This window comes from Mytilus californianus, unplaced genomic scaffold (assembly GCF_021869535.1).
Source record: "Mytilus californianus isolate M0D057914Y unplaced genomic scaffold, xbMytCali1.0.p SCAF_12, whole genome shotgun sequence".
In the NCBI taxonomy this organism is placed as follows: Eukaryota; Metazoa; Mollusca; class Bivalvia; order Mytilida; family Mytilidae; genus Mytilus; species Mytilus californianus.
In genome coordinates this window covers 58,539,713-58,611,801 of record NW_026262604.1, presented here as the reverse complement: position 1 = coordinate 58,611,801, position 72,089 = coordinate 58,539,713, and the positions used below count along the sequence as shown (strand labels likewise).

Genomic DNA, 72,089 nt, shown 5'->3' with positions numbered 1-72,089 from the left:
ACTACAATAAAAGCATGCGATAATTATACAGAATTCAGGAATAAAAGGATTGTATTTCCATACACGCTTGGTTACAAACAGGTCATCCCTAAAGTTCCGGAAAAGTCTAGAAAGCACGACACCAGGACCTTACATCGCATTTACTTATATTTTAAGCGTGATTTCGACATATCAATAATAAAACTTATATCATTGCTGAAGTATTTGGTGTTTTTTTTAAATAAGATAGTCAATGCTAACATTGGACATGTCTAATGCCCGTAAAGCAATTTAAACATGTAATGTTGAGATCTAGACATCTTTTTTATGGTTTTGTTATAGTTTTTGGTTCCTCACATTTTGATAAATACAAGTTATAATGTTATACCTGAATTACCAAATATATTCTACATAATTTGAAATTTGCACCTAGGCGTAGGAACTATTCTATTGTACATGTGTACTACTTTCCAGTATGTTCTTTTTTACCCGGCCTGATTAGAAGTGCTACATCGTACAAGGTATATCCGTATTTTTTGCAAAGATTTCCGCTCAAACCAGTGCATCAAGTGCAGTAAGGTTAGATTCTTTTTTTTTGCTCCGTGTTGAAGAACTTATTGTGATTTTGAGACGAAAAACAGCAGTCCAAGCCCTGTTCCTTTGCTTTTCGTGTGTGTGTTTTTTTCTATTTTGCTGTGCAAAAACTGATTTTATGTGATGGATGGATATACCCCATATCCATTTTTTTTTTCCAGTTTAATTTTTGTTTTCTGTGATAAACAAATAACAAGTTCCTATTTATGTTATACATATGCCCTTGTTGTGACTTTTAAGATATAAGCTTATTTTGTTGAAAGCAAAACCAGCGTATTTAGTCATTTAAAACTAGTTTAGGTGTGATATATCGAGGTCAAGAGACTTTCTTTCAGACATGTGTCAAGTTCACTAAGCTATACACATAACACAATAAAAGTTGTGGTGTGCATGGTGCATACGTCAATGAGAACAAATTCAGTATGTAAAACACAACACAAAGTCAAAATCATTGTATTCTGGTAAATGTAAATACGGTACCTAGACCATCCGGAAACTTATTTATATCTGAAAAAGTACTAGTGGAGTTGTCTGTTTGCCAATTACCAAAAGAAATTGATTCGGTTAGCATACACTTTTAACATGAGTTGTTTCTCTTAGCAATTGCAGACTGGTCCCAACAAAATGAGCTGCTGCCCCTGCAAGGCATGCTTACTTGAAAGTTGTATATGGGCGTCTTAACCAATTTGTCAATGAGAAATAACTGTTGATATCAACATTTATTGGAATAACAAAAGATTAGCTATAAGATTTGAAACAAATCAAGGTTATATAAAAAACGCATATATCCATTTGATATTACCGCTTACTTTTCGTTGTCAATGAAATTGTATATCACTCCTAAGGATACAAACTCGTGCAAATAGATTCATAAGACTTCTATTATTATTAGCATTTATCACTCATACATACCTCTTATGTAACTAAACTAATAATAACCTCCAGAAAGGAATTTCATTTCTTCATAATATCTAAATGTATTGTGTATTATTTAAGTGAATCATCATATAATTAAAGACGGTTTTTATCCATCACTCTTGTAAATGTCGGCAATGCATTGAAAAAAAAAGAATATGTATACATTTTTTATTTTATTATTATATAATTAAATGTACTTATGTTAGTCACATACTTGTTTATTTTAATCATTTACCTCGAAAATAAAGTTGCTACTTTTTTCATTTTAGATGAATAGCTTAATTTATCTTGGATCATTATTAAAAAAAGACATCTTCTTTAATTCATTATATCTTTTCGTGTTTTTAGAAATTTGATTGTATAATTAAGGCACAATACTTATTTGGCAAACTATCACCAAGCTATCAGTACATGTCATGAAAGTTGTACGTGTAACACATATCAATCAGTTCAATCAGTTTTTAATTGAACTCTTATGATTTTTTTTAAAATGTTTATTTGGATTTCAAAAATAATTGATTGGTGTTTGCTAGATTTGAACTACATGAAAAACATGTCGTGTTTTTTCTTAAAAGTAGAAAGTGGCCTAATAAAAAACTCGTTATTAATACATAAAAGAAAAACAAAGGATATGGGATATTCATCCATGACACAATATTAGGCTTTCAACACGAAGCAAACAAAAAATACTTACCTAAATGCAAGTATTAGACAGTCCCTAGCACCGGCTTGAGCGGAATTCTTTGCAAAAATAATTTGTATAGACGTTAGAAGATGTAACACTACTTAATCAGGCCCGGTCAAAAAAGAGCATACTGGAAAGTAGTACATAATTAAAACAAAATAGTTCCTACGCACAAGGATAAGTCTTAAACTATGTAGCATATATTTTAGTAATTCAGGTATCAGATGAAAGATGAAGTACTGGTGATCTTTATAGAACACACAATTTACTGATAATTTTGAATAATACTAAAATGTATGAAAGAATTCTAAAATTGAGGGCATATCAAGCCTGTTTTTAGATATGAAGTGCCTGGTTTGGTGTATCAAAAATTATGGTAACCAGTGTAGTACGATCTGATCTGGTGTAAATATAGGTATATTGATCCCGCTTCCATAAAATGTTTTGAGGTGAAAACAATTTAACATGGATAGGAATGAGGACCAAGAATATGTGGTGTGTGTCTTATTACAATTTTAGTATACAAACTGGCCTAAAATTGAGAGAATGATGTGGCACACACAAGAGAAGTTATCCCGATAATAAATACACCATCACTTTAGAAATACAGAAGTGCATACATATACACATTTTGAGATAAGTCCGGGGTCTTATCTCAGTTACTAGTATCCAAAAGCCGCCAAGGATGCAGTACGATATACTAGGAGTACTAATTTCTCTATCTATCATCTATTTTAAATACAAAACCGCATTTTTAAAGCAAAACCCTAAAAGAAGGCTAATTGAATTTTTCAAAAGTGTTGATTTTTGTTTCAAAAGTAATTGAGCTATTATTAATACCTTTATTAAGTAACACTGTTCGTCTTCACGAAGAATGATATCTAAACATGTAAGAGCTATTTCATTCCTGCATGCATATCCTTTTTTTAAAATACTTGCTTTGGAGTCGCACCTAATAAATAATATGTAATTTTATTTACTTCAGAGGTTCATACGAAATTTAATAAAAATATGTCAAAGTGTGTTGTTTGGGTGCCCTACATAAAAAATAGCATATGAATGATTCCGATAAACTTGTAATTTGGGTATCTTGAATTTTCAGTAAGGTAAATATTTTTTGTAAAAAATGTCACTAATACCCCTTAGATGATAAAATAAACCAATAAAACGTTATTCATTTAATTTCTTTTGGGAATGTGTGTGTCCGTGAAGTGATTTTGTGAAGTGAATTTATATCATGTTCCTTTCCATAATACATATAAATGACTAACCATATCTTTACCTTTAAATATATAAATCATAGCATTATTTGCATGCTGTGTTCTATTGTCTCCTTTTTGGTTAGAGTGTGTTTTTGTTATATATATATAATGTACCTTTGTATCTTTGTAAAGATATATACGTAGACTGTATGGTTTTTTATTGGTCAATTTTCAAAGTACTATTTGTTGTATTTCGATTTTAGAAATTTTAGAAAACACACCAAGGTAGGAAGAAATGCTTATCAAAACTTTATGGAAAGAGTATGTTTTGATGGTTTCTTTAATTTTCATTGCGGATGAAACGCTCCTCGATCATTTTAAAATTTGAATGCCTTAGAATAAACAATATTTGGAGTCAATTTTTGACAAAGCATTCAACATAGATCTGACAGAAGTTGACTCACCTGAGGATATAACCCATACTAGATTTTCAAGAGGGAGATACAAATATCTTGTTCTATAAACAGCCCTTTGATTTCAAAACAAAAGATTATTGACAAGCTTATTAATCAGGTTAGCTAAAAATGTCCATCTGTAACGTTTTAACTATGCTAGAATAATTCTAATTAGTACTTATGTAAATTCGTATAATTATTATAACAGATATATTATTATTCACTTTTGATAAATTACATTTTAATGAATGAATATTTATGAATGTTTAACATCAATTAAGTGATTAAACAAAATAATAAAGACTTTCATCTGTTTGTGGAAATTTGTGACAATTTCTGATGAATTGAAAATTATTCCTCGTCAATCTTGCATGGTATAATGCGGTATATAAACTCCCATAGAACTATGATAGGAACACGGTGAAAAGATTGAGAACATATATAAGGTAAGGTGTAATCTTATTATAATTTAATGTAATAAATGTTTTCAGGTTCCCGCTTACTGTTATGATGTTAAATTTATATATATAGAAAATAATCCAGATACCTTCCTCTGATCCAATAACTAATTTTGTTCAATCATATTGCATTTGAAATTTAAAATGTGTATATAATTTCAGTTCTAAATCACAAAAAGAACAAATAAACTAAACACCACTTTTTACTTGAATAGAGAATGGTAAGATTCAGATTCCTCATTTCATATCTATCAGATACGCATTCTTTATTGTATACTTTCAGATTCAGTTTCCTTATTTTATACCTTGCATATTCACATTTTTTATTTTATACCTATCATTGTATTGAGAACACCAACTCTGATTAAAAAAAAATGTTGTATTGCATTATTCATATATCGCAGTTGAATTTATATATACATGTGTATTGTATATAAAGATAATGTGATCACTTAAATGCATTTCAAACAGAGATACATTTTTCAAATTAAGATTGAAGTGTTACCAGTCATATCAGTGTTATCCAATTTCCTTGTAATTACTCATTTTTACTTCAATTTTATGAAGAGCTATTTTAAAAATACCAGGCACTGAAACTTAATCCCTTTGGTTGATCTTAAATAAATCTAGGGTAAAGGCATATAGATCTAACGTTATTTTATATAAATATACCGTAGAGTCCATGATAAATTCATATAAATTTAAGGCAAAATCAGGCAAATTGAGGGTAAACCATGTAAAAAATTGTAAACTCATGTAAATATATGGTCAATTCAAGTTAGATCTATGTCAAAATCATATAAATATATGACAAAATCGTGTGAATAGATAATAAAAACAGCTAAATCTATGATAAAATCAAGTAAAATAGTATAAATTTAAGGTAAACTAATGTAAATCTATGTTTGGATAAAACGAATTAATATTGATTTTCATGCATAGTAAATTCATTTGTACGTTTTGTAGGCATTTTATGGAATTTCGTAATTTTCATTCGCAAACAACAACCACGAGGCATTCAAAAATTGTATTTTATTTTCCAATAGAGTGCCACCTGTATAACTGCACATGCTGTCAATGACTGTCTACGAAATGGTACATGCAAACAATCTTAGATAAACAAATCAAAAGTTTTATTTTTTTTTTTAAATGTAATTATGATACCATAAATGAATAATTCGAATGGATTTATTAACGATTGAAAAAGCGTTAAAAAGCGTTTATTATGGGCAAATTTTAAATTGTTCAAGTCAACTCTTTTAAACCCCCCCCCCCCCCCCCCAAACAAAAAAAAAATCCATATTTTGTAACACACTTGTACTGTGCATTATATTGTAAGTTGTGTCATGTCGATCATGATATAATTAATATAAAGGGCATGTAAAATACTAGTTAGATCTTACTTTGCAGTATTTAGGGTTTATAATGATGAATCTAATTTAACCATGATGTTGTATTGATATAACCAGAAGATTTTGATTATAAATAAAAAAATTAAAAAAAAAAACATGACCAGAGAACATTCGTAATTTTCATATTTTAATGATGTTTATCCTCTTTTCAATCTTATTATTTTCAAATCGATAATGGAAACGAAATGCAGAGTAAAACAATATTTTCGGGTATTCTTTCCCACATTCTGTTTATGAACTCTCTACTGTATCCAATTGTTTTGTATAGGACACAGCCTTTAGATTGTTATTAAGGCTTTTTTCTGTTTTGATTGATTGGTTGATTGCTGGTTGCTTAACGTCGAGTAGCAAATATGTCATGCATTTTCAAGACCAGAACAAATTAACAATAAATACTAAAGGAAGGTTATGCAAAATAGGCCTTCCGGGATAAATGCTGAAGACATTTTGACTGCCACTTAAACAAGAAGTTATTTTGAATAGGGACTCCCGTATGGCAATGAATCATTACCCGTAGCAGCAAGGCGTCTCTACAGGTAATTATTTACAATATATCTGCTTCTATCTTATATGCAGTATGAAATTTCTTAGACGGGGTGTTCACTTCATGTTGGCTTCTGATAATTAGTGTCATTGATTTAATACATTGTATACCTAACTTTTCTTTTTACAATGCTTTGTGTCTGGTTATATTTAAAGAGGATGGAAGATTTGAGGTTCTCAAAATTACAATATGTTTTTGTCATATGGAATCTATTCTTTATTCGTACTATCATGGAAGAACAATCTATCATTTATTCATACCAGCAGGAAGATCAATCTTATATATTTGTACTAACATGAAGAACATTCTACATATATTCTTTCTTATAGTTACATGAAGGACAATTTATCTTTTTTTCATACAAACACTGTATGGTATTACTAAACTATATAAATAAAAAACTAAAGTCACCTACATAATGTGACACCATAAACGTTATCATCCTTAAATCATAAAGTGTGAATGATTAGAAGATGTATAGTACCACAGACTTTTAATTAAATGATGTATATCCAGGTATAACATGAAGCTCGCCATTGCACTAGGACTACTACTGGCAGCTGTATGCACTAATGCCACCTTTATAGGGAGATGTTGGGGTAAAGGCTGTGGTGGATGGGGAGGTGGATACGTTGGTGGATATGGATGGGCAGGACCCGGATGGGGAGCAGGCTTGAATGGATGGGGCGTAGGAGCTGGGGTGCGCTTAGAAAAAAGTTTTGGAAGATTGGGCTTAGGAGATGGATATGGATTTGGTATTGGAGCACCTTGGATTGGCTTTGGTAAAGGAAGATATGGTGGAGTATTTCCTGGAGGATTCAGTGGCAGATTTTTAGGAGGATTTGGAGGTGGACGTGGAGGAGGTTTTGGAAGAAGATTAGTCAAAGTCGTTGGCAAAAACTCATTCTACTAAATTAACTATTTTGTTATCTTAAATCCATGTATTACTATGTATATATCTAGCAATAGTTAATTATAACCGGTAGAATTCAAACAAGAAAAATGTGATCATTCGTTTGGACATAATAATTTCATAAATTGAAAAAAAAAAGAATTATGATCATCCATTATGTACAACTACAAATGTATAGTAATGAGTGTGGTTTGGAGTTTACACAGATCCTTTATTTAACCTGAATGATTAATTTTGAAGACTTTAACTAAAAAAACTTTAAAACTTATAGAGATCAACAAGTTTAGATATAAAATAAGTTGATTATATCATGTATATTGTATAACTGTTAATTGAACAACACTAAGAAAAGACATACTGGTGATCAACAATTACTGATCACAATACGGTCTTATGTAAAATGAGATGTGATTTAATTGCGTATGAGACAACAATATTAAAGATATCTGATATTTCCTGGATTTAAGCAACAATAGTTACCGTACTGAAAATATCAATAAGCAAAGCAAACACCGCATAAGTAGCCAAAAAATGTCATGTTAAAAAAAGTAAAATGATAAAATAACAGAAAAAAAGTAAACGATATGATTTCTATCACAAAAAAACTGTAATTAAATCACAAATATAACAGACAAACACCAACAGTAACCACTGAATTCCAGGCTTCTTACTTGGGGCAGGCAAACATAGGATGTCACAGTGTTCGACATTTTTGTGAGCGCCAAACCTTTCTAACTTGCGACATTTGTAAAGCAGCACAACATTAGATTAAAATCAGTTAGAAATGGCTTGACTCATTAGATTGACACGAAGTAAGGAACAAACAATTATTATATAGACAAATGACACAAAGTACCAAATTAAGTGTACTTTCCGTTTCTGGACGCTAGTTAACATTGTAAAAGTCCAATAAATATACAATGGTAAATAAATCACCCAGACATACGTTTCATTTATGCTGAGAACATATCTTTAGTATAAACACCAAATAAACAGGCTGAGAAAACCATAACCTTTTGCAGAGTTAAAAAAAAATAAAAATACATCATATGTTAATCGTTTGATAATATTTCTACAAATATCCTTCAAAACCAAACGTTTGTCTCAATGAGATAATTTTGTAAAAGAATTAAAAAATTTATTGTGTGAAATTCCGCATTAAATAACTTACGAGTAATTCATTGATGAAGGTCATTTAAATATCAATTTTCACTACAGTAATACGGCATACCGAGTTCCGAAATAAAGAAACAAGAGAGCATTGCATTACCGTCCAAAATAAGAAAATAAGGAAACCAATATCTCCTCTTTTGCCGTAAATTGACACTTTGATTTTATTATGTGACGCTAAAATATCCAAATCTAGAACAGAACAATTATTCTTTAAACATATTATGTTTAAAGTAACCTTGGGTAAAAAACAGCAGTATAATGAGAGAATTATTAAATGTTTAAAGCAAACAAAATCATTAATGTAACAATAAAGTCTTCTCAAATTCAAATTGATCAATAAAACGGAATTGAGACGAATCTTCAATGAGTTTGGTAATAAAGAAAGCTCTGATATTTGTTTAAATAAGTTTCGGATTTTCAAGTATGTGTGACTCGTGCATCATTAAAGAGACATTTACAAATGTATTTTCGAAGTGGGTTTTTGTTGCAGTCAAACTGGTACAGTTCATATTGTTAATGCAATCAGAAGTATTGTTTATGAAATTAAAAAAAAAATAGAAAGATTGTATCAAACATTCCATAGTAATTTACTAGAGTGTTCGTGGTTTAAATATCATAATGACATGTACATGATGTATGTGACACCTTATCTGACTTTACTAATTCCATACTTGAACGTGATAATATTAGTCTTATCGCATACATGTAAACAAGAGGATTTATTTAAAATCAATTGGTATGCATCTATTTATATTGGGTAAGTTTTCTGTGTTATTTGCAAACAATCATCATAACATATAAAACTGACAGGATTTATATTATTCTCATTGAAGCAAAAAATAGATCGGAAAGTTTTATCGCTGCAAAGTATTGTAAACATACATGATAAATGACAAAAACATCCCATAACAGTATACTACGATTGCTCGTGGTTTTGAATATTCTATTGACATATATAACCCCTTAGAAAACATTACCGTCCACTTTGATTTTATAATGTGACGCTAAAATATCCAAATCTAGAACAGAACAATTATTCTTTAAACATATTAATGTTTAAAGTAACCTTGGGTAAAAAACAGCAGTATAATGAGGGAATTGTTAAATGTTTAAAGCAAACAAAATCATCAATGTAACAATAAAGTCTTATCAAATTCAAATTGATCAATAAAACGGAATTGAGACGAATCTTCAATGAGTTTGGTAATAAACAATGATTCTTCACATTCCTTTAATTTTATAAATCAAATGATATGAGTTATCGCCACTAATACAGCACAAAACTATTATATATATAAAATAACAGAATATCGGACTAATAGTACAGTACGAAATTCCTCATATATATATATATAAAAGTTATAAATAGCAGTCCTTATATTATTATAAAGTCACACAAACTATTTATTTAAATGAAAATGCACACAAAGGAAGTGCATTTATACTTCAAATGTGTTTATTTCATTAACATTTCAGGACTGAGTATTTGACACAATTGTTATATTCAAAATTTTGGAGGACTCCTATACTGCCTTTAGATTATTGGAGAATAATTAACCGCACTCAATAATTAGAACTGTTTAATCAGCTCTGATATTTGTTTAAATTAGTTTCGGATTTTCATTAAAGAGACATTTACAAATGTATTTTCGAAGTGAGTTTTTGTTGCAGTCAAACTGGTACAGTTCATATTGTTAATGCAATCAGAAGTTTTGTTTATGAAATTCAAAAAAAACAAATAGAAATCTTTCAAAATAGAAAGATTGTATCAAACATTCCATAGTAATCTACTAGAGTGTTCGTGGTTTTAATATCATAATGACATGTACATGATGTTTGTGACACCTTATCTGACTTTACTAGTTCCATACTTGATAATATGAGTCTTATCGAATACATGTAAACAAGAGGATTTATTTAAAACCAATTGGCATGCATCTATTTATATTGGGTAAGTTTTCTGTGTTATTTGCAAACAATCATCTAAACATATAAAACTGACAGAATTTATATTATTCTCCTTAAAGCAACATTTTGTTTTCAAATAGATCAGAAAGTTGTATCGCTGCAAAGTATTGTCTACATACATGATCAATGACAAAAACATCCCATAACAGTATACTACGATTGTTCCTGGTTTTGAATATTCTATTGACCAATATGACCCCTTATCTGACTTCATGACTATCATACTTGAACAAAACAATACTAGTTTAATTGCATACATGTAAACCTGAGGACTATTTAAAAATTATCGACATGAATCTATTCATATTGGGTAATTTTTTTTTGTTATTTGCAAACAAACATTATTAACATATAAAAATAACAGGACTCCTATTATCTTCACTGTAGCTTCATTTATCTTTGACCTTAATCAGAATTTTTAATCAAAGTATTGTATACAATGATGATAAATAGCACAAAATGAATAGAACCACAGTTCAAATCCATACATGTATACTCAATACGATTCGTGGATCTAATGGTATATTTTTGTTTTCAGTTTTGTTCATACAATTTGTTTTCAGAAAATGACTTGTAATTTATTGTTCAGTTTATGAGCTGTTCAGTTCATAATTGATTTACTGGTGACTTGGGAACACACTGAATTAGGTTGAACCGTCATGTTTCGTTGCATCTAGGAATCTCATAATTTGTTTTGCTCATTTCATGATATATTTTTTTTAAACAGTATAATCTTAAATTTGCTTTCTCCGATTCTTAAATTATTGTTCAACTTTGCAGGTTTCGACTTCTTTTTACGTCTTGTCATATCAGGTTAACTTGTTTTGTCTACGGTAACACACTTTAGGTATGCATTCATTTAACTGTTTTGATTCGAGTGTCACTAATGAGTCTTTTGTGGACCAAATGCCCGTCTTGCATACCAAATTATAAGCCTGGTTTTCTATAAAATGTTTTTACAATCACTGAGTGATGCCACTAATTCATGTAGACATCAATTATCATTGATATTGGCATATGTATAAATTAGAACTGTTTTCTAAACTTTGAGTGTTGTTCGAAAGGCTAGGGACTTTCTGTCCCGGTATTACTTAACTTTGTTGTATTTTTTCGAAGTTTTTTAACCTCAGTGCTTTTCAACTACGTACTGTTTTTCTCATTTTAACTTTTTTTATTGGAGCGTCACTGGTGAGTTTTTTAAGACAAAACGCGCTTTTGGCGTAAACAATTTTAAGCGTAGTATCTTTAAAGAGTTTTTCCCGAATGCAATTCACAGCGAAGTGATTCCTTTAAGGTATAAAAATCGTTTAAGCTTTTCAAAACTAATTAACTATGTTAACGGGTTTATTCAAGATTCTGACTGCTCAATACATTCTCGTATCGTAACCCTTTTCGAAAACAATGACCCATATAACAGCTCACATTATTCGGCACATATATCCTACTGCATGTTCATGTTGTGTCATTTCAGGCTTCAAAGCATAATTGCTTGAAGACGTGCACATCAGTTATATCCATTCATTTTATTCGACGCTTTGACATAACCTGCTATGAAGTTAGAACATCATAGTCTAAACTCAATATTTTCAATGTGTGTTATACAAACTTAATGTGACACCTGTATATTTTAAAAACATTGATGTTGCTCTGCATTTGTCTTTGGTTATTTTTGTCATTGGGTTGCTGTCACATTGATATATCAGCCACGCGTCATTAAATCAATGCTAGATACATAGGAAATTAAATATTATACTTGTATACTTGTTTAATAACAGATGTAAAGGAGAGACAATATGCCGTATCAATTCATGAACAAAAAAAACCGATACACTATAACGAAAACAAAATGCAAAGAAAGTGCTTTGTATTATTGTCATTCATCTCAAAGTCATAATTAAGTCTTTGGTAACATGTTCTGAAGCCAGGACTATTTACAGAGACACATTTGAAGATGAATCAATGGGATAATATTATCATTTACTAATTACAAAAGAAGAGGGACAATAAGTATTAACAATAAAACAACGTGTCGTATAATTTTCAGTACATGTGATTATAACCCTAGTCGAGGACATGGAAGGTTTGAATTTAGTATTATAAACTAGGAACTTTTTTATTTATTTGTGTGACGTTGATATTGATATTAGAAGGTTAGATGTCATAAAATCGTGTATGTGCCAAACACATTACTGGTGTTTGTCACTAGTTGCCTAATTTTACGATATAAATGAAAAGTTTGAGTGCCTCCGTTTCCGAAAGCAAACTAGTGGTCCACTACTACTATATTTTTTATGGTGAATATGTCATTTGGTGGTGGTATCTTGAACGAATGTCTGGAATCTTTTATTAGAATCGCAACAATTCGTTAATCAGAGCATAGAACTTATACGTTGTATAATTTTCTATAAATGTAAAAAAGGAAGAAGAAAAGTAAAATGAAGTAAGTACCAACAATCTACGAAATACTGTGTTGTTCAAGAGTTTTCATAAAAGCATGCTTTCTCAGTTAATTGTAAACACGTAATGGACTGTCATGCATTTAAATGGATTGGTAAATGACCAATGGTAAACCAAAATTGGTTAATTGTAAAGAAATAATGATATTGGCGGGAACATTATAGTGCCAAATGATGCATATCCATATAAGGCATTGAACCGACCTCTGAAAGGGGCGGATAGTATTGGTGGGAAAATAATAAAACCAAATTATGCATATCCATGTAAAGGATTGTACCCGATCTGATAGAAGCAGGATGGTATTTTATGAATTAAATAAAAGACACCTGTCATAATAAGGTGACAATTGTGTCTTACATATAATGAAGTGTATTTCATTGCATGGTCTGATTGAGATTAAAGATTCTACCACTGCATCGAGTGTGATACGATATTTATCCACTCGATACAGTTAAATTTTCAAATTTAAAACGCGAGGCACGCCAAGCGTTTAAAAATTTTAAATTTAACTGCCGAGAGTTGATAAATATTGTATTGCACGAAATGTGGTGGTGGAATCTGTTTCTCTAATGATGATTAGCCGATATGCAGGCAATTTTATTCCTTCTTTTCAACTGATCTGCAAAAAGATGTGTTCTTTTTATGTGACGTCATCAGGCATGGTCGCCTTTTTTCATGACGTCACAATAGGATCTTCAGAGGAAAGCAAGATATTTTTACGTCATAATCGAATTTTGACCAATGAAGAACTGAGATCAAACGAGCCATATGTTGATTAAATAAAAATAATCAACAGGTCAAGAAAAGGATAAGAATACGACTCCTTGTACTAAACTAATAACCTTAAGAGTAATTATTTCCAAAACATATTTAAGTGTCATTTAAATCTTTACAATAGTTGGTACTGGAGTTTGAACATCCATCTAAAGTGTTTCATAATCATCTCATTACACCTGCATTGTTTCAACTATTAACTTCATAACATATTACAGGTATATGCTAGTAAAGTGTTAAACCGAATTTCAATGGTAATATTTTCTTTACAAAAAATTTAAAATCTATAAAATATAAATAATCAAAATCTTCGAATATTTTTATAGGTGGCATATTACTCCTCACATGTGTGGAAGCTGCAAATAAACGTAAGTATGTAGTTAGAGCAAGTAATATAAAACAATGTGGTGTAGTTGTGAAACAAACTTTACCTTTCAACATATGCAATATAAACATAATACAGTTTAATGAAATGCGATTGTGTACCAGTATACAAATTATTGATTTTGTGTGTATGTTACAATTATACACTGCATTAATTAACCGTTCTGATGCTCATTAATTGAATAGAAGAAAACGTACAAAACTGAATGTTTCCTTGAATATGGTCAGGTAACGTGTATTATCATTTGGTCTAACAAGATAAGGAAGATATGTCAACAAATAAGAAGAATATGATATCTGTTTTTCTTATCGTAGGAAAAAGATACAAAAATCAAATACACTCTTTAGAAGTTTAATCATGCACTTTTTTGGTTTATGCATGCTGTACTTTCAGCAATATGTCGCTCGCATTCAACTTGTACTAAACATGGCAAATTTGCATCAATACTGTTTGGAGATATTGGATTCTGTACCTGTAATGGGGGTTATACTGGAGACTGTTGCGAAAAAAGTATGTATTTACAGCTATTTGACGTGTGATATGTGCGAGAAGATAAACTATGTGTGCTTGCTCAGAGAACTATGACTTTTGTTTTTATTAGATCTTGAAATGATAAATTTAAACAAATGTTCAGTCATCATTTTGTAAAGTGATCCATGGTTTTATTGCATAATATTTATCATAAGTATTGAACAAAATAAAATTAAGTCGATGGTCGAAAATGTACGCAAGGACTATTGTTGTCTGTCCGTACACATGTAATTACATCGATACTATACATTTTGTTGTCGAAAATTGTTTTATTTAAAACATTTCAAACGCATTTGAATTCCCTTTTATGCAAAATGTCAAGCATTTTCATCATATGTGTACGAACTGGGTAATGGTACAAAATTTATTATTTAGCATTACGTAGGTCACACATACTACATTTTACAAAAAAATAGTGGTTCTGATCTCAAATTGATATTAAGATATTGACTACAGAGCTCAATGCAAGTTAATGACACTCCCTATGTATGGTTCTTGGACGAATTGTTTTGCTATATAACGCTACTGCTAACAAACTTTGCCCGAATATGTCCAACAATCTCATAATAGTATATAATGATATTACTGTTTATATACAAAAATAGATATTGACGAATGCCATAGTAATCCTTGTCAGCATGGTGGTACCTGTCATGATAAAGCTAATGGATACACTTGCTCATGTAGAAAGGGATATACTGGAACAGTATGTCAAACAAGTAAACACATACTACACGTACTACATTACAGATATATGATGAAGAAATGTTCTGTTATTATACTCATATGGTGGAGTATAATACAATATGTTGCTGCTTTTTGATAAAGTGATGTAAATTGGACCCACGTAAATCATAATTTTATGAATAAACATATAACTTTTTGTAACCGTAAGACAGTGATCATTATGCAGTTTTTTTTAGAATGATTGTGTAGGTGACGAAGTATATATGTAAGTGTATGAACTTACAAACATGATAATTCTACATTTATTGTCCCTGCATTCAAAATATTTTAAGATTTAAAAAAAATGTTTGAAATTGGCAAGACAGAAAAGGTAAATAAAATTTACCAGTACAATAATTCGCAATTTTAGAATCTAATGAATCCTGGGTAATATTTCAAAAGCGTACACCATAAAGTCGTTTATGGTATACAGCTCCCTAAACAATTAGAACAAACCAAAAAACGTGATGTAATTTACATTTTGGGGTACGAACAATGACATTACCCACTATAACTTAGATTCTTAAACGGCGAATTGACAAATATCGGCGTTATTTAATGCTAGATATGACTTTTCCTATTGTCGTGATTATCTAAGTTGTGAAGACAAAGTTGGTATTATTTAAATAAACTACATACTACCTCCCCTCAGCAAAAAAAGGCCACCAAAGTACACATATTTCTCTAGTCTTGCATTTTTCAAATCATGCTAGAAAACCAATTGAAAGGTCGAAAGAAAAGGTACAAATAGTACTTTCATGCATTGTCTTTTTTAAAGCAAACTTAGGTAATTACTGAAGGCACTATTTATACTACTGTAATGGTTATATTTTTTTTTCAACCATAAAAAGAAGGAAAAATCTAAATTACGGAAAGCTGAAAATTGTATTTAAACTTATTTAGAAAAAACATGGCTTTATTACTTAGGCAATATCGTAACGATAATGTCTTGGTCGACTTAATTTTCATAGTTAATGCAATTTATGTAAATTTTTAGACATAAACGAATGTGCAAGTCGACCATGTCTAAACCACGGGCATTGCCATGATGGGATAAATGCATACACATGTAACTGTCAGGCTGGATTTGCTGGACATCGTTGCGAGACAAGTGAGTTGATAACTATTCATTTCTAAAATGTACAGACTAACAAATATTTAATTAGAATATATCAGGTATAATAAATGGTAATATTACACACTGCCCTATAAAACCACACAGAATGACAATGCCTAATGCCAATTTAGTAAAAATTATCAATTTAACTCAGGGAACGATACCAATTATGTGAAAAACTCGTCATATATACCAGGCGTATTCATTGTTACGCCAGACGCACGTTTTGTATACCAAAGACTCACCAGTGACGCTCGAATAAAACAAGTTAAAAAAGTCTTTGTCAAATACAGTTTTATGTACGGTAATATATTTCTGTGCTGGAAAATTCAATTATTTCGAAAAACTTCAATAATTATAAAACACTTAATAGATAATCATGACCGATAACTGAACTCGAACAGAACAAAATCGAATCAAAAACATGAATATACTTATATTTTCCTTTCATTGAATGATACGGCTTACAAGTAATATCTAATAAGCCATTCAAATATGTAATCACATGATAGCACACCCACATTTTTTGCTGGGAGGCTTTTGTCAAAGGGGGTTCTCGGTTGTGCTGCTGTTGGCCCGTGGGCATTTGTCATGGTCGGATCCAAGCAATTTAACTCCCGTAAATCTTTCCAACGTGAACTCACTTTTGTTTACCTTGGTAGTGATTTTTCCCATTAACCTTTTATTTCTTGAAGATATAAACGAGTGTGCCACACACCCGTGCCTGCACGGTGGTACGTGTCATGACGGTGTAAATAAGTACACCTGTACCTGTCCACTAGGGTATGGTGGAACAAGATGTCAAACAAGTAAGTTATTCATTTACTATTCTCGTGTCACCTTAGTCTCCCATATTACATAGTTGCATACTATTCCTGTCATGTCCAGTTATGAAATAAATTATGAAATACGAAAAAAATATTCGAAAGGCCAAGCATAAACACATGAAAGATGGAAGTACAAATTTTGGTTTGCTCTTTATTCTTATAAAGTGTGTGATTGTGCAATGCTTAATGTCCAGTTGCAAATATTCTATGTACATCAGAACGAGAACAAATAAACAATAAATACATTAGGTAGGTCTTGTAATATAAACCGTCCGTGATGTAGATGGGGAAGATTTTGATTGCCACTGGAAAATGTATGTATATCAGATAGGGAGAGAGACTTGTGTCCTTGCAACAGGCAGTCTACGAAACCCTCAGAGTTATTACAAGGGTTATTTACATGTAGAGAGCGTGATACCATCTTTACGTTCTTATAAAGAGATCATTTAAATATTAACAAAAATGAAGTTTGAATCAAGAGCAGGGTTGTCATATGACAAAACCAATCTATTTATAGACAACGAGGGGAGAGGACATACATATCAAGTTTTGTCAAGACCTAGCATTTTAAAAAACACTAAATATTGTATACCAATAGTTTTTTTTAATTTTTTTTTATATCTTTTATTTATTTTTCAGTAGTAAGGATTAAACAATACCCCTACAATCACCACCTGACTATGGTTTTTGGGTTAGTCATGAAAAATATGCTCATTTTGTTTTTTAAATTCATATTCATAATACAAAAATATAGTTATTGGAAGAAAAAAAAGCTACTCAAATTTACACTTTCTCTCACTACTAATACACAGTCTCTGCAATCTTACCATTAGTATGCATGCATGTCTATATATAAAGTAAAATTCAAATATCAACTGCTCACTACAGTATAATTTAAAGTATAAATGATAATAAATCACGAAAATATTGTATGTAGTGGGGACCAGAATCTTTCATAAGCATTTGCTCTTTTATTTTTGTTTGCAATATAAAACTCATTAGATTGGTATTGTTTTATTCTTAAAGTCCTATTGCACTAAGAGCTATATTTCTTAACTTACATGTGAAGATGTAGTTTTTAGCTATAATAATTAACAAATTCATAAACAAACTCTTAGTAATAAATCCCAACAATTTTTTTTCTTACTGACGCTGAATTGCTCATCAAATGATTTGATTTTCTGTAACTAGAGGCTCTAAAGAGCCTGTGTCGCTCACCTTGGTCTATGTGCATATTCAACAAAGAACACTCTCCAACATTATGGACGATAATAGAATTCATGACAAAAATCTCTGTTTTGTAGATCTTGTATAGCTGATCATTTAGTCTGTTTAGTTTCTTTCTATCTTCTGTAGTTTTTGCTAAACACACAAAAGAGGGCAAAAAAAAATCCTCATTTAAGGGCAATCACTCCTATTAAGAGTGACAGTCTACTAACTATATCAGCAAAATTTGACTTGTAAGTAGATCTTGACCTGCTGATCATTTTTTGTGATTTAAAGTGTCTAGTTATCTATTAAAATTTTAATCATATGAGGCAAAATGCAAAAAAAAAAAATAGTGAAAATCGTCATTAATGGGCAATAACTCAAATAAGGAGTCGTCGGACAATTTCCTCAAAATTGTCTTAATTATAGTTCTTGCTGGTCATTTTTGCTTATTTATATCTATCTATTATAATTTTTTAAGATTGTAAAAATCGTCATCAACTGGCAATAACTCTAATAAGGAGTCGACTGATGATTTCGACCATGCAGACTTTTTTGTAGAACATGTCTTTTTGATCATTTTTGCATTTAAAGTTTCTCTTTATCTATTATTATTTTCAAAATAATAGGCAAAAATGTACAAAAAGGTAAAATTTGTCATTCAAGGGCAATAACTCATATAAGAAGTCGTCTGACAGTTTTAACGTATATTGACAAATGGTAGAGCTCAACATTCTGAACACTTCTGCCCTTGTCAGATTTTCTCTATTTATAACGGTTTTAAAAATAGTAGACAAAACTGGCATTTTACCCCTATGTTCTATGTTTAGCCATGGCGGCCATGTTGGTTGGCAGGTGGGATCATCGGGCAAATGTATCAAACTAGATAACCCAATAATGATTGTGGCCAAGCTTAGTTATATTTGGCCTAGTAGTTTCAGAGGAGAAGATTTTTGTAAAAGTAAACGGACGACGAACGCCAAGTGATGAGAAAAGCTAACTTGGCCCATTGGCCCAGGTGAGCTAAAAATGACAACCAAAAATTGGAGGTAACATTTCAATCATAAAATAAATGTTCTATTGTTTCCTCTCCCCTATTACAGAAGGTACATAGACTTGTTTCCTTTTGCTTAAGTTTATATAAAAATGTATTTGTAGTTATAATTCTATGTTATACTTTATATTGAAAATTCTTTAAATATGTATCCATACAAACATTTTTTCAGAAGAGAAAAATACAAAGACCATTCTAAGATTTCAGAATTTGTAACTGCCTCCCAAAAAAATCTCATTTGGGAATATGCATATTTTATCTACAACCACTACTGGAACAATGCCCCGTAGATTGGCCGTGAAAATGTCCGTAAAAATGCCGGTGATTTTCACAGTGTTTTTCACGGTTTATTTACGGTGGGCCGTGAAACTTATTCGTGACAATGCCGTGGAATGACTGTCGTGAAAAGGCTGTGAAAAGTTTGTGAAAAGGCCGTGAAGAGGTGCCACCTGAAAACTTGGGTGAAAATACCGTAGAAACCCTGTGAAAAAAAATGTACACCGTGAAAAAGTCGTGATAATGCATTATGTGCCCATTGTAAAAAGACCGTGAAATGTAGAAATAGTACAGTATATGCCTTTATTTGTCGTGAAAAGGCCGTGAAAAGGTGCCAACTGAAAACTTGGGTAAAGAGACCGTAGAAACCCTGTGAAAAACAAAAATGTACACCGTGAAAAAGTCGTGATAAATAATGTGCCCATTGTGAAAAGACCGTGAAATGTACATGTACCACTGTGATAAACAGCCATTCACTGATTGTGAAAACTCCTGTAAAATGTTAAATGTATTTTTCAGGCCATAATTTAACAAAAAAATTAAATGCTGTTTCAATCAAGTGAAGTGAAATGCCTGAAAACCTAGTGTAAACATCTACAGATAACTTATTTAAGTACAATGCAAGTGAGACTATGAAAAAAACATATTAAAATGCTGTATTTTTTTTAGTAATAATTGTGACAAAGAATAAAAATAATAATTTTTATAGAACTGTAGTAATTATGTAAAGAAAACATAAAAGCACACAAATGTCAATGTGATTAAGTAGCTAAAGTCAGCTGTAACATGTATTGTAGAAATTTTGTACATCTCTTGGGTCTGATTTTACCACTTCAGCAATATTTGTCTTATGTTATCCTTCACTTCACTGCCCTTTTGAATAACTATTCCAGAAAGAGATTTATAGAAGTTCCTGTTAATTCCCAGGAAATACTTTTAACTGATGAAAAGCTTTTCTCTCCAACTAGATTCCTGAACTATTTTATATAAAGACTGCTATATCATTTTGCTCTTCATTCCTAGAATAAATAAAGAAACATTACATATATTATACATGTATATAAAAAAAACTATTTATATATTCAAATTATTTTTGGCATTTATGTACGTACATGTACTTAAAACAGCTACAATATTATTCCATGCAATACAGGACTTCGCGGTTAATGACTATTTAATAGGGTGCAGATTTTCATACTGGAGGTGAAAATGGTATGAAAAATACTAAAAAAAAACATTGAAACAGAACAGCCACTTGGAAACATGCATAGGTTTTCCCATATTTTCATACCATTTTCCAGAAAATCGGCCCCCTATCCAATATGGCATCATTAGTTAACGAAGTTCTGTATTGTCAACTTATATTTTTTTTTTTTTTTAAAGACTAAAGACACTTTTAAAACAGACTATAAAATTTAAATGTTTCTTTGAAGTAATAATATGTATGGCTAAAGCCAAACTTGTCTAGACTAAGTGGCCGTTATGAGTCACAGCTATTTATTTTACAGGGGGCCAGGGACGTAGCAACTTTTACTGCAGGCACATTCGCCATACCAATTATTTTTAAACACCTCATTGCCATACCAATTATTCTTATGATACAGCACAAACCCTTCTAGAAAGGACATTTGCGTACAAATATTAAATACTTTCCCTGCTACGCCTCTGATTAATCCCTTTTGAACTCTGTGTCCCGACGGCCAAGTCAGAAAATACTTAAATAGCTCCCGACACATTCAAAGGGGGTTACGCCTCTGATTATCAGAGCGAACTCCATTTCAGAGATACTTATTGCTATTATAATCATTTCCAATTATCTATGTCTATGTCTACGTAGTGTACTGTACATAAATGTCATTTTTTTATGTTGCCAGTGTGGGGAAAAGGACCCCCCCCCCTTTCCCCCAAATACATAAACAAAACAAAACCGTTATCGTATTTAAAGTATCCTGTAAGTCTTAGAAAACATTAACCGAAATGATTAAAGGAATCAAGTGCAACAGACTCAAATATAAGTGAATATATCACATGCATGTTTGCGCTGTTTCTGCAAATTCAGTGAAAATCAGTTCAATGGAAATGCTCACAAACGTCATCAATATTTTGGTGATATGTTGCATAAAAGAATAAAATATTAATAACTTAACTTACCTCAAACTTGCTGTCACTCGTCTTGCATCTATAAAGTAAATATTAATCGACCTTCGGCGTCTTTCAAATTTCCAAATTGCGGAAATGTTACTATTACTCTAAAAGAAACACGAATCCGGATACAGTCTGTTATTACGAGAAGTTCTCGTTTTTAAATGTTTCGGTTCCAATTAAAATTACTGTTTACATTGTTTATAATAATGTACAGACGAGAAGCACAATACTTTTCTTGCACAAAGTCATTAATTATAACAATGATTCGAATGGTTCCATTTAAAAGTCAGTCCTGTACAGTAGTATTGCATATAATTATATTTAACCAGACATATATTTATAATGAAAAGTTTATAGGATATTTAGAAAAATGTGAGTGGAAATAATTAGACCATATTACAATAATCACATGGGATGATAAAAATCTGAATTAGGATAAGAAAAAATTGACATGAAAAAATATCACGGCCTTTTCACTGGTTTCAACAACCAGTGAAAAGGCCGTGATATTGTTTATTAAGCATGAAAGGACAAATTATCACGGCCTTTTCACGGGATATTGAAATTTTACGGCCTTTTTCTAACATCAAATATTTTTCACGGCCTTCAGAAATATTTTTTTTACAAAAGTCACGGGGTATTATCACGGGTTTTTCACGGCCCTGTGATATTTCACAGACATTTCACGGCCTTTTCATGGGCTGTTGTTACAGTAGTGAAGATCTCTGTATACAAATTGCAACTTCTAACTTTCCAAGATCTTTTTAAAAAATGCATCAAAAGGAACAACATTTTCTAAGTTCAAATCACAATAATCTTTGATGTATATTTTGATATATTTTGGAATGTTAGATATATAATAAAAAAAAGGAAAAAATCAATATTAAGTTTTTGTCTTACTTGTTGAAATATTAACAATGTTTTGACTATCTACAATGTCCTTTATAAATTGTGTACCATATAACTTCCATTTCATATAAACAGTGTAATCAGATACTGGTATAAAGTTTGAAATATCCAATGATAAAATTTCTGTAACACATAACTTTGTATAAGGCTTTGCCATGTGTAGACAAACAATTTGTCTTTCCAAAATGGATTTTTTAAGCAATTAGAAATTTCTGTAATCTTATCCTTTTGTAATGTAAAGACTCTGTAACCACCTAACTGTTTTAGTTCTGTAAGTAATAAATTCTGGTAATTACCGTCTGAATTTGATAAAAATCTCTTTACCGATAATTTAAGATATATACAGAAAGACTGCAAATGCACCATATATAATCCTCCCTGTGAAAAAGCTGCAATAAGAGTACTGTGCATCACTCTATCAGTCTTACAATTCCAAATGAAATTAAAAAAATATACCATTCAGTTCGTTTAATTGTGAGTGAGGTAAATTCGGCAGAGCAGTCAACAAATGAATCAGTCTTGGCAATGCCAGAGTCTTTATTTGATTGTACCTAGTAAAGCTAATTTTCTATGTTGCCAGCTTTTAAGTATAGCTTTTTTATTTCTTACATTCATTAGACAACAAGGCTTGTTGTTGACAAACTGAAGCTTGATAACATATCCGCACCAATTGTATCGTCGTTGATAACTACTCCTTATACATTGTGACGCCGAAACGAGAATTACGAAGCGACTGATTAAGGAGATAAAGGCAAAAGGAAGCATCAAACCTTTTCTGTGGTATTGCGTTTAGATGTAACGTTCTAGGACGGACTGTGTAAATGTAAACATGTAACATGTAAAACGAAACCCCTGCACATTCTTTATATTTGCAGAAGATTGAAATTTTCAAACAAATTATCAGACAACTTTAACTACTACTAAATTTTGACAATCTGGCATCACTGATATAGATTTTACATTAAGAATAAGGGACTATTTTCTGATTGGCAACGTAACAAAAACCAAATAAAAATATGTTAATAACAACTACAGGTCTCTATAAGCATTAAAATAGGTCTAGTCTATCTTGTTTAAATTTCGTAAAAGGCTACACTTTTACAAAATGTGAATTAATTCAAACGATAAAATGGATGGATTTTAACATTAAACACAAGTAACGACCATCACCGAGCTATCTACTCCAGTCTTGGGACAGATTAAACAATTTCATGATCCGTAATGTGACACACCAAAATTAACGAAATAGTTACATATGTTGTAGATATAAACGAGTGTACTAGCAATCCGTGCTTACATGGTGGTACCTGTCATGATGGTGTGAATAAATACACATGCACCTGTCCACTCGGGTATGCTGGTACACGTTGCGAGTCAGGTATGTCCTTGCTAAACACGAAGGTTCTTCGTGTATCATATATTTAACTATTACATATACACAGCAGTTGCACTATCTCCGTCATTCAGTTATGACAATTATATTAAATTTGATCCGTCATTATCATTTCAGTCTCTTAGTGAATGTGTATTTATATTTTCTATATTCATCATAAAATTGAGAATGGAAATGGGGAATGTGTCAAAGAGACAACAACCCGACGAAAGGGCATAAAACAGCCGAAGGCCACCAATGGGTCTTCAACACAGCGAGAAAATCCCGCACCCAGAGGCGGGCTTCAGCAGGCCCCTACCTAAACAAAATGTGTACTAGTTCAGTGAAAATGGCCGTCACACTAAACTCCAAAACATATAAATGAACTAAAATTAAAAGAACATACAAGACTAACGAAGACCAGAGGCTCCTGACTTGGGATAGGCGCAAAAATGCGGATCATGTCTTCATTGCTTCTCAAATAAATAATGACAACAATACCATGTTTTATGTTAAGATCTGAGTAGTAAGACAGATCCTATATATACAGTAATTTGATGAAAGAAAACACTTGCAGGAAACCAAAAATTTTCAACGCGGTGATTATTGTTTCAACTGATTTTTGTTTTTATCTATATTTCATTTTAGACAGAATTCGAACAGAATGATTTAGTTATAAAACAAGTTTATATATTTTCTATACTATTTCGTTTGTAATGAAAGAATGTAAAACAGAATCATGCCTAAGTAAAAAGATATTCAAACGAAATATTCTATACTTAATAGAGTCAATGTACATGGAGTTAATGCAACTATCATTCTATTTCAGTAAATTCAGGCTTTCTTTCTAATGTTTAAGATGTATTACAGAATAAGCAGCAATACATATAATGTGAAAAAATGTAAACAATGAAATATGAGGAATCTGAGAATAATAAATTTCACCAAATATATACATTAGAATACAACATACAGCCACAAATAAAGTTAGTCATAATAATTGAAAGGGTCGTATATTTGTTTCATTTATATTTGTATTTCTAGTGATACCAGTCAGTTACACTACCGTTACAATCAATGTTAAAGAACATCAGTTTGACAAACGGAAAGGTTGAGAAATTGGAAATGAATTTGTTGTATCTACTTTATAGAATACACAAGTGACAAAAAAAGAAAATTACAAATTTGAATAGAACCAAATATGGTGACATATACTGCAAAACTGTTCAGTACCTTAAACTATGTTTTGTAGACATAAATGACTGTGCCAAAACACCCTGTCTGCATGGCGGCACATGTCATGACGGTTTAAATAAGTACACCTGCACATGTCGACGAGGTTATGCTGGAACAAGATGTGAAACAAGTATGTTATTATTTATTATATACTACAATTAAAGCTTTCAGGAGAAAAATAGATATCAAATATGTTTTATCTACTTTCAACTTTTCAACGTTTGTAACAAGTTCTTAATGGATTTGGTCATTCTGGTTTGACACTCTTGAAAAAAAGAAAACATATTTCGTTACATTTGTATTGACTTTTAAATAATAGACTGACTCCCCATAAGTATACATATGGAAGGAAAACAATTTGATAAATCCGAATTAAAAAAAAAAACACGACAGAATGTAAAAACTTCAAACAATTGAAATTTCTAAATTTTATTTATTATAAACATATTTTAGACCATGATATGAAACGACAAACATGGGAATCGCAAGGAGTGTCAGTGACAGTTGGTTTGCCTTTATTCTTACAGATATAAATGATTGTGCTCGTCGTCCATGTAAACATGGTGGTGTTTGTCGTGACGGAGTGAATAAGTACACATGTAGCTGTGCGAGTGGATATGCTGGTGTCAATTGTGAAACAGGTATCAATGTTTTTTTCAACAATTACTTTATTTCAATCACACAGTCATTGTGTTTTTTTTTTTAAATAAATACATAAATAAACAAAAGTGTTATTGTACAATCAAAACAACTAATAGGTTGCTCACTAAGTTGTATGAAAATACAGTTATGTTTAAGTAGAACATCAAAATAAAATTGTAATTTTTTAACAACTGATCAAACAATGCATAATGCTAGTCAATAAAATTTAAAATCATCAGCTAACTTTAATTCTATTTGAAGTAAGCATGAAAATTAGCAAATGGAATATGTATATATTCCATTTTACTTCCATATCTACTTCAATTATTTATGCTTTATATGCAAGAATCAAATTTAAATCCAGCCACAAAGTTGTGTTCTTCTATCAAATCCATGTCTTGTTCAAGATTACCTCAGAGACGTCATAAGTACATGTTCTGACATTTGTATCTCTTTAATTAGTCAGTCATTGTTATTTATTGTGTCACAAACATCAGAAATACGTTATGTACGAATGTATAAGCTTGGTTTTCTCTTACCATTGAAACACAATAAAAATAAAAAGATGTGCAGACACTTACGTAGAATTTGGGTTAAAGCTATTTACTTAAAGTGTTGGTGACTCGAAAGATGCATAACCATAGCTGACTAATTTACTATTTACCTGTGTGTGTTTCCAATTAACCAGTTTCTCGACGTCTTTGTTTGCCATGTATTGTTTCAATTCGAAATGGTTTACTTAGGCATGTTTTAACACACTGAGCTGTGTTAGGACCATAAATTGTGTTCAGTCAGAAATGTTTAAAGGTTTTATTGCTTGTTTAGGTTGATATTTGGTAAACGTCCTATATGGAAGTGACGATATGAATTTAGATGTAAGTCAAGATAACACCAGCTTAATTGTATTTGTGGTACCTTGATGAGGCTCGATGGAATACATGCGTTATTCATTTTTTTATATAGCGGAACATAATTTGTTTTTCTTTTCTGAAAAGCTGTTCTATGAAGGCCGAGTATAAGAATAAAAAAAAGTCGACAAGGCGATTACGGTTGGTTTCTATAGGAAGTCGTTTGTCTGTAGAGTACACGTCACTTGAAAGTAACAAACATGTTGTCAATAAAAAATCAGGTCATCTGACTTTGAACAGGCACACACATAATACAGTGTTGTAACAGCTCAACATTAGAACAAAGTGTTAAACATGCTAAAAGCAGCAGGAACTGATTACTTCTTATCAAATCATGCCGTCCCAGATTCAATCAGAAGTATCAATCAGTACACATCTAACACATCTACTGTGAAAACATCGTAAACAGCCCTAAAACATGCCCATCTATGTTAGTCTATGATTTCTCAAAACGTTTCACTTCCTAATTTCTATATTCAGATATAAATGAGTGCAGTAGCAATCCGTGTCAACACAGAGGTGTATGCAATGATGGAGTAAATAAATACACATGTAGGTGTCAGGCTGGCTTTGTCGGTGTGCACTGTGAAAAGAGTACGTATTTTATATGAAATGTGATTTTTCGTTGAAGTGAGCAGAATATTTAAAACACTTATATGATTGATAAAAAATCAATCTTCATGATGTTTATCTTTATCCAGGTTCGCTAAGTATGAAGACTTATACTTTAATGTTACTGTTTCGGTAATATAACTGCTTCAAACCGTCACATTCTAGATGTGCCTTTCCAAAGCTCTGATTCTGTACTCTAGTGGGTGCCGTTGGCTCCTGTATTACGTTTATTGCTTTTGAATCAAATCATTTATTTTCTTCTTTGAAATGCTTTACATTTTGTTATCCCATAGCCTGCTATTGCATGTGTTACGGAACGGGTTTGTTTCATTGCTTAAGGCCGACCGATGTCATGTAGCTGCTAACAGTTAAATATTTGTTTGGTCTATGATGAATAAGCGTCGCAAAGTCCTCATTGTACATAACCTCATACATAATAAATGTGTTAAATAGATTTCAATATTACGTCAAAACAGGCATGTTAATTATGTTTAAAGGTGAATAAGACTATGAGATCCTCATGTTGTTTTCATCATAAGACCATTTTTCACTACTCTTTTTTTTTCGATTGCAAATAGTTCACTATTCTGTATATGTTAGCTTTCAATTGTATTATTTTCTTTAATATGTATGTTATGAAGTATGATTGGCACTCATACCACATCTTTTTATTAATATTATGTTTCTCTATTCTGTATATTTTTCATTCGTTATTCACTTTTCTGTAAACCCTCGTACATTAATCAGACTGTATATGTTTTGAAATACAATATTGCCAAAAAGAGTGATTTACTCGCGTTAAAATAAAACACTCAACTAGCGATTGAACATTCAGTTGCCAACTTGTTGTGAAAGATATGGTCACAAACTAACACTGTCTCAAAAAATCACTGCTGAAAACCATTAGTTACTTTACAATAAGTGTTATTCTATTTATAGATATTGACGAATGTGTAAGTAATCCTTGTCAATACGGTACGTGTCATGATGGAATCAATGGCTATACCTGTTCCTGTAAAGATGGATTTCATGGTGTTAACTGTGAGAAAGGTATTATTCATATTAAACGTAAATCAAACTTAGGAATATAGCTCATGTATACAAATATAACGAGTTAGTTTTTGCGTTCAACACACATTCGTGTGTGGTATCTATAGTATAACATAATTGTTGAATGGTCTAAAATGAATATCAGAACCAAATCGACTTACACGTGCACTGCTTATTGAATTTTGATTTATTCTTGTGTAAGTTTTGGTACATAGTTTTTAGCTTGAACGATCTCAACTAAAGACCTTTTCGCGTTCGGAATGCATAAAATCTAAAGCTTAACTATATTTTTTATGAAAAATATGTTGGAAAAGAAAAATAATAAATCAAATTTTGCATGATGAGAGAAACAGTGTTGTCCCAATATATTCTAATCACATCGACATTTATAGAAAAGTCGGTTGAAGTAACAGTTAAAACGCAAGAAAGGTGCGGATAAAATGACTTTGATATTGACAGTCCGTTTTAAATCTTTCTGTAGAATGTAAATTCGTAGCACTTAAAAATTTTCCATTGCATATGTTGTTGATTAGTTTACTTATATTGTTTTCTTTCTAAAATTAATATTCAACATTGGCATTATGAACATACTAAAAGTTACTTATTGATAGTTTGCTTATTTCTTCTTACTAGAAATTGACGAATGTGCTTCTCATCCATGTCAGAATGGTGCCACCTGTGTTGATCAGTTTAATGGATACACATGCGAATGCCTTGCAGGAGACTCCGGTAAAAACTGTGAATTAGGTTGGTGTTTTGTATTCTTGTCTTTCATTTTTGCTAATGTGCTTTGTCTGTATACCTTTTTGTGTTTCGTTGTTACATATGACGTGGCTCTGTACTTCTACATCCCGTCATTGTGTTATTGTGCTATGGTAATATTTTTTGTATTCTTGTCTTTCATTTTTGCTAATGTGCTTTGTCTATATGCCTTTTTGTGTTTCTTTGTTTCATATTTGTTTGTTTTTTAATGATTAAGATTATAACACAATGTTGACTGCTGTACCCCTATTTTTGACATTTTTACCTATTATGTCTGTTTGTTTTGTTCACACATCGTTGTCAATATAATGGAATTTTATGCGACTGTCATACAAGTGAGAGGTTTAGCTAGCTATAAAACCAGGTTTAATCCACCATTTTCTACATAAAAAAATGCCTGTACCAAGTCAGGAATATGACAGTAGTTATCCATTCGTTTGATGTGTTTGAGCTTTTGATTTTGCCATTTGATTACGGACTTTCTGTTTTGAATTTCCTCGGAGTTAGGTATTTTAGTTATTGTACTTTTTAATATATCAACTCAGATCGATCGGTGGGTTTCTTTATTATCCTATGGATTTTGAACATTTTTTTAAATCATATTTCAATTTGTATACCCGTCTCTATTTCTTCATGTTATTACTATTTCACACACTATGAGTTATATTCTCAAAATAGGGATCGTAATTGAAAATTACCATTCTCAAAATTCAATGACTTTTTAATTAGACTTCATGTATGGAATAGAAAATGATATTATAATTGTTACTGGGTGTAAAGCAGCCGTAAACAAATCATAAGCAGTGCTACCGAGGGCGATCTGCATATTCACGGTCATGGATTGTATTAGTGATTGCCATTTGTTGCTGTCTGTTTTATATGCTTTTTAAAGAAAACAATAGACTTAACGGCTACCACTGAATACAAACCCAGACAGTGAATATGCAGTTGAGGAGAGCTAACAAGTTCTACGGATGCTTAGATGCACTTCATTTGAACTTTGATGGATAGTTGTCTCATTGGCAATCATACCACTTATCCTTATTTTTATAAAGCTTTATTTACCTTAAACCTGTTAGCTGACTCTATGGTCTAATTGATTGTTTTCATGTTGACAACTTGAATCAAATGTATTTTTTCAGGGACAACGGTACCCGAAACTCCAAAAATAAACTTGATATCGGAGAAGACTGTTATTGAAGGCACCCCTGTTTTAAAAATTGCATGTTTTGCTGAAGGTATTCCTGCACCTGTAGTTACTTGGGAGGAAATTGATGTAAGATGCCAGCTATAGTAAGATTAGTATATCAATATAATTCGAGAAGAAATACATGTTTCTATTCTGATGAAAATGATATCTGTAATATATATACTGAGTACCTATAAAAACGCAAACATCATGCTCTAAACCACCTGCTGTCCCCTTTTTTTTATAGCAAGACAAACATCTTCTTTGAATGCATTTTTTTACCATTGGGCTACTTGAACAGTTTGGTTTTATTGACTTTTTTAGTTCATAGTGCGAATAGTTCCCTTGGGGTCATATTAAAAAGTCCTTCTTATCAAAATGTAATCACACAAGACCAAATGCAAAGGAAAATTGTAAAGATACATTAATCGTTCATAGTCGTCTCTGCTATATGGTTTTAATCATAAATAAGGTGGAAATTTTCCATCCAAAGTGAATATAAAACATTTAGCTATGAATGTCCAGTTTGTAAACCTTTAAATATGAAAATGAAAAAAGCTCTTAAATTTTCAAGAAATATTTTGAATGCATATCAAATTAAGTTGTCAAAATCTGAGCACGATTGGTCTCAATTCTAAAAATGTCTGATTGTTTGATGTCTTTTCAATGAAAATGCATCAAAGAGTTGTGTTTCTACTAGCACTTTTTTTGTTTCGTTTACAATACACCAAAATGTATAGTCTAGTGTTAAGAATATTTTTGATAGAAATAATAATCATGTCATTGTCATTGAATACTTCTAATTCTGTTCGTGAGTATGTTCACCAATCTATACGCATATTATCAGTTCCTTATATAATTAATTTGTGAACAGAATATACCTAAATTCGGTATTTCGACTTAGAAAGTCAGCAGCTGTAAAGCGTTTTAAACCGGTTGAAACGCCATTCATCCCTAAACCAGAGACATTGACATCCACCAATGAAATAGGCTGTGGTGTCAAACGTAAGTTAAACAAAACACACTTTACCAGAATGCATACAGACAGGACAAGACGATAAACGAAAGCTAATATCCCATTTAAAACAACAGATCTGAATTTCAGACAAAAATTACTGAAAATTATCAATTTCCTTCATGATGCATATTTCAAAGCATTACATTAACAATAAGAAAACATTTGAGGATTAACGATGGGAACTTTCGATTAAGTCATTTAAACTAATTTTAAGATAAAAATGACTTTTTTTAGAACTTAAACTGATAGTTGTCTCATCGGCAACCATACCACATCTTCTTATTTCTATAGTAATTTATAATTGATAATAGTTGTGATTACATATGTTTTGTTGTTAGATGATTTGTTTGAACCAAACGACTAAATCAATGTGACATTTCAGGCCAAGTTCCAGCCAAACGTTAGACAGATAGGACACTTCCTGGTTATTGAAAATGTAACAATATCAGATAAAGGTTATTATACATGTACAGCTAAAAACCGTGTCGGGACCGACATAAAAGCTGTCAGCGTTATTGTTACTTGTAAGTTTTAAACAATTTGCCACTGCCGTATGATGGCATTAAGAAGCAACAATGTGTTTATTATTAATTCTATTTTGGCGGATGGTGCTAGAACTTGTTTTATTTCCTTCCGTTATAATTACTATCTAGCATGTAAAATTAAAAAAAAAAAGAATATTAAGCAATTAACTTTTGAAAGGCATATAATTGAGAACATACTGTAAACCATCTAATTTTCGCGAGCGATTTACTTTTGCGAGAAGAAAAATAAGGTGAATATAAATCGTCGCAAAAATTTAAAACTTGTATCTTTCCTTGTTTAATTACATCGAGTAAATTTGAAAATCGCCGAATCAAAACGCCGCGAATTAGGTTAGAAAGGGCTAAACGCGAAATAAAGTATCCGCGAAAATAAGTTGGTTTACAATATTTAATTATGAAATGACCTTTAAGGTAATTTTTATATTTCAGTAAAACCATTTTTACTAAATGCCAGATGTCAATTGTCAGTATTTTCAGTTTTTAAAGTTTGCTTGTGTGGGTTCAATTTTTTTTACTGAAGTGCACTACTGCAAAACCTCCGAAAAATAGTCTCATTTGGAGATCTGGTCACCAGCATTTACATATCGGTCAATGCTTCCCCCCCCCCCCCCCCCCCCCCAAAAGAAAATATCCAACAAAGATAAACTGTGCAAAGATTTTAATATTAGCAAAACGTCTTTTTTGTAGGGCCATAGCTCTTATATATAAATCTATATGGTCCATTTACTGTTCAAATATGTCGCATTCGATATGTTTATGACATTACACCTGACTTTTATACTCTAAAATATCCAGTTATATCAGCCTGTTCATCTATCAACAAAATGAATAAAGCCTAAATATATGATTTCAGCAATTTCAGTTTTCATTATATCAGTAAATGTAAAAATCATTCAAAACACTTCAAAATTTTCCTCTAATATGTCTACCAAGCATACATAATTTTTGTATTAGTTATTATTGGCTTTGAACTAGCTATTTTGCAACTGCGAGTACTCTTAGATCTTTACTTGTGTCTGTTGTGCTGTGGGATATATAGATGCGCTACGCTGCCACGTCTGGTCTGTGTTTTCGTTAAATGTAATTTGCTTTTTACGGATCTGATGAGTTCAGCCCTTTTCAACTAATTTTTATAGTTTGTTCTTGTGTTGAATTGTTACACCACTGTCCCAGGTTAAAAGGGAATTTGGTGCGAGCAGACTAGTTTAACACCGCTACATTCTATATAAGCCTGTCCAAAGTAAGGAGGCTGTTGTTCAGTGGTTGTCGTTGGTTCATATAAATAAGAAGATGTGGTATGAGTCTCAATGAGACAACTCTCCATCCAAGCCACAATGTATAAAAAGTTAACAATTATAGGTCAAAGTACGGCCTTGAACACGGAGCATTGGCTCAAACCTAACAGCAAACTATAAAGGGCCCCAACATGACTAGTGTAAAACAATTCAAACAGGACACCAACGGTCTAATCTTTTTATTATTTTTTTTTTTTTTCGTAAATTGTTTTGTTATAAATTAGGCAGTTTTTTTCCTAAATTGATATTTTTCAAATTTTACATGTCGCTGCCTCATATAGCCGACTATACGGTATGTTTTTTTTTTCTTCCATTGTTGTAGGCCGTACGGTTGCCTAGAAGTTTTCAATCCTCTTTAATATAGTAATCGATTGGTCTACTAAATGTTTTGATTCAAGTGTAACATTTGAGTCGGGTTCATCAGAAATACGCATCTTTTGTTGGTGTTAATCCCTGATCCGGATTAATTTGCAGCAAGTATTAAATTAGGCCTTCGGTCTGTTGTACTTTCCAGCATATATTTTTGGTATTCCTATAATCCCTTTTTTATTGTACAAGGATCATCTAATGAAAAAAAAGGACTAAACAAATATAGACAGATGCATATCATCTCTGCTGCAAAGACATTCAGAAATTTAGTTTATCAACATTACTATTAACATTGAAGACAGCAAAATAAATAAGTTTTCCTTTGCATGCACATGTATATCAATTAATAGAAAAGGGTTGCAAATCTTAACAGCACAGACCACAAGACCATATGTTGCACCAGTTATTTCTGCACCATCAACAGTAATCGTGAAATACTACACTGATGCTAGGCTGGTATGCAATGTAACTGGATATCCAACACCAAGTGTTAGATGGGAATATAATCAGGTTACACAGTTTTTATGAATTTTAGTATGTCGTTAGTTATATATAAACTCGTCAGAGATATCATATGTAAGGTAGGCGAAAGAAACCAAAGGGACATTTAAATTCATTGGTCAAAAACAGCTGACAATGCCATTGGACAACTTAAAACGATAAAAAAGCAAACAACAATATACAAATCACAAGAAGTAAACCAAAGACTGAGCAACATGAATCACACCATAAACCGGAAGGGGGGATTGTATGTGCACCGGAAGGGTACTCAGATTATATATGCTGCACTTGTAGTATCCGTAGTATTACTTATGTAAGTACACACCCGGTTATAAGTCTTATTCAGTAGGTCACATTCGAAGAAAACTCTAATTAATAAATTCTTCCAGATAAATCTTCCATAAAAAGTAAACTTTTCGTTTGTCTCGTAGTTCTAAACAGTGCTTGTCAATGTCAAATTCCCGTGAAAAGAAATATATTTTATAACAAGTTATTTAAGGGGTCCGATAAATGTTTGCCCTTAAAGTTGAATTAATTTGACTGGTTTTTTTTATATTTGTCGTGTATATGTTATTATATTGTACAAGTTATCACTTTTACAAAAACTGTGTACAAGTAATAACTTGTACGATGTCTTCATACAAACTCACTATATCTTTGAGTTATATTTTTTCTTGCTTCTGTTATTTTAAATGTTTTATTCAAAAACTCTTTTCTTTCGGTTTGTAATTTTGGTTGTTTTTTTTTTTTTTTTTTTTTTTTTTTTTTTTTGTCAACAAGGTCTACATGTACCTGACAACGAGAATAAAAGTCTGTAGAAGTGATAGGACGACCGACTAATTTTGTGGTTTTAGAGGGGCAGCCCCGATATTCCGACATCCCATTAGTCCGACACCCCAATAGTCCGATGCCTCATTAGTCCGACATCCCAATAGTCCGACACCGCATTGGTCCGACGCCCCAATAGTCCGACAATGAATAATTAAACAAAAATTATATCTCTTTTATATTTGAAAGCATGATGACGTGTTCATTTAATACTAACACTGCATTTAGAAAAATAATTCCTTGTCCATCGACTGATCAAGAACAGTAAATGCAAGTAATCAAGTTAGGTTGGCAGTCACCGTTGTATTAGTGGAAACAGTAGGATATATTCACTCAAACAAATTACACATAGATTGATAGAGACTCGGGCCTCATGTTTTACGTAACTAAGAAAGTTTAGGCTCTACTTTACTGCTTACATGATTGTGTGTGTGATGCTGGCTTCATTGTACAGAATGGACAAATGTTTTTTGTTAAATGCTAATAGTGCTTAACTTGAATACATGAAGCACCCTTTTCTATATTATTAGACTTGTTGACAGCTAAAATGAAACATTGATGTCAATTTGATTTATCTTTTAGCACCAACGTTTCAACTCGAAGAGAGAGATTTAATTAAAGTTAATGCCTTGAACTCTTTAAGACGGTGAAAAAAAAGGGTAAAAAGTATACACTGACGGATGGATATAAGGACGGACAGACGGACGGACGCCTGGTGTTTCTGTGTCCCCTGCATCGCGTCGCGTAGAAGTCAATTAAACTGGGAAATCCAATTAAACATTTCATAATTTCTAGACATCTAACAAACAAGCAGATCAGAAGGTTATGGAATTTTTTTTTAAGAAATCCCTATGTTGCTATATGCAATGAACAACTTCCGATCCAAGCGGACCAACCTCTATGAGGAAAATTAAATTATACGAAGCAAAGATTAACTCTTTTGGAAGGTAAATTTAAAAAAAACGGTATTTGCATGTATACAATGCGAATAAATCAAGAAATTTCAAACCGGACAATCTTATGTATGTTGTAATATTTTGGCATTGATGTCAAAGTAAAAGGCTATTCATCAGTTCTTGTGATATGCCACACATTTTCTTATCGGTGTATAGATACACCCACGTGCTAAAAATTAAAATCTGCGTCAAAAGATAATAAATTCTGCTTAAAAAGATAACTGCATGAGAAATGAAAATCAACACAAAAAAGAAAAACGAAATTCTTTATAATTGGTATTTGCAGCTTTTCCGCCAATCAAGCGACATGTATACCGTTAAACCGCAACTAAAGAGTTAAAAACTCCCATATTTTCCTTTAAAGTATGTAAAAACGTTTACGAATAAAATGATTATTTAACTAAATATCTACCCGAGCAAAATCTGTAATTATTTGGAGAGAACTAGTAAGAAATTAGGTCAACATCGATCGAAGTCAGAAAAATATTTATATTAACTAAACGATAATATGCATGATGACTGTTTGTAGAAAATTTTGGGGGAAAACAGAATGACAAATAAATTAAATAAACAGGTCAGTGTTAAAAACATATATATTACAAGCAATATCAAGGATAGCATTTGAAGTGATTTCTACATTTCTTCTACAAAAATGGACCAAAACAGCTCTGACCCAGAAACAATCTATTTGTATAAGTACTCGTCCACGTTCCATTCTGTGTTTTTGTTAGATGTATTTCTATTTGTATCCATCTGATTAGTTAATCCTTTTTCGACTGATTTGTGTCTCGCCTTGACGGAGTCAAAAAGCGAGACATATGTATGCTGTTTCTGACGTCGGCGGAGGAGGCGTCAACAATGTATTATTTTGTGATTAGGTCTAGTTTATGGGGAACCACTAGTGGTAGGTCAGTGATATTTGGTATGCAGTTGTGTCAGTATTGGCACATCTCGTATTTTGGCCCTGTCCCATCAGTCATTCAAATTACAAAAAGGTGAGACATATCTCTGTATTAACAGTTTATTATAGTTTGTTCTTATGTTGCACTCTTACACCACCTTCCCAGGTTAGATGGGGGAGGGGGGGGGGGGGGGGGTTGATCGCTCACAAACATGTTTAATCCCGCCACATTCTTTATGTGCCTGTCCCAAGTCAGAAGCCTGTGGTTCAGTGGTTGTCGTTGGTTCATGTCTGTCAGATTTGTTTTTCGTAAATTATTTTGTTATAAATTAGGCCGTAAGTTTTCTCAATTGAATTGTTTCATATTTTTCATGTCGGGGTCTTTTATAGCTGACATTGTTTCTCATTGTTGAAGGCCGTACATTTGCCTATAATTGCTTACATCCACTTCATTTGAACTTTGGTGGATAGTTGTCTCATTGGCGTCACATCTCCTAATTTTTATATTTGTCAACAACTCATACAAAATTTTACTCGTACGCAAGTCAAAGTGTTTTTAGCTTTTACTTTGTGATAACGAGTAGCATGGAGACAAGATAATCTGTAGTATAGGTGGAAAAGGAAGGGTCCATGTTTCCCCACTTTCACGAAACTTTTTTTTTTGATAAAAAAGATAATAGTTTTTGTTAAAAATTGTGTATACTCCTAAGGCGTTCTTGCGATCTAACTCTCATTGCATTCCTGTGTCAATGTCAGTGAAGTGGTGTGGGTTGCTAGAGTTAACTTATTTGCACAAAGCATGTTTGCTTGTGCTATTCAATCGATCAAAATTTCGACCGAAAATCAATTATTCGTATAGCGGAAAGAAAAGACTAGTGTTATTAAGGGACAGTAAGGAAGACGAATGAAAATAACAGTGTACAGAAAAAAAGATTTGTTGTTTTATGAATATGCAATTACAAATCAAATCGTGGACGTACATTCCCACGAATATTCGTACATGATCGATATTTTTTTTGTTTAATGTCCAGTGGCAAATGTTTCATTGCTATTCAATACAAGTTCATTCTGACAGCAAATTGAATCCGTTTTGTTGAAGATTCAACCTCAACATAGTCTTTATATATTGAACCAATTATCATCGATTGATTAATATTACTAACAAACTTTTAAACTCACTAATTTTTAATTATATAATCAATTAACAATTCGACAACTTTCAGTTTTGAAAGCTTTCGATCTATACGTTCGTGTACAATGTAGATGACCAGAAATTATCATGCTTGAAAAAATACTATGGTCATGGTATTTCTTAAATACCAAATGGGTATTATGGAATATCTATTTCCGTTTCTAATAAGAAAGAGTAGTTCATATACCACGTCAATCATGATTCTCTGAATATGTTCTATTACAGTAACAACAGTAATTTACCTTTGTCGGACTATTGGGGTGTCGGATTAATGGTGTGTCGGGCCAATGGGGCGTCGGACTAATGGGGTGTCGGACCAATGGTGTGTCGGACTAGTGGCATGTCGGAATATCGGGGCGACCCCGTTTCGGAGACTTTTTTTTCAAAATACACTGTTTACACATCTGAATGAAAATCCTGATAATTTCTCAGCTGATATAGGCAAATTGTTTTTTACTCCATAAAAGTTTAGTGTATGCCTACATGAGCAACTCCAGAGTGTGCTGTTCTAATCAGAAGGAAAAGTTCAATAACAGATAATTTTGTCTCCTTAACGAATGAATTTTACAATTCCTGCTACATTCAAAGCTAAAAAGGTAGATTGATTAAGTGATTGGTGTTTAACGCCACTTTCAATAACATTGTGCTATTTCGTGGCGGTCAGTTTTTATTGGTGGAGAAAGCAAGAGTGCCCAGAGAGAACCATGACCTTTGGTAGGAAAACTGACAATCCTAGTCATTTAAGATTGGAGCCGAGTGCACCTACCCCGTGCGGTATTCGAACTCACAACCTCAGTGTTGACTGGCTAGTGATACATTAGTTCGACTACTTAGACCACTGGGACACCGAGGCCCTTGGCCAAGGTAGAATGATGATTTGTTCAAGTTATTATCTATTTCTCAATAAAAATTGTACCAGTAATTAGTTTTACAATTGTATTTGTACAAGTAATAACTTGTACGATTGCATCATACAAGTAATTACTTGTACAAAATGTTTGTACAAGTTATAACTTGTACAAAATAATAACATGTAGACGACATATTCATATTTCAAATAAAACTGAATAAATGTGATGCAATAAAAAAACCTTCGATACATTCAATGTCTCCTAAATAATACAAATAATTTTAAGAAATTAAGACTTTTACCACTTTCAAACATTCAATCTACATTGTATTTATATATTTTCTCTAGGACAGAAATATTCCTGGTGTTAAAATATCAGGTGGTGTCATGCTAATTTCAAATGTTACAAGTGGGGCTACTGGTCTATACACATGCATAGCTACAAATGATATCGGATCAAGTCGAGCAAATATAATGCTAGAAGCTACTTATGGTATGTACTGCACATGATAAACGCATAAATTTCGTCACGTTTTTTTTTTTTAATTTCGAATAACAAATAATGAACTTTTTGTTTAGTACGGAAGCCGATAAGGGCCATTCAAAAAAAAAAATTTATGTCGTAATTACGACATAACATGTCGTAATAACGACATCACTATGTCGTAATTTCCACATAACATGTCGTTATAACGACATCACTATGTCGTAATTTCCACATAACATGTCGTTTTAACGACATCGCTATGTCGTAATTTCGACATAACATGTCGTTATAACGACATCGCTTTGTCGTAATTTCGACATAACAAGTCGTAATTACGACATCATACCTTATAGTTTAACTTTTCACTTTTTGAAGCGATAGGAATTTCAAAATGGTCGCCAGTAAAGGCAAAGTTTGTAGAGTAAACAAATTCGTCTTTTTTTTTTTGAGAATATTGAACACTTTATGCAATCAAGCTTAATTAAAGTTATTCACCAGCACCTCAGACTTGCACATACTAGAAATTTATTCATAATCAAGTCAAATGAGACCCAGTTGAATAGGGGAGCAATTCAAGCTCCCTGGAGCATCTAATTATGTTTGGCATTGCAGGTTCTGAATAAGATGAATTTTAAGCTTTTCCCAATAAAGACTATGTTAAACTTTGGACTCATAGTGCTCAGACCCACAGATCTCTGTACCTTCATTTGTACACACTTGAATCTTAATGTACTACTGAGGCTTGATGCAAATTATAACTGCATTGCTATTGTTGGTTCTTAATGAGATTCTTCAAGCGTCCTCCCCATTGAAGCCCTATTAAAACTTTGTACCCCATGTTCTTTTAACCACTGTTCCCCAGGACAACTATTCCTACAATATATTAACCTTTGGCATGCTGAATTGTTATCAGAAATTGTCTAAATTTCGAGTATTTGTAAAAATAATCAAATGATATGCAAATGAGCTGTACCCTGATGCTGATGCATACTGGTTGCATTAAATCTAAGATAGCCAAGGGTTAATATCCCTGAGGTTAGAAACCATTTTTTTCCAGTTTTCTCTCCAATTTTGATGTTTATTCGTCTTATTTGGGACCTACAGAGGTTATCAAGGCCTTGGGATACGCTGGTTTGTTCAAAAACGCAACTCTCAACAAGAAACCAAATGACACAGACATTTACAATTAAAGTCACCGTACGGCCTTCAACAATGATCACAGCCCATACCGCATAGTCAGCTATAAAAGGCCCCGAAATGACAAATGTAATACAATTCAAACGAGAAAAACTAGCGGCCTATTTTATGTACAAAAATAAACGAAAAACAAATATGTAAATTAAAGACTTGGGACATACACATACATAAAGAATGTAGCGGGGTTAAACATGTTAGCGGGATCCTAACCCTCCCCTTAAGTTTGTAGGAATAGTTGTCCTGGGGAACAGTGGTTAAAATAACTTGGGGTACAAAGTTTTAATAGGGCTTCAATGGGGAGGACGCTTGAAGAATCTCATTAAGAACCAACAATAGCAATGCAGTTATAATTTGCATCAAGCCTCAGTAGTACATTAAGATTCAAGTGTGTACAAATGAAGGTACAGAGATCATTGGGTCTGAGCACTATGAGTCCAAAGTTTAACATAGTCTTTATTGGGAAAAGCTTAAAATTCATCTTATTCAGAACCTGCAATGGAAATGCAGGACTTCATAATTTACACAAATCTGTACATGCCAAACATAATTAGAGGCTCCAAGGAGCTTGAATTGCTCCCCTATTCAACTGGGTCTCATTTGACTTGATTATAAATAAAGTTCTAGTATGTGCAAGTCTTAGGTGCAAGTGAATAACTTTAATTAAGCTTGATTGCATATAGTGTTAATTATTCTAAAAAAAAAAAGATGAATTTGTTTCCGCTACAAACTTTGCCTTTACTGACAACCATTTTGAAATGCCTATCGCATCAAAAAGTGAAAAGTTAAACTATAAGGTTGCCGTTATTATCACATAGCGGTCAGGAGTCTGTAATTCAGTGGTTGTCATTTGTTTCTGTGTTACATATTCGTTTTTCGGTCTTTGTTTGTACATTATTAAAACCGTTATTTTCACTCGTTTGAATTAAATTATTAAACAGCTGTCATGTCGGGGACTCTCCCTCTAGTATCTTTCGTTCCTCTTTTATAGACTACTATGCGGTGGCTTTTCTCATTATTGAGGGCATTATGATGACCTATAGTTGTTAATTTCTGTGTCATTAAGTCTCTTGGCAATCATAATACATATTCTTATATATATATATATATATATATAGCGATGTCGTTATTACGACATAGCTATGTCGTTATTACGACATAGTGATGTCGTAATAACGACATGTTATGTCGAAATTACGACATAGCAATGTCGTTATAACGACATGTTATGTCGAAATTACGACATAGCAATGTCGTTATAACGACATGTTATGTTGAAATTACGACATAGCGATGTCTTTATTACGACATGCTATGTCGTAATTACGACATAATTTTTTTTTTTAATGGCCCTTATCGGCTTCCGTAGTTTAGTACAAAGATCTGAGTTTTTTTTTATTCCTCAACACCAATATTATTATTATATCCGGGCGCAAGAAATTTATAACTGTCATTTTTTTTGTATGCAGAATCCAAATGAGATTTATTTTTTTATAATTTGTAGCATTGAACCAAATAAAATGTGTATGCTTCAATCATCTATTTTACAATGTATATTTGTATTCTTTTTTATTTGTATTTTTACAGATTCTCCGACACTCCTTACGTCTCCTTTGGTTTATTCGGGAAATGCAGGTATATCCCATAACTTCACCTGTTCTGCGACAGGCCATCCAGTTCCCATAATAACATGGACGTTCTCATCAGTAAGAATCTATCATTATTAGACATTAACATTGGACAAATTCAGTATGGAAACTTCCGGTCTTGAACACTACAGCGTTTTTTTTTTTGGAAATTTGAAAACAAGATTACGTCGATAAATATCATCGGCGTTTTATTCAACCAGTACGTCCAGAACAGTGACACGCATGTAATACAACACAGTCTGATTTTTTTCCTACTGGTCAACAGATATTAGAATTAGTATCTAACAATGAGACAACTCCTTCATTATTTTGTTCTTTCTTATTTTTTCTGAAGATGAACAAAGTCACAACATAGAAAATATTACAAAAAGATACATATATTTCGAGAGGATGTTGTGTTATTAGTCGTCAATCTTTTTCTAAAGTATCTCAGCTTAGAATATGAAAAATACAGTACACCAAAGGTTTTTTTACTGATCACTTTCAAATTTTAACATATCTACTCCTAATGTGATACTTAAACTAAATATAAGACATCCAATATTCCTCACATGAAAACGACCAATATAACTCTAAATAGACGTTAGACAACAATAGCATAACTCGTGAACGGAAAGAACAGCAGTAAAATATAGTTATTTTCAATTTTAATCAAAGGCATTTGTCTTTTTATTAATACCGAACTACTGGTTAATGGATTTGATCAAGCGTATATGTTAATACTCGTTACTACGGTTTACGGAAGCGTATTAGCGCCACACAATTTTTTTTATAATTTTCTTCCTATCTTTGCGATATAACGCAAACCTTTGCGATATAACGCAAACTTTTGCGAAATAACGCAAACATTTGCAAAATAACGCAAACAATTTTTTTTATCTTATTTCCTATTTAAGATTCAAAGGAAGTAGCAGTTATAAATGGAGGAGGCTGAATACATTAAAATGTATCCTAGCTCCTTTGTACTCATAACAAAGAAAATTGCTTGAATATTTAGAACATATCATTGACTAATAATGAATAGGATAATAGATATAAGAAGATGTGGTATGAATGGCAATGAGACAACTCTCCATCCAAGTCACACTTTCTAAAATCAAACAATTTAATATAGGTCAAAGTACGGTCTTCAACACGGAGCCTTGGTTCACACCGAACAGCAAGCTATACAGGGTCCCAAAAATTATATACATGATAATACATTTATATATATTACTAAGAAAATTGAGTAAATTGAAGTTGTATTTAAGAATATAAAAAATCAACCCTGCTAATATAGCTATAGCCAAATATAAATATACTTCCAAAGTAAGCTCTCGTTTGAGGATTGTGTAAGGTTGGTTAGATCCAAACAAGCTACATTTTTGCAATAAAATGAAGATGTTTTATTATTAAAGTTGTGTTCTCGACATTTAAATTATTACCCAAGTATCTTAAAGTTACTTCACTAGATTGAAATGAAAATTCCATGAATTTCTATCAAAGAATCTTGATCATATTCTGACATTTAAAAAAATCTTGCATCAAAATTTAAAAAAAACAAATGTTTTTTCATTAATAATTCATTTTAAAGCAGAAAGATCATTTTGTCTATTTGACTTGAAAGTTTCACAAATGTATGACATTAGTTTTGCTCTTTCAATTAAAATATGCCTATACAATATCTATTTTTTTGTTAAATTATATACTTTTCTGATGCACAAATCATTCTTAATTTATGTATAATTGCACTTTAAGTATTCCATTATTCCTATGCATATTTATTATAATGAGTTGGCCTTGTATTTATGGTTCTTTTCCTATCTACTAGTAAATCACAACCGAAATTAATGACAGACGGACATATATACAAAACTTAATGAATAATTCAAATCAAGATGTTTGCGTTTTAACGCAAAGGTTTGCGTTATATCGCAAATGTTTGCGTTATTTCGCAAAGGTTTGCGTTATAACGCAAAAGTTTGCGTAATTTCGCAAAAGTTTGCGTTTTAACGCAAAAGGTTTGCGTTATTTCGCAAAGGTTTGCGTTATAATGCAAAGGTTTGCGTTATTTCGCAAAGGTTTGCGTTATTTCGCAAAGGTTTGCGTTATTTCGCAAACATAGGAAGAAATATTAAAAAAAAAGTTGTGTGGCGCTAATACGCTTCCGTAACGGTTGATAATTTGACAGCAAATTTCATTTGAACGAATTCCAATTTATATGAACTTTGGTGGATAGTTGTCTCATTTGTAATCATACCAAATCTATTTCTATATTATATATATATCCCAAAATTAGTTATTTCATACTTTTACAGAATGAACCAGTTTTTGTGTTAACACTGTTTCGTAGATAATTATACGACACTTCAGTATGTCTAAATCTTTGATTAAGGAAATATTAAAAAAGTTAGCCTGTTAAACAATCCGAACAATTTCCTTTCCATACAAACCGTTTTTACAACAATTCCTAACGTTTAAGATTTTGTATTAGAACATGCATAATGTAATCTGTTAACACAGATATGCATAAAGGATCTCAATAGGGCTTTCAAAATAGAAAATAATGGGCCAACATTCACAGGAACATGACAAACTCGAGGCTCTTAAGAGCCTGTGTCGCTCACCTTGGTCTATGTGCATATTCAACAAGTGACACTCTCAAACATTGTAGGCGAGTATAGAATTCATGACAAAAACCTCTGTTTTGTTGATATTGTATTGTCGATCATTTAGTTTGTTTTGTTTCTCTCTTTCTTCTTCAGTTTTTGCTCAAAACACAAAAGAGGGTAAAAAAAAACAAAATTAGGGGCAATCACTTTTATAAAGAGTGACAGTCTACTATCTCTATCGGCAAAATTTGACTTGTTAGTAGATCTTGTCTTGCTAATCAGTTTTGCTTATTTAAGTTTCTATCTATCTATTATAATTTTTATCATATAAGGCACAACGCAAAAAAAAATGATAAAAATCGTCATTAAAGGGCAACAACTCCAATAAGGAGTCAGGGGACGATTTCCACCATATTGTATTAAATGTAGACCTTGTCTTGCTGATCAGTTTTGCCTATTTAAGTTTCTATCTATATATCTATTATAATTTTTAAGATATAAGGCAAAACGCAAATATTTTGTAAAAAATCGTCATCAAAGGGCCATAACTCTAATAAGGAGTCGACTGACGATTTCAACCAATAAACTTATTTGAAGAACATGTCTAGCTGATCATTTTTGCATTTTTAAAGTTTCTCTCTATATATTATAGTTTTCACGATAAAAGGCAAAAATGAAAAAATAATGGTAAAATTTGTCATTTAAGGGCAATAACGCCTATAAAAAAATCGTCTGACAGTTTTGACATAAATAGACAATAGGTAGAACTAAATATTCTGAACATTTTTGCCCTTGTCAGATTTTCTTTATTTATAACGGTTTTCAAATTAATAGACAAAACTTGCATTTTACCCCTACGTTCTTTTTTTTTTAGCCATGTCGGCCATCATGGTCGGCGAGCGGAATCATTGGACACTTTTCTTAAACTAAATAACTTAATGATGATTTTGACTAAGTTTGGTTAAATATGACCCAGTAGTTTCAGAGGAGAAGATTTTTGTAAAAGTTAACAGACAACGACGGACTACGACGACGACGGACGAAGACGGACGACGGACGCCAAGTGATGAGAAAAGCTCACTTGACCTTTTTGGCCAGGTGAGCTTAAAAGAGAATAGAGAACAATAGGGCAAAAACATATAATATAAAAAGTAAAATATATTGAATAGAGAATTATGGCCAAACAATGTATAGAATAGAGAACATGAACTAACAATTTAAGAATTCAGAAATGAAGGACACCCATCCATACCAACAAAGAGGGTAAAAAACATTGTATTTATTTCAGATTGGTTAAAAACATTGTGTCAATTGAATCATTTTTGTATAAGTTATCTTTGTCTTTAGTTTTCTCATCAAATTGATACACTGCCTCCACATAAGATACATAGTAATGGTGATGTAATAGAGATGGTTGATATGCAAGAGTCTGGAATCCTTACTTGTACAGCAACAAATGAATTTGGAGTGGATACCGCAAAAGCAACAGTTATTGTTCACCACAGTAAGTAAAATACGCCATTGTAGAATACAAAGTATGTTATATGTGGTCAATGCGTTTTAAAATTTTTCCCAGATATTAATGCGGTTCCTAACTGTTTTTATGAATCAACACAGATTTTCAAAAAGCAAGTGGATACATTTATATACTACATCATCACTTTGAGTGTGGACTTTTACTTTCTTTAGGGACCGGTCATTATTTATCTCCAGGAGGGGCTGGCAAAAAAGTAGGGGAGTCATGAAAAAATGGAAACTGATAGAGGGGGGTCACTCCTCTCCAGGTTGATGAAGCAGTGTGTGTGTTGGGGGGAGGGGTCATGATTTTATTGACCATAGATTCAATGATCGCCATATTGTGCTATGACCATAGACTATATTGTTGTTTGGGTTTTTCAGAGCTAACTTGCAGCTTGATGTTGGTTCCACATGTTGAAGACATAAATGTGGTGACATCTGAATGTTATTTTTACTTTTGCATGTAAAATAAAAAATGGATTTGCATATAAATGGAAATAAATGTATTCAGCCCAAGAAAATGTCTCCTAGTATTACATTTTGCCAAATATCAAACTGTCACTATCAGTGATCTAGCTAAAGCTAGTCACTTTACTCTTTGACTAATTATATTGTCAAGTGACTAATGAATTTTACCAAAAAATGTGCAAAATTAGTCACTTTTCATATGTTTTTCTTAGATGTTGTAGGACTAAGAAACTAGGAGAAGTGACTATAAAATTGGTTTCAAAATCCTGGCTTCACCACATCAAAGGTAGACTTTCAGTTTGTTTTCATGTCTTTATGGAATTCTTTTGCATATTATACATATAAAACACAATTTATAAAAGATTGATCACATTGAAAAGTCGAACGGGTTTCACAATTGTGTGGCTATTCATGCAAAGGTGACACCATTTGGATTTTTCAAGATGAACTTTTATATTTTACAAACTGTTTTGTTTTATGTGTACAAAAAATATTCTATAAAGTCTTAGACCTCAAAGCATTTTCTACTTATTTTTAACATTTTTTAAAACACTTTTGAAGACTGCAGAATATTTTCTTCACATTCAAAATTATATTCAAGAAAAAAATTCATTTTTTAACATCCTGACATTCTGTATGTATACAATAAAAAGTAATGCTCAGATATCAAAACAAAGTCCAAAGTATATACTCATTAAAACCATATGCATAAATGACAAAATTATAATTAAATAAGCAACTGAAACTCCAATTAGTTTTGAGTTTGACTAGGTGGTGCATATCAATGGATGAAGGATGAGCTAATAATGCCACTTTTTAAAATCTGGTTTTATATAAAAATATAAAAGAAATTTTGACATTTTGGAAATACTTTTGGTCCTAGTCTGTATTCATTTAATAGTTTTGAAGAAAAAAACTTTGATGTTGTAATCTTCACTATAAATGAATATTTTTTTAAACTTATTAAAATAAGATTTGCACGATATGATATACTGTCTCATGATTTTGTTTTATTATAAAGCCATTTTATTATATTAAAGGGTATTTTTAATATACAAAATTTGTGATTTAAAATAGCAATCATAATGCTGATTTGAGATTATTATGGAACTATTTTTTTAGAATAATATTTCCATATAAACGTATTGTTGATATTATAGTAAATTGTATTTATATGGCAAAAAGTCTTGACACTGTTTCTTCAAACAATTGGCATTTGGCTTGTTAAAGACTTGAAGTTACATCAGGGTATCCTTCTATCGGTTATTGTTGTCCTCAATGCATTTCTCTGTGTATGTTTATCAAAATCCCTTAATTTCATTCCCTTTGAGCTATTTTACCTATTAATAGGAATATTAGCAACACATTATGACGATTGAATCATTCGAAACCTTTCAATTATAATCAGAAAAGAGGGTGTGGTCAAAAGTTGTTATGTAATTGAAAGAGGGGGTTACATTTTTTAACACATTTTGAAAAGGGGGGGGGGTCAATCATATTTGATCATTTCAAATTTACATTTTGCCGCACTCCCCACCACACCCCACCCCCTGGAGATAAATAATGACCGGTCCCTTAGCCGAATGTTATTGCTGCTTGTCATGACGATAATGTTTGTTTTTATATTGCAGGCTCCGCAGTAGTAGGATGATAATCACAGTCCAGATACAGATTATTCAAGGAATGTTTTTTTTTAATAAAATACAATTATATAACCATGATAACAGTAAAAAGTGTATTTAGAAACAACGTAATTCTAGGGGGAAATGAAGCTCTTTTTTCGGGATTTACTTTCAACAGGAATGTTCAAAGCCTAATTTTTGAAAGAAGATGTATAAGACAGTCAAAGAGCTATATAACCAAACAAAGACCAAACAAAATAGCAAAATCCATATAAGGTGAACTTTGCCTCAGGTAGTTGAAACCTTAGTTTATTGATAGTTTCTTAATTTATAAACGATGTCTAAAGTAACGTATACACTTTACCAATCTGATAACAATACAGATCCAATGTCAAAGAAAATGTAGAAATATGTCTCCCTCATGTATAGCTAAGATTCCTTTTCCGGATTCAGATTTCTCCTTTTTGTTTTTATCATCTCTTTTCCTTTACGTTTGGGATTTCCCAATATTTTGGCCTCGAGTATTATAAAAAAACTTTTCAAAGATACAATGCTTATGATTTTGAACAGCAGACGCGCGTTTCGTCTACAACAGACTCATCAGTGACGCTCGAATAAAAACATTTTAAATGCCAAATAAGGAACGTAGTTGAAGAGCATTGAGAAACCAAATTCCGAGAGGTTTTGCCAAAAAAACAACTAAGGTAATCTGGCGTACAAAATCTTCTGTATTTTGATCAATTCGATTTTATAATTTTGAGTGTTGAGTATCTGAGTATGTCAATGAAAATTCATGTCAACACAGAATTTGAATCATGGACGCGAACATTTTCAAGTTGGGTTATCTCTCGTTTATTAATAAAAGAAAATCACAATTTAAAAGTCACAGAAACGTCTGTCATGTTCTCTTGCACATTACAATTAATTTATATTTGTTTCTAATGTAAACTTAACCAAATGTTGAAAGGCAGTGCGTCTCTATATGAATACTTTCGTCTCAACCAGTGGCGGATCCAAGAGGGGGTAGAGGGGTTTCCGGGGTTGGACCCCCCTTTTTTGCGATCAATGCTTTTGAATGGGGACATATGATTTGAACCCCCCTTTATCCTGGGTTGGAATGGCTCCGCCCCTGTCAACCATAAAATATACTGCATGTTTTTAAATATAAATGAACGAACAACACGAAAAGACAACACGACCTTAAACAAAAACCATATGTCGACGACAGACAGCAAATATAAAAAAATATTAAACGAGACATGGGCCAAAATAAAAGTCAGGAACAAATTTCAACCACCACCAGAAAATGCAATGTGTAGACTGAGTATCATGCAGAATTATATGTGGTATTGAAAACAAGGTTTATGACTACATTTGAAAGTTGATAGCTTCATCGAGTTGAGAGACCATACATGTAGCTATGATCTGTTTATCGCTATTTACCTAGGCATCGTCAATGGTGTTGGTTTATGACGTCTTCAACTACTAAGAAAAACATCATCAGTCGAGTTGTTCGAGATTAAAAATTACTACACAAAAAGATCAAAGAACAATTTATGTAAATAGAGATAATCTCGTATAATCTTGACGTCATAATTAAAAAAAGTGATCGTTGCATGGCGTAATACGGTTTTTCGGATACAGATCTAAGGTCATTCGTAGACATAGTACAGCTCAATACCAAAAAGTGTGAAAACGTCTTTTAATCAGATAGATTTTTTTTATGTACAAAGGAATTTGATTCATGAAGATTGAAGATAAAGCGATTTTGTATCTTAGCCGTTTTAAGATATGAACTATTATAATTTATTTAACAAGTTCTGTGCCATAGGGCCAATAAATTGACCTAAGCAATATCTGAAAAATGCCTAAAAACCAATATATTGGCCCTTGATTAGTAAAAATATTATAATATTTTGAGAAACAAATACGACTTTGTGTCTTATAAAAATGTACAAAATAAGTTGGTAAGATAACTACGACAGTTAAATCCAAATAATTTAACTGTTTTATTTCGTATACTGTACCGTTAATAATAGTGTGATGTTGACGTTTATTACGTTACTCTCACAACAACAACAAGTACCGCTCGGGAACAAACAAAACGTTGGTATACTTTCAAATCTTGACAATTGTAGTCATATGAAAATTGTATTTAACATGCTGGAAAAGATGTTTGGAAAATTTCCTTAGCCATGGTATTATGCCCTCCCCCCCCCCCCCCCCCTTGCCATGGTATATTGAACCTCCTACTATACACCTCCAATTTAAAAAAAAATCATTGCCAACATATTTTACATTAGATAATCTGCAATACTATTTATCTAAAACATGGGGTTCAATTTTTCATTGTGGGGTTCAAAATACCATATGGGAAAAATGACCCCGGGGTCAAAATACCATGCGGTATAATGATCCCGGGGTCGATTTTCCATATGGTATTTTGACCCTTGGTTCACTTTTCAGGGGGTTCAAAATACCATATGACACCGGTCGGAAAGAACATACAAGAAAGTAGTACATATTTTAAACAAAATAGTTCCTACGCATAGCTGTATCTTTGTCAATAGGTGAAATATTTGGGTAGTTTTGGTATCAAAAGAAAGTTTAGGGACTTGAGATCACTGTAGAACCCTTGTTGAAAGTTTCTTTTGAATAATAAAGAGGTATATTTCATAATAGGAGGGCACATTTGCCCTGTTGTTCAGATCAGAAGTACACGTTTTTTGTACTATCAAACTTCCGAGAACCAGTACGATCTAATGTGCAATTAAAGGTATGTTGAATTTTTCAGCACAAGTCAGGATATGGAATAGTTTTGACATGAAATGACTGCCACTTTATTTGAACTTAAGACAAAGTAGTTATTAATGCTTGAAATTGCAGAATTTAACATAGAAAGCAATGGGGCTATGAATTAGTGGTTTTATACCTTTTAACAATAAATTACAAAACAAATACTAATCCTTTAATATTTAAATATTCTTTTGCATGTTCAAATCTAATCGGGACTGCACATTAACAAGTTATTTCCTTGGAGGAATACATGTATGTAACTTTAGCATCTGTGTCTGTCTTTGCTGTAATTTACCAAACATTTCCTGCGGGACAACACATCCAACGTGTAACAAGTTGCGCAGTATAATTTTACGCTGTAATTTGATATAACATTAGATATAATGCACAATTAACACGTTTAAAATTCAAATGGAAATTCAAATTCAGTACTTTTTTTAATACGGAAATAGTCGATAAAGTACTTCAATGAGCTGAGTAATAATTATCCTGGTTCCCGGTACTACGTTCCAGGTATTAGCTAATAGCCATACACTGTCACGATATTGGTATATGTGTAACATACTGAATATTGCGATCGGGAACCAGTCTACGTATTAATACAAATCAACTGGTTTAAGCTGGGTGAATAATAACACTGTTTTTAGTCTGCTAATAGTTTACGAAATATGAATCTTACATGATATCGTTAGAATGATTAATTGATGTTTGCCTAACGGCCAGTGGCAAATATTTCATTCATTTTATGAACTAGAACAAAATAACAATATATTCAATGGGTAGGTCCTGTAATAGAGGCCTTCCGAGATGAAAGTTGGCGAAATTTGAACTGCCACTGGAAAATGAGGGTATATTGGATAAGGATATAAATTATGTCTTGCAACAGCAAACTACAGACCCCTCGAAGAATTGTCGCAAGGGTTGTTAACGTGTAGAGAGCGTGGTGCTCTCTTTACACGTTTCATAGGATGTAACGTCTCCATTTCTACCATACGTGACTGTGTATGTATACATCCTGTATCACCAAACGGGCGCCCCACTTTGGCAAGGGTTATACTGTCAGTCAGGTGAAGACTAAAATGACAATATTTCTATTCCCTGGTCACCCTTGGAGAGTCGTCAGAATGACTTTAGTATGACAAGGGAAGACAGTATATACTAAATTATAAATTTTAATAGTTAAAATGTTTGCTATAAACTGTTTTGAAGTAAACAAAAATTCATATAAGGTCAACTTTCCCTTTGGGAGTTGGAACCTCAGTTGCAGATAAGACTTTTAATTTTGTTACACTATCATAATGTCTTCGAAAGACTGAACTGGAGAAAGCTACTGTTTGTAATTAATTAATTTATACAGATTAAAAAAATCTTACAAACATTTCGACATCGTTGGCTGTACAGAAGGGGTTGGGATACCAAAGGGGGAATCAAATTTTAGATTAATAAGTTAAAAAGAGACGCACAAAATCATGGCAAAAAAACGAAAATCGAAGAAAAGACGAAGCATTAATCAAAAGAATGGACAACACAAACCCCACAAACAACTGGGGTGATACCAGGTTCTCTGGAAGGTTATACAAACCCTGCTTAACATGTGGCGCCTGTCTTGTTGCTAATCACAAAAAACAAATTCGGTGTCAAGGCTAATTCTTCAAAAAGGCGCTAAACATGCCGTTATTACTTAATTTAAGTATCGTTAATCAGTCTCCAAAGTTAAAGGTAACTCAGTACCCTGTGCTATAGCATTAATTGGAATGACATAAAAATGAAACGTTCTGTTTGTCGATTTTCATTAAAATAACACTTTTACACGGCCCATGCAATTTAGAGAGAGAGAGTTCTGACGACTTGTACCAAGTCAGGTTATCTAATTTTAGCGTTGTTGTTGTTCTTCATCTTCCAGTAAGCGGCCACTGTCAACTGGTTGACTATCTGCCACATTTTTGGAGTGTGCGTATGTAAAGTTTTTGAAATTTAATAACGAAAACATTTCCTTTTTGTTTGTATGTTTTTTTTGGAGGATTTGGTTATGCGTCCATGATGCGGTCTGTTGTTTTGTGCGGTGGCTGTTTTTTTTATATGAGAAATGGTTTTCTAATAACTAAAATCCCACCCTACAGATCAAGTTAATAGAAAGCTTTTTATTTTTATTTTTTTTTTAATTTCAAGAATAGCTTTTGATCAGCCCTGAAAAGGATCAATTTGACACCGCGATAATTTGACTTACATTGTCCTTACTTGTATTTCAAATGCTTAAATATACTTTGCACACTATGGATATATTTCTTCTGGAACCAAACCGGAAGAGTTCTCATTCATCATTTATTTTCAATTTTGTATTGAAGTTACGGCACTAACCCGTTACAAACCTGTACTTTGTAGTCAATCGAGACAGAAATACACTTTTTCAGTTCTAAACAGTACTTTGCCATTACCTAGTATGTAAAAATAATGAGATGTGGTATGATTACTCATAAAAAAACTTTCCACCAGAGTTCAAATGACAAAGATATAAGCATTTATAGATCACCGTTCGGCCTTCAACAATAAGTAAAACTCATATTATATAGTCAGCTATAAAGGCCCTGACATGTGAAAAATGTGAAACAATTCAAACGAGAAAACTAACGGTTAAAGTTATAACAATGAAATTAACGAAGACAAATATGACAGACACGAACCAACGACAATCATTGAATCACAGGTTCCTGACTTTGGAGAGGCACACAAAGAACATGGCGGTGTTAAACATATTTGAGAGTGTTTAACACTTCTTCTAACCCAGGACAATAGTGTATAACAGCCTATGTACCTTTATCAAACCTGGTGACTTTATCTCATATTAATCTGAATCGATTAGTTTATAAATTGTTGTTGCTTCACCTACAGTGTCAAATATTGCATGCATATCCTGGAGAGAAAAATCGTTAACTTTTCAAAGATCGAAAGTGATCGAATTTCAGTTAAACGAAACGTTGCGATCACTCGTGTCAGTTGATACGACCTTAGTACAAATTCCAACTTTCCAAGACGCGCATCAATTATGTTTCGTGCAGGTTACTTTAGAACATTTCCAGACCAATCGAATATTAAATACACAGAAATTTTTGTTTAATTATTCCTTCTGTGTAGTAATATCATGCGCATAGTATATTATAAAATTATGCCATGGCTTTTAGTTTTTAAAAATATATATGTAGGACTCGAAGGTGCGATGGGGACGCTCAAGTGCGATGGTCTCTGCCGCAGTGCGATGGTCCTTTCGCTGAAGTGTGATGGTCTATATGATGCGTGATTCCTAGTTATAAATCTACTATCTAGTAAATATAGAAATTGCCTTCAGTATTATCCATAAAATATTTATGGCATTTCGATATCGATAAAATCTTTGTGTATGGTTGCAAGAAGAGAATCGGTAAAAGAATTATCCTTCTGCAATACTAATAGCCAATTGCATAATATTGATTTGATATCATCTGTAGGTACCCTGCTAATATTATAGTTTCATCTATATATGGAACGCCATGACTGTCTTCTGATGTTGATTGTTTAATATGTTCGGTGCTTTATGCATTATGTTCAGTAGTATTTATATTAGGTTCAGTAGTTTTCATATTCTGTTCAGTAGTTTTGACATTATGTTCAGTAGTTTTGACATTATGTTCGGTGCTTTGGTTATTATGTTCAGTAGTTTCATTGTTATATGTAGTGGTATTTAAATTATGTTCGGTGCTTCTGACGTTATATTCAGTGCATTTTGCATTATGTTCAGTTCTTTCGACATTATGTTCAGTAGATTCAATATTATTTGCAGTACATTATGTATTACATTCAGTGGTCCCGGTTTCTTTTTATTCGGTGAATTATTCATTATGTTCAGTAAAAGCATCAGTATTATACTCGGTTAAATGGACTATATGTTCAGTAGTTGTATCAGTATGATGATGCAGTAAAAATTGGGAAATCAATAACGGAAATTATCGGGAAAAAAAACGAACGCGGACATTTTTGACGGACATTTTCTTCATGGACACTTTTACGGGATGGAATGAAAATGGAAGAAATGGAAGCAGTATTAAATTGGTTTGTTTTACGTTCCCACGTTGGCAATTTTCACAAGGAAAAAATTACTCCTGACTTAATTTGTAAGATGTCATGATTGATTGATTGCTGTTTTCTGAACGTATAGTGGCAAATATTTCACGCATATTTATGACGGAGAGAAGAATTTTTAAACAAAAAATAAGAAGTTGCATGCATTGTCGTTGATACACCATGACTATAGAGAGACGACAAAAAGACAAACAGCAAAAAATATATAAAAACATATTCTATAGCTTTTGTATTCCTAGTAGGTAACCCTTTTTATTGGTTGGTTGTAGCATACTAATCTCATGCACCGACTTACCGACTTTTAAGAGACCACGAAAAATCGCCTTCTGGATATTCTTATTGTATTCTGCATCCTACCCCGCTAATAGGCGCTTAAATATCAGATATTTATTTGAAATTACCCAAGATATATGAGGTTGTGGATGAGGTTTACAGAATAGAGAATAATGCCCCTACCCCCCAAAAAAGAGAAGGTGGGCAAAAATTAAAGAATAGAGAATAAAGGGGTGCTTTAAAAAAAATGTTTTAAACTTTGGAAAAAAGTGATTACAGAATTAAATGATTAACAGAATAACTAAACTTTTTCTGCATACCGAATTTATTATTGATATGGAATGAAATGTTGAACTGGTCGTAATCAGAACTGGTTAATTGATGTTACCAAATTATGTACATTCGATATTTTTCTCGAAAATCACGATCTTGCACGAGAAAACAAATCTTGACGTACTATTTCGTCCACTATTGCAGACAAAGATAATCTTACATTCTTCTCCTGCATTGTGTCAGAAATTATTACAACAAAGATAAATCAGTTCGTGATAGACTTCAGACAAAAATGACAGCAAAAAGCTCTGCAATAGCAGAAAAAACCAGAAAACAACTAGTCATAAATTTCATACATTCAAAGAGCTACATTGAAATTTATGCTGGTATGCAAGGGTATAGAATGAAATATTGTACAAAGTGTTACAAAAAATGAACTTTGAGTATCAGTATGATTGTCATTTTAAAATCATTTATTAAGATTTTTAATCTTCCAAATTCAAGCTGTATACACAAAAACTAACTAGGTCTAAGTGTAAATATGATTACCATAGACTGTCTATTAGACAGGTAATGAATATCAAAATACAAAGTGCAAAACTTTAATTATGTGCAAATTTTCACCATTTCTGTACAGTTATGGTTCTTATTATTTTAAAGTAATGCATAAAACATGACCCCTTTTGTTTAATAAGAGACTAGTAACTACCCAAACCAATAACTTAATATCTGTTCTTGAACAGAGCGTTTAAAAACATATTTCTGGATTTAGTCTCTAGATCTACCAAAGATAGCCAGAATGAAGAGGAATAGATTGACAATATCCAGATACAGGTTCGAGGCTAATCCGTGTTACCATGAATTGTTATTGATATGGTCATATTTATGAATCAACTTTCTCTATTCTGTGAACCTCATCCACAGCCTCATTTATCTTGGGTTATTTCAAATAAATATCTGATATTTAAGCGCAGTGTAGGATGCAGAATACTACAGGAGTATCTGCAAGGAGATTTTTCGTGGTCTCTTAAAAGCCTGTGCATGAGATTAATATGCTACAACCAACCAACAAAAAGGGTTACCTACTAGGAATACAAAAGCTATAGAATATGTTTTTATATTTTATATTTTGCTGTTTGTCTTTTTTTGTTCTTATTTCTTGTTTTAGAATTCTTCTCTCCGTCATAAATATGCGTGAAATATTTGCCACTGTACGTTCAGAAAACAACAAACAATCAATCAATCATGACATCTAACAAATTAAGTCAGGAGTATTTTTTTTCCTTGTGAAAATTGCCAACGTGTCAACGTAAACCAAACCAATTTAATACTGCTTCCATTTTTTCCATTTTCATTCCTGATCCCGTAAAAGTGTCCATGAAGAAAACGTCCGTCGAAAATATCCGCGTTCGTTTTTTTCTGAAAATTTCCGTTATTGATTTCCCGACTTTCACTGCATCATCATAATGATACAACTACTGAACATATAGTTCATTGAACCGAGTATAATACTGATGCTTTTACTGAACATAATGAATAATCTACCGAATATAAAGAAACCGGACCACTGAAGGTAATACATAATGTACTGCAAATAATATTGAATCTACTAAACATAATGTCGATGGTACTGAACATAATGAAAAATGCACTGAATATAACCTCAGAAGTACCGAACATAATTTAAATACCACTGCATATAAAAAAATAAAGCTACTGAACATAATAACCAAAGCACGGACATAATGTCAAAACTACTGAACATAATGTCAAAACTACTGAACAGAATATGAAAACTACTGAACCTAATATAAATACTACTGAACATAATGCATAAAGCACCGAACATATTAAACAATCAACATCACCCGGGAAAAATTTGGTTGATTATATAGGGAATTACTTAAGCATGACTGGAGCGGGTCCCCCCTCCCCCCTTAGGTCAGTAAGCTGGCCCCCCTTTATGAAAAGTTCTGGATCCGCTACTGTCAGTAGTTATCGACAAGATAGAGTCATTATGCCACCATCGCACTTCAGCGTGATCAAAACACACTTCAGCGTGACCAAAAACGCACTTCATCGCCAAACCATCGCACTTCAGGGTGACCATCGTGGTTCGGGCTACCATTGCGGTTCAGAGTGCTATATATATCCCACCACTGCATCGCGTGTGGTACGATATTTATCCATTTGAGACAGTTATCTTTTCAAATTTAAAACGCGAGGCTCGCCGAGAATTTTAAATATTTAAAATGTATCTGTCGAGAGTCGTGAAATATCGTATTGTACGAGATTTGGTGGTGGAATCTGTTTCTGTAATTATATTTAGACAAAATACAGATTATTTTGCAAAAACATGTGTTCTATCTATGTGACGTCATCATGCACGGCTACCTCTTTTCGTGGCATCACAATGGGAAATTCAGAGGAAAGGAAGAACACTTGACGTTATAATTGATTTTTTAACAATGAAGAACTGAGATCAAACGTACCAGACGTTGATAAAATAATGTAATCAATGGGTCAGGAAATGCATAAATCGGTTATGAATTAGAGAAACATTTTGTACAAGTAGATCTAAATTGGTTACATGCAATTTATAACAAAGCGTCATACATTAATTTGATTAAGTATTGTGTTTACTTTTATTTATTTATTTTTTTTCTTTGTCAATGAATACTCAGCATAAACGTTAGAAAAACTATGTATTTATTTAATAGTGTGACAAGGTTAAACATGCATAATTAAGCTGCTTTTTTTATATTGTGTTAATTAATTATTGTTTTTTAAACATTTGAATTTAATAAATTTAAAAATTCTATTTGACAAGTTAAGTTTTATAAGTGAAAGTTGACAATTTCTCGCGCGTTTTTTAACTAGAAATGTAGTTTGGACACTATTTGTTTTAAAAATTATATGACTTGCTTTTTTAATCTGCAACAAAGAAATTATATATCCACGATGAATCAATGCGGACATGATGGTCTTGTTATGGTTTAATGAAAAGAAAATAGGTCATAAATAATAGATAACAATGAGAAAAACAAATAAAGAATACTAAAATGAAGTCCCTCATCCCGACTCTCATACATAGATTAACTTCCAATAGTATTAAGGAATTTAATTCTGATGGAATCTTATCTAATATCGGGTCAAATAGTTAAAATTTGCCAAAAAATATTCACAATAGGGGTTCTAATTAAAAAATGATATTTTTGCACTCATCATCAGCCTAAATGTTCGGAAATACGACCTGCTATGTACCGATTATCAGGTTGTCTGCATATTGATATTTTACAATATAAATATAATTGAAAATCTGATAATATATTAATCGGATTGCATTTGTGAAGTTTGCATGATAGAAACAAGTGTTTTTTTTTTCTTTATTTCACCAGCAAACTGGAAGATGACTTGATAATTTCGGGTCAAACTTATCAACGTCGGTTCATTCATTATGACGTCGGTGATTTATGTCGGTATCAAAGTTATTAAGGCCGGGTTAACGTATATGACGTCACAAAGTCGTGATATTCAATTTTACGAAGTGCTAGGCAGAGTGATACAGACAGTGGGAACACCAATAATATGCTTGTAGTATGGAACGCCACAGCTGTCTTATGTGGAACTCTGATATTACGTTATGTTGTTCTGTTATTACTTGATGATAGTTTGTCTTTACATAATATGATTTTGACATTACGTAATGATGTTTTGATATAACTCAATATAGAAAAGTCATTACTTAATGATATTCCGATATTACATGATATGGTTTCGTATTGACTTGACATAGTTTTGTCATTACTTAATATGGTTCTGTCATTACTCGATGTGGCTTCACCATTATTTAATGTGGTTGTGTCATTAGGCAATGTGGTTTTAACATTACTTGATGTGTATGTGACTTGACGTAATGTAGTTGTTTCATTACATGATGTGGTTTTGTTATTTCGTAATGATGATTTGCCAATTCTTTATATGGCTTTAACATTACGTAATGATGTTTCAAAATTTGACGATTTTACACTACATGATGTGTTTGTTTCAGTATTTGATGTGGTAATGTCATTCTTTGATGTGGTTATCCCATTACTACTACGAGGTAAAACCACGTGACCATTTTGGAAAACATATGTTCTATTTTTAGACCGATTTCCATATGTCGTTTTTGTAATGCGCTTTGGATGAGTACCGCTATCCATTAAATTAAAGTTCAAATTAAAGTTCAAGTTGTTGTTCAGAGTTATTTGGTATGAAAAAAAAAGGAACGACAGACAAAAATAACAAAAAAAGTACTAAACAATTAACAGTAATTCGGACATATCCCAAACCATTTGGTCCTGCCGTTTTTCCTTAGTTCTCAAATGGAAGCTGTAAATTAATAAACAAAGTAAAGATTATTATTAACACTGTGTCTCGCCGGATAATTCTACTGTCAGTGTAAAAGCTTCAATTAAATGTTGACTGACTGTACATTAACAGGTACACTTAACGGAGGAAAACATGTTTTTCTGTAGATGCTTTTATCTTGATCTTGAAGAATAACTCCTATACAAATTTTATAACAATTCATGGAGGTTTACAAATATATCATGTCAAAAGAGTTTAATTCGGTAATATTAAATGCATTAAAAAAACCTTATATTGAAATAAAGAAATGTGGTATGATTGCCAATGAGACAACTCTCAACCACATATCAAATTTCGAGTTGAACTTCGAGTTTGAGTCACATTTAAAGATAGAGTTCCGAATTACAATTGGACTTCAACTTTAAATTTGAGTCACCTTTTGGCGTAGAGTTCGAGGTAAACCCTTATTTGAGTCTCATTTAGATTAAGATTAAGAGTTGAAATTAGTGTTATCTAATATGAGTTCTATTTTATTTATCGTGGATCAAGGGCTTTTGCTCGAGCTTCCGAAAAGAGGGTTCAGGGGTAGGTATGCGTACAAAAGATAAACAATTTTACAGCATACAAAACACAACATAGAAATTGAAATAAAGTTAGATGTGGTGTGATTGCCAATGAAAAAATTATCTTTCATAGTTTAAATGCAGTGGATGCAAGCAATCATAGGCAACCGTACAGCCTTCAACACACCGTATAGTCGGCTAAAAAAGACCACCACGTGAAAACGATGAAACAATTCAAACGAGAAAACTATTGGTCTAGTTTATAGCTAAACAATCTACGAATAAACAGCTGCCCCATGAGCGTATGATATGCCCGTCGTCTTGTGTGTGAATTTTTATGCAATAATCATAAATAGTTTCTGACATACGGCGCGACATGCGAATCCCCCCCCCCCCTTTTTAAGAAAAAATCTCAATATCTCTAAAATAAAATTTTGAATCAAAACCAAAAAGTATACAGATCTTAAGATTAATATAACTAAGAAGTATGTAAAATTTTAAGCAATATTCATAAATCGTTTTTGAGATACGGCGCGACATGTGAAAAACCCCTCCCCCTTTTTTTTACAAAACACTCAATAACTCAAAAATAAAATTTTGAATCATCACCAAAAAGTATACAGATCTTAAGATTAATATAACTAAGAAGTATGTAAAATTTTAAGCAATATTCATAAATCGTTTTTGAGATACGGCGCGACATATGAAAAACCCCTCCCCCTTTTTTTAACAAAACACTCAATAACTCAAAAATAAAATTTTGAATCATCACCAAAAAGTATACAGATCTTAAGATTAATATAACTAAGAAGTGTGTAAAGTTTTAAGCAATAATCATAAATTGTTTTTGAGAAACCGCGCGACATGTGAAAAAATACACACACCTGTTTTAGTTACTAAGTCCCGTAACTCAAAAAGTTTTAATCTTTTTTTCACCAAAAAGTATACAGATCGTTTGACCATCATTAGAAACAACTATGTTAAGTTTCATGAAATTTGGATAAGTCGTTCTCAAGTTAAGGTGCGACATGTTTACGCCCGACAGACAGACGGACAGACGGACAGACGACATTTGTATACCATAATACGTCCCGTCAAAATTTTGACGGGCGTATAAAAACAAATATGACACACATGAAACAACGACAACCATTGAACTACAGATTCCTGACTTGGGGCAGGCATATAAAGAAAGTGCACGCGGCGGAGTTTAACATGTACATGTATGTTAGCGCTAATCCCTATCCTAACCTAGTGTATCATAGCACAGCATAAGAAGAAAATGTAAAGACAGTTTTGATTCGCTCAACTAAATAGATCAGCATGACTGGGTAACATAAATCCATCAGCGTGATCTCGGGTGCTTTGGAAGGGTAAGCGGATTCTGTTTAACTTGTGGCACCCGTCGTGTTATTCGTGAAAGTACAAACCCAGTGATTTGTTTTTGTTTTGGTAGTTTACATTCGAGGAAAAAAAAGACGGGATTGTGGTTTCGACAACTGGAACCTATTCGTCGTCACCTGTGAAACAGATATTTCAAAAAGGTTTTTTTTTCAATTAGTGCGTGGTATATCAGAAACTGCAATTAATAAAAAAAAGTTTAATATTCATATGTTCAAATGAACATACACGCTAAAAAAAAATACCTGGAGAATTCTTATTTTATAGAATTGATGCTTTGTTGCTTACGAATTTATTATAATACTGCTTCCATTTGAGAACTAAGGAAAAACCGGCAAGTGGTTTTGGAATATCCTACGGAATCGTATTAGCGCCACACAGCTTTTTTTTAATATTTCTTCCTATGTTTGCGTTATAACGCAAACATTTGCGAAATAACGCAAACCTTTGCGTTATAACGCAAACATCTTGATTTCAATTATTCATTAAGTTTTGTATATATGTCCGTCTGTCATTAAATTTCTGTTGTGATTTAGTTAGGAAAAGAACAATAAATACAAGGCAAAGTCATTATAATAAATATGTATAGGAATCAGAAAAGTATATAATTTAACAAGAAAATAGATATGTTATAGGCATATTTTATTTGAAAGGCCAACATTTTTAAAATTTTGATTAAGTAGATAAGAGCAAAAATAATGTCATACAATTGTAAAACTGTCAAGTCAAATAGACAAAATGATCTTTCTGCTGTAAAATGAATTATTAAGAAATATTTTTTTTTAAGTTTTGATGTAAGAAATCGATTTTTAAAATCTCAGAATATGAAAAAGATTCTTTGATAAAAAGTCATGAAATTTTCAATCTAGTGTGGTAACTTGGTAGCAATTTAAATGGAGAGAACATAATTTTATTAATAAGACATCTTCATTTTATTCATTTATTGCAAAAGGGTAGTTAACCAACCTTACACAATCCTCAAATGAGAGCTTAGTTTGGAAGAATATTTATATTCGGCTATAGCTATATTAGCAGGGTTGTTTTTTTTTTCTTCGGTATAACTTTAATTTACTCAATTTTAATTGTAATATATGTACATGTATTGTCATGTATATCATTTTGGGGGGCACTTTATAGCTTGCTGTTCTGTGTGAGCCAATGCTCCGTGTTGGAGACCGTACTTTGACCTATAATGGTTTACTTTTACCAATTATGACTTAGATGGAGAGTTTTCTCATCGGCACTCATACCACATCTTCTTATATCTATTATCCTGCTCATTATTAGTTAAATGGTAAAGCATTTTACTTTGCAATGAGTACAAAGAAGATAAATTTTAATATATGCAGCCTCCTTCATTAATAACTGCTGCTTCCTTTGAATCGTAAATAAGAAATAAGATAAAACAAATGTTTGCGTTATATCGCAAAGGTTTGCGTTATGACGAAAAGGTTTGCGTTATTTCGCAAATGTTTGCAAAGGTTTGAGTTATAACGCAAACGTAGGAAGAAATATAAAAAAAAAGTTGTGTGGCGCTAATACGCTTCCGTAATATCCCCCTTATGTCCGAATTACTGTAAATGTTTTAGTACTTTTTTCTTAATTTTGTCTGTCGTTCCCCTTTTTCATACCAAATAACTATGAACAACAACTTGAACTTTAATTTGAAATTTAACTTAATGAATAGCGGTACTCATCCAAAGCCCATTACACAAACGACATATGGAAATCGGCCTAAAAATAGAACATAATGTTTTCCAAAATGGTCACGTGGTTTTACCTCGTAGTAGTAATGGGATAACCACATCAAAGAATGACATTACCACATCAAATACTGAAACAAACACATTATGTAGTGTAAAATCGTCAAATTTTGAAACATCATTACGTAATGTTATAGCCATATAAAGAATTGACAAATCATTATTACGAAATAACAAAACCACATCATGTAATGAAACAACTACATTACGTTATGTCACATCAAGTAATGCTAAAACCACATTGCCTAATGACATAACCACATCAAATAATGGTGAAACAACATCGAGTAATGACAGAACCATATACACCTTATCGCTATTCCCGCTTGACCCGAGAATCTGTCCCGCTTGAACTTTTGACGTCATACAACAATCACTTTTCCATTGTGGCGTCAGATGTTTTCTATTATGACGTCAAAATTTTACAGGAACTTTTGTGATGTCCAGTAATGGCGGACAAATCAGTCAGACAACCGGAAGTCCCTTTTAGGGCAAAATGTGATCCGTCTCTAATCAGTGACCTTCCGCCGTTTGAGATCTATTTCGTGCACTTTGTAAAGAAAAGAAGGTAGCCCCGAAAGTAACCTTTCATCTTTTAGTTACGACTGAAGACTACTCATGCCGTTATTTGCAGAGAAAATTAAAAGGACGAATATTTATATTCTCAATAATCTCCTCGTTGCACAAAAGCATAAACAAAATAAAATAAAATACTTTCCAAAGCATTTTTTTGCCGAGGACATGAAATGAAAATGTGACAATAGCCAGTTCCATGTTCAATGCGCGAAATAGGTACAAAATAATGTTATCTCATGAAACTCAATGACAATACACATATAAAAACTACAGAATCTGGGTGATAATTTAAAATATGTTTCTATGTGTCTCTCGCATGAACAAAAAAGTGTACCTATTTTTTATTGGGGTAAAATATTTGTTGACAATTTACGCAGATCACTCGCATCTTTTCCGATTTTATTTCCTTCGTTATTTCCTTATTTGAAAACTTTTTGTTGTGATGCCTATTTAATCATGATTTACAGATTGGGATTTTATAAAGTTTTATGAAAATATTTAGAAAAAATATAACAAAAAAACATATTTTCTGAAGACGATGACCATCAGCCATTACGTTCTTTTCTTCCGGGGCGGGCTTGGCGTACAGACGTAAATCCCTTTTCTGCAGTGAAATCAAGAAAATTTGAAGGAAATATAAGTTTAAATAGTACAGAATTGTATAAAAATCGAAAAACTTGTCACATTTTCCAATATATTCTCATTTTTAGGGCTATTTTGTTGATTATTTCCCCTGGTATTAAATTTTGATCGAAGATTCCAGAAAAATAAACTGCTTCTTTATAAATCTTTCATAATGTCAGTGTTCAAGTATGAAGAAGAATTTCCACTGCTATCAAGCTCAAGGGGGAACCTTGCGATAAAACAGTTGTTGAGTAGGCCTTTCCTTCAACAACATGTACAAATTTCAGTTTTGAAAAAGCCATCTGACATGTCTGAGCAAGTGAGGCCTCTCAAGTGTCTGTTCATGGCAGACCCTTGGGTAAAACATACAAGGGCAAAATTTATACACACAAAAAGGATTCTACACCTCTTACAAGCCCCTTAGTACATAATGGTAGCATCTCCTGCAAGAAATCAGTGTATACAGGCAAACAAGTCTCAAATAACATGGCACACCTCAGTACAAACATGTTTTCAGTATTGGCTAACTTGGACAAGACATCTAGTAGAGAAAAAAACAATAAAAAGCAAGACAAAGCTATGCAATCCAATAAAGGTTTACAAGAAGAATCCGTAAGTAAACAATGTAAAAATGATGAGATTTTACCACTCCAAAAAGTTCATATACATGTTTTTGGTAAGTCATTTACTTTTATTTCTAAAAAAATACAGGTTAAAGTAAAAGAACTAAAACATTAAACAGAATATGCAGTATTTACAGACCAGAGTTGGAACATGTTTGTCAACCAATGATGTGATAAAATGTACAGGTAATGATATCCTGAAATTGTACCAACCAGGCCTAGGAGGTGTAGGAGAAAGCCCAGTTCATCCTGGTGATTATTGTGGACCATGTTCTCTCTGCAAAAAGGACAGTAATTATGGTTACTTACACCTAGGTTCTAATTCTTATCAATTAGATTTTGTTGACTTTGTTAAATTTAAACACAAAATAAGTGAAAAAGACTGCATATGCAAGTCATGTATGTTGAAACTCAATAGGAATTTTTCACATAAAGCTCTTGCAGAAGAAAGGTTACAGACTGCCAGGAAACCAAAACTGGAATGTGCACTTGCTCTGTGTAACTCATGTACAAATACATCTGTAACAAGAAATTCACCATTAGATACTGATGAATTAAACACTTGCTTTTCAGTCAGTCTTCAGGAAGCTCAATTTGAATCTATATTTCTTTGTGATGGCCATTACTTGAAAGCATACAATTATTATAAAAGTTGTAAAGCTAAATTAATGTAAAATGTGCAATTTATCATTATTCAAGAAACATTATGCTAATTTTGACCAAATTTATTTGCAGCAATATATGTATGAACAAGGCCCATCTGACAAAATATTGACAACAGGTGATGTAATATGCAAAATATGCATTTCAATTCTTTACAGATATACAGGTCAACAGCAACATGATAAAAAGGTAGAATGTGTTAGTCCTAGAGAGTATGTATCATTAATTTTGAAGCAAGCAGTAAGTGGTACTTTAGATATTGATATACCAGATATCAATAAACTTGCTTTAACTGAACTTATCAAATTTGTTTGTACTGAATTAATGCAGAACAAAGCTTTGCTTCTTTCAGAAATTGTATACAAGTTTCAAGAGTTTGGAGGTTGTTTTTCATCAAATCTGAGACAAAACCAGACGAGATTTATACTTGACAAACTACAGTTTATTTTCAGTTCAAACATTGACACAGATAAAATAGATACAATTGGTACTATGGTGAAACTGCATGGAGTTGAAGACCGCAGATGCTTAGTCTTGGCACTTCAAGGACACCAAAAACAGAAGTTATCTAATACAAAGTCAGAAGTTGTCAGTTGTCAGTCTAAACAGGGAAATAATAATACTCTTGAAAAAGCCTGTGTAATTCTTAAACAAATGATTAAAGACTGCATAAAAAATTTGAATTTTGACTTTAAAACTGTAGATGATGCTTAATTGGTTGACATTGTGAAAAATAGTTGTCCTCCTGATCTTTGGGAATTTATTGCATCTCTAACATCATCTAATAAATTTAAATCTGCTGCAGAAGTAGATAAAACTTTTGAAAATATTGATTTTAAACTAACTAACATATTGTTTTCATTACTGTTCAAGTTTGATACAAAATGCAATACTTTCCAGTTAATCATTTCAGATATAATTGATAAGTTCACCACATCTTCCAGTGATTGCATTGATATTCTTAACAAATTTGGTATCTGTGTTTCAAAACAAACATTAGAACGCAATCAAACAATGGTAGTTGAAAATAAGGTAAATAAGCCTGTTGACAAAATACCATCAACACTTACAATTGCTTCAATTGATAATGTTAATGAAAGGTCTAGTTATGCTGCAGTAAAGTCTACTGATGTGCACCGTGGATTTGATGGGACATCAGTTCAGCTAGTAGAGCCGAAACCACAAAGTATTTCCTTAAATCCAGATGAAGGACTTGTTGTCCTACCAGGTGAGACTTTTAATTATGGTAATACTGACTATACATGTATAAACCATAAAACATCACAAAAAGTTACGTCTTTTTTCAGTCTTTTGTAATTTCTTCTAACTTTAACTTACTAAACGCTCCCAGGGATTTCTCTGGAAAGTGCTGTGATGAGATCAAAGATAGCCTTGAGACTAACTTCACTCAAAATGTAATTCATGAATGTTTTACAGCAGTCTTAACTGACTTGCAGTTTCTTGAAGAAAAGAGATTTTCACAAATGACAGACTATAACATTGATGAACATGTTAACCATGAGCTTTATTTATATGATTTAAATCGTGTAGTAAATTACTTAGATATGACTGCTTTGGTTTATGTCACTGGAAGTGCAGTTAATATTTTTGAGGAACATGATAACTCTATTAAACCTATTGTACAATTGAGAGCAAATCTCGATAGCAACCATTCGATAAATCTGTTAAATAAAAATAGACTTTACTTTCCTCTTATTTCTCGCCAAGATTATTTTGATGGTGTTTTGTTTCAAGAATCAATTAACATAAAGGATACAATTACATTGAGATCTATTAATAATTTCAACCAAAAGCTTTCTAGCATTGTAGATATATACAGCTCATTAAACAGTGATCAGACATCTGTAAGATACCGTAGAAGGACAACAAAATTGCCACACTATGCTATACACAACAGTAAGATTAGTACAGATTTCGTTGATGACATGATAAAAGACAGCGCTTCATGTTTGTCAAAGAATGTTGAAAAGGTATCTTTTGATTTGATTGATTTTGAAAGCACAGTGTCAGAAAAAGGGGCTGCAGATTCTGTAAGTACAGTATTATTTGAATTCTGTTATAACAAATTACTCAGCTTGAATGGTTCAAACAATATAGGCAAGACCAATTTGCAAACATTTATAAGCTAGAAAAATAGTAACATACCAGTAGAAACAGCCAATGTGAAATATCACTCTTTACTTAATGAACAAGCTGACAGTAAAGAAACATTGAAAACTATTTTAGATAAACTACACCAGGACTTTAAAATTGGTAGAGGATTAAAGCATTTGGTGGTGGTGGGTGATGGAAAGACTTATGATCTTTTGGTTAAATTGAAGCTTGAGTTGAAGGATGATTTAAGTTGGCTTTTACCTTTTCCCGGGGATTGGCATATCCTTAAAAATTATCAACGTATGATAATGAAATTATATTTAGATGCAGGACTAAAGGAACTTATTGAACTCTTTCATCATGGTGCAGTTGGTGCTGCTGTGATGCAGGCAACAAACTTTGACGAAACTCATCACTTTTTGATGCAGGTGTGGGAAGCATTTTATTTACAACAAATTAGTGCTATTCTTAAATATGCAGAAGAAAATGACTTAAATGATCAATCAGAAGAAAATTACATAAAAAAGGTTTCTTTCATTTTACAAAATCAAGAACTAAGTCATGATGAGAAGATTCAGCAGCATCTTGATTTAATGTCACATTTTTCATTGCAGTTTAGAAATTTATGTTGCAGGTTGAGTGAACAGAATGAAAATTGGAAATTTTGGCATGACTTCATTCACTACCACGGATTCATTTATGTCTCTTACTTCTTATCCATTAGAAGTATTAACTGGCATTTAAGGAACTACTGTTTAAAACATGTTGCAAAAACTGCTCAAATTACAGATTGTAAATTTTATTCAAGACTTCTACCATTTCATATTGCAGATTTAAAATCTTTTCCTAAATCAACAATCGAACATTTTGAGGAAGGTGGATGGGTTGTTAATATTTTGGGAAGAAACATGCATTCTCAGGGCTTAGATGAGGCCCATGAAAGTTGTATTAACAGAGAAGTTAAAAATGCAATGTCTAACATTTTCACATTATCTGCTTTGACAAAGTTAGTTCATTACATTCCATTTCGAGCAAAAGTTTTGGGTAACATAAAAGATCAATTAGAATGTAAGCATAAAGATTTTAATAATTCTGTAAACCGTCCATCTTTTGAAATACAAAATATTACATCATATAGAGAAAACATTGAATCTGGATTATTCTGAAAATGGACAACTGAAACATGCATTCAACAGCAAAGTTGTATTGACAGATATTCAGAGATCAGACTTATTAAATCTGCAGAAAATTGCTCAGGAACATCTAGGAAAATATATCAAGATTTGTCAGTCAGATGGTATTTTTAGATATAATAAGACCAGAAAAATAGCAACTTTCTCTACAACGACACATAGCATATCAAAGTAAAAAGAGAACTGAAAGATCAAAGGACTGACAATTCACTTTTAAGAAAACAAATAGCATGGTCTAAAGAACAAAACACACCAATATCAGATTTGCAACAATTTATTTCATTGCCACGTGCAATTGTTGACCATGATGGCTTACCATATAAAGGTGATAAATCCAAAACTTTAGGCATATACCATTCTCGTTACCCTGATGCATTTGAAAACAAACTACATTTTAAACCAGACTGTGTCATCATAGAAGGCATATTTATTCTGAACTCTAAACCCCTAAAATCTTCAAATCGGTTATTTGCTCATTTCTTAGTTTCATTATTCAATCGCTGGATAATTCCTTACATCCAACTCAACACAAAAGAAATACACATTGTATTTCATGATCAATCACCTCAGTTATCACCGAAAGACATTGAGCGTAAACGAAGAGATGAAAAAGCAGAAACAACAGCTAAAATATTAATTTCAGAGACCACAAAAATACCATCAGATTGTCAAGCATTTTTACATAACAGAGAAAACAAGAAACAGCTTGTCCAATTAGTCAGTGAAAAATTTTTGCATTTTGCAAAAATAGCTTTGAATTCTGGCCAGAGCTTTGTAATTGGTGGTGGCTTTGAAAATGCTTCCATAACAAAAGTTGTCGAAGAAATTACTGAAAAGATTGCCACAAACTTGGAGACAAATATTTCTGAAGGTGATAGTCGAGTATGGTTTCATGCTAATAATTCACAATGTAAAAATATTTTAATTTATTCTCTAGATAATGATACATACCACATTTATTATCCATTATGCAAAAATGCAGTGACAAAAATATAGCAGTTCAGTTGTCTTATAAAAATGACTTAATATTTTTTAGCATGAACAGATTTATAAGGTGCCTTGAATCTGATCCAGATCTTCACAGCATTGAAAAAGATGACCTTCCTCTCATCATACAAAATTTATTTATATTAACTGGTTGCGATTATGTTTCATTTTTCAAAGATCATGGTTAAACATTATTTTTTAAAACATTCTTCAAATATACGGAATTTATTACAACAAGTTCAGTTGAAAATAATGTGATAGGCAAATTATCATTCACAAACTCTGATGACATTTCTAGTTTTCTATCATTTATTCGTTTAATTGGATGTGAATATTGGAGAAAGTGTTCTTCAGCTTTTCTAAGAGAAAAATTGGAGACCAGTTATAGATTTATAGATAGTTTATAGTTCTAACCTATCACCTAAAGAGAATCATATTGCTTGGATTTCAAAAATAAGAGAGGCCTTTTACAGTAGAGTTCCATCAGGAGAATTTTATTTGCCATCTTTTGATGCATTATTTCTTCATTGGAAAAAATCTTATTGGGTGAGTAGGGTATGGGTCCAAGCATACTGTGGGAATGTTCAGTATCCTTCATTGACAGACTTTGGTTGGAAATTAGAAATTGATGGACAGTTAGAAGTCATTTGGGATTCTCCTGAAAATTTGCAAAAAGTAATTAATAATATAAAGCTTTGGACTGCAGGCTGCAACTGTTTAAAATCAGACTGTAATAGCAAAATATGTGGTTGTAAGAAAATTAATATGGCATGTGGTCCTGGTTGTATGTGTGGTAGTTCCTGTAAAAATAAGAATGTTAATTCACAGGTGTGTAATACAGAGGAAACAGAAGAAAATACTGGTGAGACTGTTGGCTCTACTGAAGTGCTTTATAATTCAGAATCTGATGCAAGTGACTTTGTTGATGATACAATGGATGGTTCTGTTTTCTTTTAGTTGCAAATTGTAGACGACGATGATCTTGAAAATATTATATTTAATTTTCAGTATCAACACTTAGCTTAAATATTTATCTGATTCAAAGTAGTAACTTTTTTTTTATTATTTGTATCAAATGAGACATTTTTTATTTTTTTTATTTTTAAGTATTTCAAATAACCAATATTTTATTTATTTCACAATTTTGTACTTGTGCTGTAATATTGTTGAAAATTGAAATGGCTCATTTTAGAAAGAAATCCTACAAACAATATCATGATAGGTTGTCCATAGGGTTGGTCGTGTGATCTACTATGATATTGGTAGTTTATTAATTTATTTCCAAATTCAAAATTCTTTACTATTAA

The 72,089-nt window shown here is 32.1% G+C and overlaps 1 protein-coding gene across 1 annotated transcript; it reads left to right on the top strand.

Annotated features, from left to right (window-relative positions):
- Positions 1 to 13,842: 13,842 nt before the first annotated feature.
- On the top strand, positions 13,843 to 48,737 carry LOC127722098 (fibropellin-1-like; the record flags this gene model as incomplete). The annotated part of the gene is made up of 18 exons (XM_052228944.1): positions 13,843 to 13,900; positions 14,311 to 14,427; positions 15,054 to 15,167; positions 16,172 to 16,285; positions 16,987 to 17,100; positions 23,976 to 24,089; positions 25,336 to 25,449; positions 25,847 to 25,960; positions 27,350 to 27,463; positions 28,421 to 28,531; positions 29,165 to 29,278; positions 30,436 to 30,569; positions 31,883 to 32,024; positions 34,083 to 34,219; positions 39,286 to 39,430; positions 42,206 to 42,324; positions 46,206 to 46,362; positions 48,476 to 48,737. Coding segments are annotated over 18 exons (2,052 nt in total), but the record flags the coding sequence as incomplete, so codon positions are not given.
- Positions 48,738 to 72,089: the final 23,352 nt, after the last annotated feature.